This window comes from Schistocerca nitens, chromosome 1, assembly GCF_023898315.1.
Source record: "Schistocerca nitens isolate TAMUIC-IGC-003100 chromosome 1, iqSchNite1.1, whole genome shotgun sequence".
Taxonomy (NCBI): Eukaryota; Metazoa; Arthropoda; class Insecta; order Orthoptera; family Acrididae; genus Schistocerca; species Schistocerca nitens.
In genome coordinates, this window is record NC_064614.1 from 565,286,574 (window position 1) to 565,358,662 (window position 72,089).

Consider the following 72,089-nt stretch of genomic DNA (forward strand, 5'->3'; position numbering starts at 1 on the left):
ATCTTTTTGTTGTGCCTATCACGACTCAGCATCTCCGCTATATGGTGAGTAGCAACTTACCTTCTCTAATATTAGCCGGCCGCGGTGGTCCTGCGGTTCTAGGCGCTGCAGTCCGGAACCGCGGGACTGTTACGGTCGCAGGTTTGAATCCTGCCTCGGGCATGGATGTGTGTGATGTCCTTAGGTTAGTTAGGTTTAAGTAGTTCTAAGTTCTAGGGGACTGATGACCTAAGATGTTAAGTCCCATAGTGCTCAGAGCCATTTGAACCATTTCTCTAATATTGTTTCATTGTAGATTAATCATTATTGTAGTGATAGATTCTCGTGATTTTAAAGTGAAATGAGATTCGCTCTTAAATTGTTTATTACTATTATTATTATTAATTACTACAGCTTACACAGCATGGAAATCTATAGTTCCGTGTGAGAAGCTACGAAAGTGAAACACTAAAACACAGAGGCGTTGACCTGTTCATGAACTGTGCGTCAAAGGGAATTAAATACAAAATGAAGAGAAGATGACTGCAGGAGAAGAGCTGTTTTGGGAGGAGGGGGCTAGGACTTAAACGAATTACTTTGCAGAGTAGTTGGGTGGTATGAGGATGGAAGGGAGGGCAGTGCGAAAAATATGACCCAAGGGCGAAGTACATTTGTCGTCACTGGGTCGAATCCTTGAGGACAGTTTCAATGTATCTTAGGGAGTGATACAGGAAAACTCAACAGGGGGTCCTTTGCACGTCAGTTAAGTGTTTATCTTTGTCGTCTGAGAAACTGGTAAGAGCTTGTTCGATGTATTGTTGTGGTTGCGTCATTACAGGTAATTATAGAAACTGTATGAAGATAGAGTGAGAATCGCGGTGCTGGAACATTGTCTGCTCGAGTCCTGCAGTACCAATGTGGCTGCCAAGCTTAATATTCCTACACGACTCGCGGGCCACCATCAGCACTGCTTCATGCTCTCATTCCCGAAGACACTCTATAAATTAACAGTTTCCATCATGAAACGTCGTGCCTGTAATTTTAATGTGAACTATATGAATAAAACCGCGCCAGTCACATTTCTGTTGAAACTTCCTGGCAGATTAAAACTGTGTGCCGGACCGAGACTCGAACTCGGGACCTTTGCCTTTCGCGGGCAAGTGCTCTACCAGCTGAGGTACCCAAGCACGAGTCACGCCCCGTCCTCACAGCTTTACTTCTCCCAGTACCTCGTGCTTGGGTAGCTCAGCTGGCAGAGCACTTTCCCGCGAAAGGCAAAGGTCCCGAGTTCGAGTCTCGGTCCGGCACACAGTTTTAATCTGCCAGGAAGTTTCATATCAGCGCACACTCCGCTGCAGGGTGAAAATCTCATTCTGGCACATTTCTGTTATTATTTTTGTTTAGCGTTCTATAAATGGTTTAAACAAGTCTGACTTGTTTCCAGGTGGGTAAACTTAATCAATAATTGTATTTCCGTCTTTTGTATGTCATATGTCACTTTCAGTGTCTTTTTTCCTGACATTAAAAATCAGAAAAATATAGTTGTATTCTTCGGCAGCAAGTAGTAGGAATATGAACGTTGGTGTGTAAACTTCGACTCATAACAGTAAGAAAATGAAACTGAGATGCCATACGCTTAAGCACAAAAGCTGTCACCTGTGGATGGGAGAGCAGAACGTCCCAAGCTTGAATGTTGCACGGAAAGACAGAAATCTTAAGAGAGGGTCCAACAGACTTGAGCTTCTTTACAAGGGCGTTCTGAAAAGTTATGCCTCCGATTATTTTATGTGAAAATTCTTAAAGCTTTTTAAATACGAAAAATTTGAATAACATTCCACATCTCTGTTCTTCATGCCTACATATTAATTTCTCACCATAATCACCCCAGCGACGAACATGTTTCTCCCAACGAGAGATCATTTTGCCAGCCGCTGTGGCCGAGCGCTTCTAGGCGCTTCAGTCCGCAACCGCGTTGGTGCTACGGTCGCAGGTTCGAATCCTGCCTCGGGCATGGATGTGGGTGACGTCCTTAGGTTAGTTGGGTTTAAGAAGTTCTAAGTCTAGGGGACTGATGACCTCAGATGTTAAGTCCCATCGTGCTTAGAGCCATTTGAACCATTTGAGAGACCATTTTGTTGATACCGTCGCTGTAGAATGTTTCACTTTGTTGACAGAGCCACATCCTCACCTCTTCTTGCAGCGCTTCATCACTATCAAATTGAAGCCTTCGAAAGTGTTCTTTAAGTTCTGGAAACAGATGCAAGCCGGATGGGGCCAAGACGGTACTGTACGGAGGATGATCGGCGACGATGAACCCAAGGAGTCGGGTAGTTGTAGATGTCGCAGCGCCCCCCCGTGGTCTGTCATTCCCATGCTCAAGGAGAGGGTGCCCCATGTGTGAACGCATTCTTCTAATTCGAAACTCGATTACAGCACACTGTCTCTCACGTACCGACATAGTTACGTTACACGCTACCATGTTACACGCTACAATTCGGAGCTCTATATCTGCAGAAGGCTGTAAATATGTATGCATAAAGAATAAAGATGTAAAACGTTTATTACGTTTGTTTCGTAGAAAGAACCTTATTAATTATCACATAAAAATTCGGAGACATTACTTTCCAACACGTCATCGTAGCAGCATGACATACGAAACGACCTGTGATAAGCCAATTCGAGAATAATCGCATCGTTAGTTAACGATGACGCAAAAGTTTTAATTGTCATGAAGAGGAAAGTTCGTAAATTAAAAAGATTCTGCGTGGAACACAATGACTAAGTTAACATAGCCTTGTGGTTCTCAGTATAACGAAACTTTGTGAGGGGAAAAAACAGCATACTTTCAATGAAGATTTAGTAAGCACTCTCATCTACTTGTTTAGAAAATAATCACTCTTACAGCACACAGTAACATACAGTAGATCATTATCATCAGCTATTTGACAAGCTCTGTTGGACAAAAAGCCTCCTCCAGATATTTCCGTGCGTTGTGACCTTCAGCAATAAAAATTCCTGTACCTCCTGCATATTTCCTGATTTTATTTACCTACCTTCAGTTACTTTGTCTTCCCACCATTTTCTTGTTTCTTCGAATCCAGAAAATAATTTCCTTTGGTCACCTACCATCCAACTTCCTGGCTATTGTTCAGTCCACCTCCATTACTTTCTTCATTACTATCATAGTTAAAGTGTGTCCCATAAACAATTCATTTGCGTTCCTCTCTGCCCAGTAATTTGCAACATGTATCTCTCCGTTGGTCAGTGAACCACATTCAAATTTTACATGCTCTTCGTGAGTAGAAACTTCACGAGTAAGGTCTGGTCATGCCACCTATTTGTAGCCTTTCAGTTTCACACAAAATGAAAGCTTCACTTCACTTTGAAAACTTATGTAGTTTACCAAGAATACTACAGGCCATTTTATTCTTTCTTTTTTTTTGCTGTTCATCCAATGATGGTAGTTATCGCAGGTCATTGCTAATAAATTCTATTAGTAATTCGTTTCCTGATTGGAAAAACTGGGTTTCAAGACCAGTTTCTGTGAATGAAGGAATTATTTTTATGCAGTGAAATTAAAGTGGAAGGTGGAAGTCTGTTTCCTTGGACACCCCCCCCCTCCCCCCCGGAAAAGCAACACACGATAAGTAAATTTTCATGAAACAGAACGAATTAATTTAGTGAAAATAGCGATAATTATCTAAAGACCTCTTAAGAATATCGTTTCCATTCGCCACAACTCACTGGTAGATGTTCGACTGTGATAGCAATGGAAACAAAAGTGAACATGGAACATGACTTACGACGTGCATTCGAGGACATTAAACCAAAAAAAAAAAGAGATTTTTAGAAATAACCAGGGCCTAAAACCTCATTGATTCATTTTTTCTTCGTATAGCGAAAAACGAGTGAGTTTTAGTTGTTTCAACGTTAACTACTGTAAACGATTTATTACTTTAAATATAGTAATGTTAACTTTTTGCAAACTAATGTTTAGCTCTCTCAAACTTTGTTCAAGGTATCGGATGTCATCGGATCTCCTTCAGGGTTAATGTTATCAAAAACTCTGGGAACCACAGCCTTAGCCGAAAGTGAAACGATACCGTTCATAGCCATCATTCTGCAACTGTACGCTGATTATTAATTTGAAAGGTTCCTCATTGCACACTGCTCACAAGTATTGAATGTGTACAATGAAGTTGCGTCAGCGCACCTTAGAATGGAATTCCAACATAAGGGAACAGATGGTAAACTGAGGCGGTAGGGAGTCACAGTACAGCACTCTGGGAACAATTGTTGCACAGCCAACAGAACTGAGCTTCCTTGCTCCTGGACTCAAATACGGGGTGGGCTACACTACATTTTGCATAATATGGGAAGACTTTAGCAGAAGGACTCCTTTGTGAACTACGTTTTAGAATCAGTCACTAGCTCAGTGGAGCGCACTGCCGGTAACAGTTTCTTGGGGACTGTGTGAAGCATCACCTTCACGGCAAATTTGGGGACAAGATTGCTCCATTGCTATTTATTTGAATTTTCTTCATCTCTCACTGTAAGTGGAGGCATATAAACCCAGCCATGGTGCTTAACATCTTCTTTAATGTCAGTTTATACATTATTTCAAAAATGGTTCAAATGGCTCTGAGCACTATGGGACTCAACTGCTGAGGTCATAAGTCCCCTAGAACTTAGAACTACTTAAACCTAACTAACCTAAGGACAACACACATCCATGCCCGAGGCAGGATTCGAACCTGCGATCGTAGCGGTCGCGCGGTTCCAGACTGTAGCGCCAGAACCGCTCGGCCACCAGCGGCCGGCTATACATTATTTCCGTACTATAAATTTGCGTGTACTCCATTTGTAAGAGGCAGCTTTCCATAGTGCGCTAATGACAGGAAATTTTGACCTTGCCTCTTGTATCTTACATTATCATCAATTTGGTGCACAATAGATTGGATCTAGAATACAGAAGAGATGGCATATTCATTCTAATCTCTCTCATATTCATACTTATAAGAGTCACTAGATGTTAATTGTGAACTACCTCTTAGCTTTGGAGATTCCAGCTTCATGTATTTTACTCGATCCTTTGGGGGCGTCCGAGGAATAAAGTTACAACACTAACGGGATACGACACAAGGTTAAAAAGTCTAATCTTATCCGACTATGCATAACAGATTAGACTACCTACTGCTGAGATGTGGAGAAAATAGCCTAGTTATCTTCTGAGTTAGAAAGTGGAATAAATCAGTGTGGCAGGTAATTTAATGGGCGTGACAGGTAATGTTAATATCGTCAGATCCCTTAATTGCCGTATAAGTAGTAGTCCCGCTGAAGATAGAATGGAAATCACGAGAAGCTCCGTCGTGTTATCTAAATGTTATGTGCTTCCGCACAGTGTTCTTCTAGCACAAATTTACCGAGATTTCAAGGTTCTACAGAGAGAGTTCATCTGAAAATGTCACCACGGGTATCAGTTATTACAGTTAACAACAAGTGAATGACAAGGACGGCCATTCGTTAAAGCAATCTGTAGAAATGAATAGACTGGCTACAGTGCAGCAAGTTACAGACAACTTTCTTGCTGCGAAAAACTCCAACAACATATGGGAAACCTCACGATTTAGGGCCATCTTCTATAATGAAGTAAATGAGTTTCCGCCCCATTTAAGTAAATTGCTAATCGAAGGCTAGAGGACAGAGAGGTGCACTTATCCGGCCGGATGAGTGGTGTTAAATGTTGGGACTGTGCGAGTGCATCAGAACTACGGGTACGGCTCAGGTCGATGGTGATATTCTCTTTAAAGTCTCATTAAATGGAGTGATAGGCGAGCTAAATCGATTGATGCCCCGGAAATTAACGGGCACATGATAGCTCAAGGAGTCAGCAAAAGCTGCAGGTATCACGCCGCTAGTGAGTCTATGCTGACGTGTATGCTCTCGTGTACAGGGCTTATGTTTAGCCACAGCGATTGGTGGTGCTCAGACCGTCATTGTGTGCCACCTTCCTGAGCCGCGTGATTTAGGGGACACTCATATAGCAAGTTTGACCTCATACAAAAAATATATCTGGAGAAGAGCGCGGATGAGTAACCAGATGCCGAGGGTTGAACTCAAAATCCGGACGAAAGAAACACCTAGTTGGCCAGCAGCATGGCTCCACGATAGAAGCCCAAGACGAGGCACAATGTATGTGCAATTGCACGAAAGAAGAAGGAGGTTATTACTTAATGTCCTAATGTAGGCAGGATTACAGTCAAGAAGAATGGGATTAGGACTTGACGTGCTGTCCTAGACGAGATTATTAGTAGTGGAGAACAGACTGGAATTGGGGAAGGATAGGGAACTGACTGTACCTTCTCGGCATTTAGGAAATCCGTAAGGCAAGTTCTGAATAGATTTTAAAGGCTATCCTCCAGAATAGACATTGAGGCAACTGTATACACAAGGTGTAAACGGCCAGTGCATTGGTGGAGCTGTCACTTCAGGTGGCTCATGTGAAAAGGTTTCCGACGTCATTATGGCCGCAAAATGGGAATTAACAGACTTTGAACGGAATTGGAGCTAGACGCATGGAGCATTCCACTTCGGAAGTCATTTGCCAATAATACCAAATGTCAGGCTTTACCTTCACCACGGACAACACAGTGACCAAAGGTCTTCACATACAGATTGCTTGAAATAACCGCAGAAATGAATATGGGATGTACGACGAACGTATTCTTTAGCACTAACTAAACTCCGTCCGAACAGGGCTTGAAGGCTCAAACGTACTCACCGACCGCCGTGTCATCCTCAGCCCACAGGCATCACTGGGTGCGGATATGAAGGGGCTCTGCCGGTCGTTGTCAGCTTTCTTTAACGAAGCCGCTACTTCCCAATCAAGTGCCGGCCGTTGTGGCCTTGCGGTTCTAGGGGCTTCAGTCCGGAACCGCGCTGCTGTTACGGCCGCAGGTTCAAATCCTACCTCTGTCACGGATGTGTGTGATGTCCTTAGGTTAGTTAGGTTTAAGTAGTTCTAATTCAAGGGGACTGATGACCTCATATGTTAAGTCCCATAGTGCTCAGAGCCATTTGAGCCATTTGAACCCAATCAAGTAGCTCCTCAATTGGCGTCACAAGGGCTGAGTGCACCCCGCTTGACAACAGCGCTCGCCAGACCAGATGGTCACCCATCCAGATGCTAGCGAAGCCCGACAGCGCTTAACTTCGGTGATCTGACAGGAACCGGTGTTATCACTGCGGCAAGGCCTTTGGTTATCCGTTACGACAGCGCAGCGAAATTTTGAGTTAATGGGTTATGACAGCAGACGACTGAGGCGAGTGCCTGTGCTAACAACACGACATCGTCTGCAGTGCCTCACCTGGACTCGTGACGACATCGGTATTACGTGACTTCTGTCACCTCCGTGTTTGTCCAGTGTCTTAGCACGGCGCCACCTACGTTGGTGGCTAAGGTTGCAGCGGACCTGGGGATCGTCAGTAAAATTTCTAAGCAACAAATGGGGAATGTTGGGACAAGTGATAAGTTTGCGAAGCGGGAATGGGAACGAGATGACGACGTGGACTCTGAGTGGAGAGCGACACGAGTGATCTGGAACAGCCGGCCAAGCAGACTGGAAAGAGTTTAGCTGTAGGTTTCAGAGGACCCTGGTAGGAACGTTGAAAAGGATTTGATTGCAGAATTTTCTAATGGGAATAAGTATCAGAAATAGAGAATCTGTTATATTTGGTATCAATCTGGAAATTTGCGAGCAGCAAAGGAAATGTGGTTTCAGTACAGTGGTAGCGAAAATAAATATGGCGTTAGCTGTGAGAAACAGCGATCCGAAACAGGAATGGGGGTGGGGTGTGAGTGGCGTTGTAATCAATGGAACTTAGAAAGGAGAGATTTCCGTGCGTTTTTTTGCAGTTATTTTATCCTTTTGTGTCGGTATGTCTAGTTTAATGATAAGTTGATAGCTAAGTTATTTCCTGTGCTTCTCGTAGCAGTCTTGGAATGGATCCTTAGCAACCTTCTAGTGAAGAAAACCAGAGGGCCACTCACATTAATCAGCGTGATATAGTACCATATGTCATTAATTAATTGAGTGGTAAGACTATTGTGTATATCATTCATTTTTACTTAGTGTTGCAACCTGAAATGTAGTTCACTGGGACTAGCAACCATCACTGAAGCGTTGTCGCCCGATCTGATCTTCTTTGCACTGTTGCTGATCAGTCGGTTGCAGTCAGAGTCTGTATCGATACAGTGCCCAATCGAAATCTAGAACACATCATGAAAATATCGTAATCCCTCTGCTAACATCATAATTTTTATTACTGTGTGCATTAAGCACTGTGAATAATCGTGTGAAAGGTCACTGACGGGACAAATCACAACACCGAAAACAAAAATTAATCTAGACTAATGAAATTTCGGGAATACATTTGTCTCGGTAAAATATTTAAGTGGTTAACATTGCATGACCAGTGGTTAACGTAAGCATGAGATAAGCCATTGCAAATGTGAATTGGCGGTACAGTAATAACCAGTATAGCCACAGGTATGTTAAATGCAAGCACATATAGGTGCATGCATTGTTTTCTATAGGTGTCAGATGTCAGTTTGTGGGATGGAGTTCCATACCTGATGCATTTAGTCTGTCAGTACAGGGGCGGTTAAAGCTGTTTGTGGATGATGCTGGAACTGTCGTCCGGTGATGTCCCCCATGTACTCTTTTGGAGACAGATCTATTGATCGAGGAGGGCAATGCATCATGTAGACACTCTGTAGAGCATGTTGGATTACAACGCCGGTAAGTGAGCAAGCGTGAGAGGTGGCATGAGCCCCCTCTCATATTTCTATCTTACGATTCTCCTCTCTAGTTGCATTCGGTGGAGGGTTGCTTTTCCTTAACACGCGTACTTCCCACGCAGCGTCTCTCGTCACCCGGGTGGGCCGGTGACAGGCGGGCTCTGTGGAACAGGAGAGAGTTAAGCCGACGTGTGTGAGGCAGTCGAGTGAATGCTTTTCAGACGCCGACATTGTCAAGAGACACGCCCGCTGGGGTGTGAAGTAGCGGCTGGGCTAGAGGTTCCGTTACTTCAGAGAAACTTTGCGAAAACACTTTCTGGCGGGCTACCAGCGAGGCGTGGGAATGACTTGTGTACCCACGCAGTTGTGGCGGGAAAATTCCCGCACTTTCTGCAAAATCAGCACAGAAATTGGCGCCAAGAATCTCCATTGGTGGAATGGTAGTGCTCCGGCAATGGAGTGGAATTTCCGCCGGTTTTCGAGTTGCTGATTGGAACGTAACCACGGCCACTGTCGTGGGGGCGGGAATGTTCGGTGTTCGGCCTGTACGGGTGCTCTGGGTAGTCGGCAGTCGCCTTTCGGTCGAGGACGTCGGAGCAACCAGCCCTCGCCTGCGGTACGCCAGATCGTGTTCTGGGAGATAAGAAGACTGTTGGTAATGTACGTCCGCAGCACCGGCAGATAGGGATTTTCCTAGGTGATAATCAGAGCTCAGCAGAGCGCGCCTGTTCATCCTTTTCTAACTTTGTTCAGTTTCGAGTAGCAGCAATTACTATTGGGTTAGCTGTGTGTCTCTCTTGAGATTTGAGTGGAAAGGAATTGGCTCCACATACCACTTCGTCTTAAACCTCACGATCTAAGTTAGGGACAACTTCACCTTTACTGTGTTTGTATGAATCTCCAATTTTAGCCAATTTGATGTTTTATATTTCCTGTGTCTCTTTTACTATTCTGCGTTTAATCTTAATAAATCATATTGTTATTTTGGACAGAACTTTCTTTCTGTTAATCAATAGAGCAACCCTATCATTCCTCACTATGCTAATGAAACCTTTGTTTATTTAACTTATTTATCAAATTAAATTATTGCAGGTGCCAAACTCTCTTCTACTCCACTAGCAGGGCTGATTAGAGTCAGTTCGCGTATTTGTTTTATCCTTGTGCAACAGCAAAAGTCGGAGTTAGAATAGGGGGGGCTTAGAGCATGATTTACACATGTGGATTCTAGTAGAATTTAGTGATAAATACACGACTAGCCCCGGCACCTCGCATAATATGGCGACCCTTGGCCTCGGATCTTTCCTGTGAATCTCTGATAAACAAACAGGATTCTTAGTAGGAACATTCAATTTTTTTTCTCTCTATTTTTTTTAATGATTAATACCCAAGTTTTTTTTGGTAGTTCCGCATTTAGTTTTAAGTAGCGGCGCATGACTACAGTTTTTGTTTTCAGTGTATATATTTTTTGTTCATTGTTTTTTTTTGTGTTTCGCTGATGTGGTGTCTGTACCGCATCGCACTTTGTCGGATTTGTGTGCGGTTTCTGTACCACATCAAATTGTGTTTGTGATTACAGCGTTGGAACAGCGTTGTTGAAATTTTATGTTTATGGGTAAAAAAAATATATGGAGTAGATTAATTTTATTGTGCATTTTAGATGAATTTGTTTTTATGAATGATAACGAGAAGTAAGGCACGACTATTATCGGGCGAAGCTAAAACAAAAGAGGGTAGCATAATGGATAAGGGGCAGTTTACTGACGGGAATAGGTTCGGAGATGAGATGGGCACATTTTTAGCAGGACAGGACGCCAGGGGCATTGATGAGGAAGGTGATTTGGACGCGATCTCAGAGCAGCGTTGCGGCCGTGATTATGATAGTGAAGTAGAGGATGAAACAGAGACAGGCACACAGGTCGAGACGGTAGCAGAAGTTTATAGTCAAACGAACGAGTGCAGACAGAGGCCAGCTCGGTCACGTCAGAGCTCTAGCGCCCAGGTGTCCAGAGTTACATCGCCCATGTTTGAAGAGGATCAAGAAGATGACGTAAACCCAATACTGAGCTTCCTACGATCAATGAAAGAAGAAGCTGACGAACAGCGTAAGAAGGAGAAGGAAGAAGAGGAGAAACAACGTAAGAAGGAGAAGGAAGAAGAGGAGAAACAACGTAAGAAGGAGAAGGAAGAAGCTGACGAACAGCGTAAGAAGGACACGGAGGCAATAATCTCGCATATAGGGGCAATTCGTGGGGAATTATTAACAATAAAGAAAGAATGTGGAGAAGCAAAAGAAATGTCAATGGTAGCACAAAAAGTAGCAGGCCTAGCCAAAACTGCAGCAACAGGGGCAATGAAAATCGCAAGAGTAACTCTTAAAATCGCAGGGCGCTTGCGACGTGCGACACAAGTCCACTCGAAATCCCTAGCGGCCTTAAAGACTCAAGGTAATATTGCGGTTACGAACATCACGAAACGAATGAAAGAAGTAGAGAGTCGGATAGCAAAACTAGAGCGAAATGGGCACACGAGCACTGCGCGTTCGGATACCAATGATGGAGCACACAGGATTGTGTCTCCGAGGAAAAGCCCGCCGTGCTCTAGCCCAGTGGCAGCGTGCGGAACAAACAATCCACACGCAGAAACAGCGAGTAATAGCTCCAATAATTGCAGCCCACTTAGAAGAGTGAATGCTGAATGCCACTTCCACTGTGATACAGACGTAGCACATCACAGTTATCAGCAAGATAGATCAGGACACTCCGCAGACGTGCAAGTATCGGAAACGTCTGACAACACCAGTGCGAGGATCGGACAGAATTTTGATCACAATCACTTCCTGTCGATACTCAAATTCCAGAAGTTCAAAGATAATGGAGGGTCGATGCATCCGAAGAGCTGGGTGATGCAATTTACTAATTCATTACCGTCGTCATGGCCAACCCAGGCCAAATTAGAATTCATGTGTGGACACATCGAAGGCCAAGCCGCGGAAAAGATGCGGGGCGTGGCAGCGACGTGTCGGACTTATCAGGAATTTGTTGGTGCATTCCTGCGGACCTACTGGTCAAAGGAAACGCAAGACAGGATTAAAGAGGAAATAATATTTTGTCCTGAACTGGAAGTGTCCGGGCATAAGAGCGCAACCAAATTTTTTGATGACTTACTCAAGAAGAATCAGTTTTTAGATAGTCCATACAGCAACGGAGAAATTATTAAATTTTGCTTTTCGAAATTGCCAGTTAGGTATCAACAGACACTTGTCGGGAAGTGTGGATCTGACATAGATGCATTCAAGAGTCTACTGCGCGAACTCGAAGTAGTCTTCGATAAACAAGACGCAAAGGACAGGAAGAAGGGGCAAAATAACAAATACCACGGGCCAGCAAGGGAAGACGACAACAGATCGCATAGTCGCACTGGTCAGTTAGGAAACCAGGGTTACCGAGATCAAGGTTACGCTATTCAAGGTTATGGAAACCAGAGACACGGAAACCAGAACGTCAGGGAACAGGGTCAATCCAGACAAGCAATCTGGGACAGGAGGAATGACGAACGGCAAAGCGACCGTAATTGGAGGGAGCGAAATCAAGGACAACAGGAGAACCAGGAGATTGAAATTAGACCTCCAAATCCTAATGCACGTCAGAGGAGGGGGAGTCTAAGAAGGGATTGACGCTAGTCCATAGGACTCCACCACTTCTCTCACATAAAGGAGTTCGTAGAATAGTAGTAGTGTAAGAAATGTACATAGTAGAATAGGCAAAGATATGAACCTTTTTTCGGGGAACAATAATCGTTACATTAATAGATTAAGATTGCTAAAGTATTAACACGCTGCGTTGTCTTGCATAAGAATTTACTGCTGCTATCCTCTTTTTGTTTATGTTTGCGATCTCCAATGTCGATGGAGTAGGAGACACTACCTTTTCATGAGCAATGTTTTTGTCCTTTCCTATCTGGTGTCCATGTTAAGGGATAAGGATGAGTGACGAGACGTCGCACAAACGGGCGCATACAAGAACGTGCTCTTAGAAGCGTTCTGAGAGGTCGTGATACGCTCCATAGCGGCCACAACCAGTTCGTGAGACGTTCATACCAATGCTTGCAGGCACGCGTCAGTGCACTGCACGATTGTGGTATATTGCGCGATTTCGAGGGTGAATATGGGCAGTATAGTTTTTGCAGAGCTGCGCCGGTATCGTTGTCTTGCAAGTCGGGGTGAACCTGTGAGCATTTGACTCTAATGGTGCCCTAGACGAGAGAAATGAGGGCATAAAAGCCTACCATGCTAATGTGCTGGTTGGGGATTTAGCGTGCTGCTCGTTTTTGTCACAGATGAATCACCAAGGAATTGTACTTGGATATTCGTGACATACTGTGTAGCTGGCGTGTGTTGGGTGTCTGAATCCTCAACAGGAACCAGTCCTGGCTTGGTCATATTACATTGCTTCTGGAAAGGTGTACTTCGATCGCGAAAACCGCTTCACATAGAGAAGGAAGTTGCAACTATAAATTTATTGTCGTGTATAGCCATGGCTAACCCAGTCTCTGGAGTTTCAGTGAGGCGTAATGAAAACTCGGAGGTCATGTCGTACGGCGCGCACATCACTGTCGTCAATAGCGGCGAGCAGCAAGACATCTCAGCGTAACAGGAACTATGTAAGGGTATTGTATAAGGTAAATAAAAAAATAAATAAATAAATAAATAAATAAATAAAATAAATAAATAAATAAATAAAAGGGAAAGTACGATACTAGGATAAGTTAAACTGTAGGATTTAACAATAACTAGATTAATATTGTGGGGGTTTTCTACCACAAGTGTGGCGCGCGCCTGTTGAGTTGCTATTTTTCAGGTCACCAAACCACAGACCCGAGATGGAGGGACGACGGGCGAGCGAAAGTAGCGTAGTTGCATGTTCTTTATAGCACAGTAAAACTTAGACCTGCATAACAACATAATTTAATTAAAAGACGTAGAATGTAGATCGTTGGGATATGGTAGTTAATTCTTGAAGCATGTCTACTGTCGATCTATATAATTAATAGTAATATTAGTGCGGGCCCGCACATTTAGTTGTTCATCCATTACAAAGCATCAGTTATCACACACCATGTACTTACTGAGATCGGTCTCTACACGTATATCAAAATAAATTATTTCCATGTCTAGATTAGATGTTATAATGATTGCCATAGATTAATAACTATAAAAGTAAAATAAGAGTGTCTGAAATGACAGACCATCAATGTTTCATTAGGTAAATTTATTATAACATAGAAGGTCATGGGAAAAAGTTAGGCATAAGACTTTTGTAAGAATTGTACAGATGACGAGGAACGTGGCAATGCAGAGGCCAGCCAGCGCAAAAACAAGAGGTCTTCGGCTACCTGCTAGAGGGCGAGCGTCCCGTCCTACACGCTGACAGTCACCCGGCTGCCTACCTGAGGGATTACACGGGACCCTTGCCCCGCCACAAGCGAAAGTGGGGCTGGCCGTTGACCCTGACACGCGACAGCCTGCTAGCTCTCCGGACGCGGCAGCCGCTTGGAGGGATTCCCTGCGGCAGACCACGTTGTCGTGAGTACACGAAGAAGATCACATATCGTGTCAGAACCTGCGCCTCATGTGCCTCAGGACAGAAAGGGACGCTCTATACTCACCTGTTTGGGTTTTTACAACTCACTAGCATTGGCCGATCTGCATACACAAAGCAGTATCGTGCCACACTAACAAATGTATGGTCTCATGTCTTACTTCTCCTCTCTATTAGAGAGCAGTTTTTAACAATAGTCGCTCCTAGTTCGATCCTGTATGGATGACCTCACACACTTGTGGAGTCACTCCACGTGCCATCATCCCTCGTCGAACTGCAATATTGGGAAACGTAAAGTTCTGTCCAGCGAGAGAAGAGACCTAGACTAGTGATGTATCCCAACAAGGAGATCTCAGAGACAATTAATCGACGTGAGGAGAACCTATCACTGTGTCTTCCTACCGTACTGCCGTGATCATATGCGTGGGTCTGACTACAATCTCAACAGCGTACTGCAGACACTCCAGAACTCCCTATTGCTGTTGCCACAACGTAGCAACTACAACCGACGTTTAGCCTTATGTGATGTCAGTACAGTGGAATCAGTGAAGTGCCATGGATATTTCTAACAATGTGATTTAGTGCCTCATTCTCAGCACAGTCGTGAACTTTGTGCAATGTGCACGCACAATTTGATGCCCCATGAACCTTGTTTTTTTTGTTTTTCTTAAATTTCTTTCTCTTATGTTGTTTCTGTAATGTATGTTATACCTTGTATGCGTTTGTGTTTTACACTGTAATTCTTATTACAGATTACTGTATTGTTCTCCACATCATGTTTTTTTTGTATTTTGTGTTTATTGTTGTGTGTATGCTAACAGTGTGCCTGAAGTCCCCATAAACTGAAGCAGATACCACCACTGTCATTGTGAATGGACCATCAGTTCAGGGAACATTTTGTAAAGGTTATTCTTGCTGCAGGGAGACAGAATGAATCGGAGGTTGTAACTAGATTCTGAAAACTCACAAAGAGATTGTTAACTTAAATATTATCATGTGTGAGTGAGGTCAGGTTAGTTTAATGATTAAAATTGTTGTAACATCTTGGGCATTTAATTGCGGAGCACTCCAACTCTGATTGTAAAGAATAAACTGCTCCATATTTGGCTCAGATGCCCGGGCCATGTTTAGAGCGTGAATGTCTGCGTGAATCGGTGTTCGGAAGGGGCTCCCTGGGTATGGATGTGTGATGTGAGTGTTAGTGTTCCATATTAAGAAGGTGAAGTTGGCTACATCATAAATAATCCTCCCTCTATGAGTTGCATTTTTCAGTTGCAATGATCTTTTTTATAGAGTGCGGTATGTGGAGTCACTTTGTAAGATTGTTCTTGGGCGATTGACTCACTACCTTGCTCCTAAGTGAGCCAACCGCTCACCAATTACAATCTAAAATGGCGTAGGGGCAATGAGAGGTGGCATGAGCCCCCTCTCATATTTCTATCTTACGATTCTCCTCTCTAGTTGCATGCGGTGGAGGGTTGCTTTTCCTTAACACGCGTACTTCCCACGCAGCGTCTCTCGTCACCCGGGTGGGCCGGTGACAGGCGGGCTCTGTGGAACAGGAGAGAGTTAAGCCGACGTGTGTGAGGCAGTCGAGTGAATGCTTTTCAGACGCCGACATTGTCAAGAGACACGCCCGCTGGGGTGTGAAGTAGCGGCTGGGCTAGAGGTTCCGTTACTTCAGAGAAACTTTGCGAAAACACTTTCTGGCGGGCTACCAGCGAGGCGTGGGAATGACTTGTGTACCCACGCAGTTGTGGCGGGAAAATTCCCGCACTTTCTGCAAAATCAGCACAGAAATTGGCGCCAAGAATCTCCATTGGTGGAATGGTAGTGCTCCGGCAATGGAGTGGAATTTCCGCCGGTTTTCGAGTTGCTGATTGGAACGTAACCACGGCCACTGTCGTGGGGGCGGGAATGTTCGGTGTTCGGCCTGTACGGGTGCTCTGGGTAGTCGGCAGTCGCCTTTCGGTCGAGGACGTCGGAGCAACCAGCCCTCGCCTGCGGTACGCCAGATCGTGTTCTGGGAGATAAGAAGACTGTTGGTAATGTACGTCCGCAGCACCGGCAGATAGGGATTTTCCTAGGTGATAATCAGAGCTCAGCAGAGCGCGCCTGTTCATCCTTTTCTAACTTTGTTCAGTTTCGAGTAGCAGCAATTACTATTGGGTTAGCTGTGTGTCTCTCTTGAGATTTGAGTGGAAAGGAATTGGCTCCACATACCACTTCGTCTTAAACCTCACGATCTAAGTTAGGGACAACTTCACCTTTACTGTGTTTGTATGAATCTCCAATTTTAGCCAATTTGATGTTTTATATTTCCTGTGTCTCTTTTACTATTCTGCGTTTAATCTTAATAAATCATATTGTTATTTTGGACAGAACTTTCTTTCTGTTAATCAATAGAGCAACCCTATCATTCCTCACTATGCTAATGAAACCTTTGTTTATTTAACTTATTTATCAAATTAAATTATTGCAGGTGCCAAACTCTCTTCTACTCCACTAGCAGGGCTGATTAGAGTCAGTTCGCGTATTTGTTTTATCCTTGTGCAACAGCAAAAGTCGGAGTTAGAATAGGGGGGGCTTAGAGCATGATTTACACATGTGGATTCTAGTAGAATTTAGTGATAAATACACGACTAGCCCCGGCACCTCGCAAGCGTTATCCTGTTGGAAAACACGCCTTGGAAAGCTGTTGATAAATGGCAACTCAGCAGGTCGTATCGCCAGATTAATGTAGAAATTTTCAGTCTGGGTGCATGGGATAATGAAGTATACGCCTACACAAGAGTGTATGTAATATCATAGCACTCTGCAGCTGATCATTCCATTATTACGTATATCACCATTGGCAAATATAGTTAATGTAAGACAGACAGACTGAACTAGCATAGGTGTATACTAGGAGTCGAGTCACAACTCACATATCGATATGATGCCGCATTGCCAAAGACTTTCACAACATCGATGGCTTTGAAACCATTGTGGTAGTACCACCTTAGCCCATAGAGGGCACAATGAGTATACATCGCCTGTACAGTTATTTTAAAGCTTTTAATTGATATTTTATACAATATTTAAGTAGTTCCATGGTTGTAAAAATATATTTTATACATAACTATTTTTATGTAAGTATTGTACTTTTTTTAACGTTTTGACGATTATATGAACCCGTTTTACACTGATTGGTTGATGTGAGGTAGAGGGAGAAGAGGTAGGCGGAGCATCTTCGTATTTAGGCGTATGCCCGTCACTTGCTGGCACCAGTTGATATCAGAGCAGCTGAGAAGAGTGCTCCACCTACCATCTTCGGAGGATGCCATGGGTACAACAAGTCTTATTGTATTTTATCCTTATAAGCATTTTGTCACATTTTATTGTTAATCGAGTAAGGTTTCTATTACTTTCTAAATTAAATTACAAGTCTGATGATGGTCGTGTGATATGACCGAAACCGGTCACCTATGTTCTTGTAGCATACATGGTGCGTTCAAGACTGAATTTTAAAAAGAAAATTTTTTTACAATTTCAGGTGTACAAACACGGCTACCAACTTTCGTTTATGTCGCATAACTCTTTCTCGTTTTTTTTTTTTTTTTTTTCGTCAGTGTAGTTTATATACCGATGTTGGATTTGGTAATAAACGAAAAGTGCTGTCGCCTGAAGTGATCATGTCAATACATCATCAATCGTTATGAGCACGTAAGTAACAATATTATTGTGACATTTCAGTAATATTGCCTGACCGAATTGTGCCTCTGGCATAGAAACTAGTTAACTGACAGTAGACCTGCATTATTAATTATAATCTATAATTCAGTACTGCGTCACAAAATTATTCAGAGCTTACATGTTCGAAAATAAATAACCATTGACAACACTGGTCAAACACGTATAATTAACTGTTAAATCGAACTATAATGATTTTTAGATGCGCTGCACAGTTGGTTAATTTCAATGGAATATTGTCAGAAAACGAAGAGTTGTAGTAAATTTAAACTAAGAAAGTCACATAATTAAATTACACAGACGTAAATGTTTACAGTTTCCGTACACACTGGCATTCTTACGCCACAGTACAATAGGGCGCCGCTAGAGGTGCCAAAACAAAATGACTCAGGCCCTTGGTAAATCGGAGTATCATTCGGTAATTCGTTTTCTGAATTTGAAAGGGGACAAAGCTGCAGCAGTTCCTTCTGCATCCGTGGAAGTTCACAGCAACACCACACCATTATATGGCACAGTTGTTAGGAAGCGCAGACCCTTCCAGGATGGTCAAACTACTCTGAATGACGATGAATGAAGTGGCAGACCATCTCGCTGTGTAGGCCCTGGTACTCGAAGACTGACTTACGACAATTGTGGTAACAGTGGAAAACGTGAAATTCAGTGACAATCACTTTTCAACATTTTGCACGCCATTTTGAACATAATAAAGTTCGCCGCCTGGAGCGTTCTCACTAATATCAATACCTGTAGTTCACACACTTCCGTTATGCTCACGTAAGGTTCACTGCCTAGACACTATGTTGTAAAATAGTAGCTGATCTGATACAATGACTGACGTCAAGACTGGTGTGCAGAGCTTTCACAGGATGCGGCGCTGCCAAGTAACGTAGTTCGATGGAACTTGGGCCATACATACTGCTAAAGTATTGTAAAGTAAAGTAGAGAAGGTAACTGAAACAAATACGCAGTGAGACAAACGAAATGATCCTTTTATTCAAAGACAATAATTACAGTGCAGTCACCGTGATTTATGTTGATCCCCTGGGCATTACAAAAGGCTGGGTCACCACGGACGGCAGTGCGTACTGGTCTCCGTTGCTGGCCACAAAGTTTGTAAGGAGTTCTCGTGGTAGGGCGTTGCTCTTCTTCAGCAGTGCAGCTGTCAGCTGCTGGATTCGCCAAATGTCTTCTAGTTCCAACCGCTCGCCTAAATGAGCTGTTCGGTACGGCCGCGCACTCTCATCCATAAAAGTGAACACCGAATGTACCCCTGAAAAGACGAACATGGGGAAGAAATGTGTGTCAGACTAACAATGCTCCGCCTACCCATATATGCTGACAAGGGAACCTCCCCATCGCACCCCCCTCAGATTTAGTTATAAGTTGGCGCAGTGGATAGGCCTTGAAAAACTGAACACAGATAAATCGAGAAAACAGGAAGAAGTTGTGTGGAACTATGAAAAAAATTAGTAAAATATACAAACTGAGTAGTCCATGCGAAGATAGGCAACATCAAGGACAATGGGAGACAAGCAGCGTCGTGGTCCAGTGGTTAGCGAGAGCAGCTACGGAACGAGAGGTCCTAGGTTTAAGTCTTCCCTCGAGTGAAAAGTTTAATTTTTTATTTTCAGTTTATGTGACAAACTCTTATGTTTTCATCACTTTTTTGGGAGTGATTATCACATCCACAAGAAAACCTAAATCAGGCAAGGTACAAGAATCTTTTTACCCATTCGCTAAGTGTACAAGTTAGGTGGGCCGACAACTTATTCCTGTCATGTGACGCACATGCCGTTACCAGTGTCGTATAGAATATATCAGACGTGTTTTCCTGTGGAGGAATCGGTTGACCTATGACCTTGCGATCAAATGTTTTCGGTTCCCATTGGAGAGGCACGTCCTTTCGTCTACTAATCGCACGGTTTTGCGGTGCGGTCGCAAAACACAGACACTAAACTTATTACAGTGAACAGAGACGTCAATGAAAGAACAGACAGATCATAACTTTGCGAAAATAAAGAAAGTAAAATTTTCAGTCGAGGGAAGACTTGAACCAAGGACTTCTCTCTCCGCAGCTACTCACGCTAACCACGTGACCACGGGACACCTGAGCTTACATGATCCTTGATGTTGCATATGTTACACGTGGACTACTCGGTTTGTATATTTTATTAATTTTTTTCATAGTTTCACACAACTTCTTCCTGTTTTCTCGATTAATCTGTGTTCAGTTTATCAAGACCTGTCCACTGTGCAAACTTATAATTAAATCTGAGGGGGGTGCGATGGGGAGGTTCCCTTGTGAGAAGTGGGTACACGGAATGCATCCAGGAACGTTGTACCTCATTATCGTTTTAATATTAAATGAAAAGTGCTAGTTTGCATTTGTTCTATAGAATATAGAATTACTTTTATTGTGTTAACCGATTTTCGGCTTACAAGGCCCTCTTCAGACATTTACTGTTTATTGTCGGCAAAGAAGTTACAACGTTTGTAAACGACATTCGAAAAGACGTTACACATCTGGACTGAAGCAGAAACGTACGGTAAATAACATCTTTAACAATGTCGTGCTAATGCTATCTAAAAAGTAAAAAAGATGAACAATAAATAAATATAAATGGAATAAACAGAAAAAACTTTAACACAAAACTGGAGTACCAAGCCTGCATTACGGTTCATGTTAAGAAACAAAACCAATAAATGAAACAAAATTAGTAGCTGACAAGGCTACTTCAGGAGGTATGAAACATAGAAAGTGATACACAAATCAATTACAAGAAAGAACTACCGACGTAACTGCAGAATATACGAGGAACTTTCGCAACATCAACAAGATAAACAGAAATGAATAAATGCAGGAAAATGAAGGAGAGTGAGGGAACATACAGCAAATGCCATCTTTGAGAGTGTGGTGATACTGCATTTTAAAAATTAAAAAGTTGAACAATATGCAAATATAAACTGAGAAAACAGAAAAACGTTAATATTCCTCCTATGTACGATGTTTCACAGATATCGCATTTTAACTTATAAACACCTGAACGTGCAAACTGACGGGACTGTTCCGCGTTATGTCAAATTTGTGATCAGAATGTATCCTGTGTTCTGAAGCCTATTTTTAGGTTGCTTTTCTGGAGTGCAAGTCTGATATTATCTGAATTTTTCCCCAGTATGGTGACAGTAAATTGTGTGTGTTCGATACAATTTGTCTTCATTAAGGTAATGCTGTCTTTTATTTTATTTTCATTTGCGTGTAGTATTCGGGTATAAATTTTGTTGATTATGGTGAGGTTGTAACCATTATTTTTTGCTACTCTTCTTAGTGTCTTTAATTCAGATGCAATTTTTTCTCCAGTCAGTGGATACCTTATTAGTCTCTCTATACAGATTAGAAAATATGTTTCTTTGCGTACTTTTAAATGACAGAATGGATTAGTATTATACAGTCTGTGATTGTTCGTTTTCGGTAGATGTTCGATTTGTGCATTGCTTCATTTATTGTGATTTTGAGCTCAAGAAAACGTGTAGGCTATTCTGTTGGAAGTGGAAGAAGTCTATTCCCTTTTCTGTTCCTGTAAATAAAATTAACCTATCACCTACGTATCTGTAGTAGTGCTGAATTTTATTAGTCCATTCTCGGTGTTTTTTTTTAACATTTCTCAGTATGGTGAAGAAGGATATAAAAGAGTGTACCAGCAAGGCAATTTCCCATTGCTAACACGTGTTCTTGTGTATATAGTCCATTCTTGAACTTAAAATAGTTATGGAACAATGTCAATTTCAATAAAGTAATAAATTCTTCTATTCGAATTGCGTACACTTTACCACGTTTGTATAAATTATGTTCGATAATTTCAGTATTTGCACATGTTGGTTATATCTACGGAAATAAATTTTGCATTCTATGCGATGTGAACATCTTGAATTTGTTGCATCAGGTCGCTTGAGTTCTTTACTGTGAATGGATTATCATATACATAGTTCTGATTCAATTTTTTTTCGGTTATGCTGGGCTACTGATACAATTAACTGTTGGTCTGACAGGGGTTGTTTGGTTTATGAATTTTTGGTTGGTATTGTAATTTGTGTGCAGGTGGGTTCATAATGGTGCAGCACACTTATCCTATTTTATCAACTGAAAGATCAGTTTTATTCAGGTTTTTTTAAATTAGGGCTTGGAATCGATTGGTTGGCTAATTTTTATGTAAGTAATATTGTTTTTATTGAAAACAATATCTTTTTGGCGAAAATTCTTAAGTGTTTTTATGTAATCTTTTTCGGATATCACCACTACTGTACCTGCATTGTCTGCTTTGAGTACTATGGCACTGCTTGTTTCTACTTTTTTCACAAACTGTAAAAATATTTTCGTTTTTTTCCATGGCATTTATTTTTTTTTACTGATATAATTGTGTTTTCAAATTATTATGGATATCTCTCCAGTAATGTAGTTTTGATCTGTAACAGAAAGATTACCCATATCAATGGCTATCTTCACATGTAGAATAATGTTTGCTATATTAGCATGAGCTGGTTTATTTGGTAAATTATATGCTAGGTTTTTCTGTAATAAATCTATTTCATTAATATGAAATTATTACTGACATATTTTTTAATCTACCGAAAAATTTAAATTTGGTATCACATTCTACTTCTGTTCTATTGTACTTACAATTTTGTATTAAGTTTTTTCTTACGCCTAAGTTTAATTTTTTGATGTTCATTTTTGTCGTATTTATTTATTGAATTCATTAATATGTCAAACATAAAAGTTTGTAGTAGTCTTCCTATTTCTAGATGTGGTAAATATAGTTTCTTTGGTTCAAATGGCTCTGAGCACTATGGGACTCAACTGCTGAGGTCATAAGTCCCCTAGAACTTAGAACTACTTAAACCTAACTAACCTAAGGACAACACACACATCCATGCCCAAGGCAGGATTCGAACCTGCGACCGTAGCGGTCGCGCGGTTCCAGACTGTAGCGCCAGAACCGCTCGGCCACCAGCGGCCGGCGATATAGTTTCTTTAATAAGTCATCATTTCGGTAATTGTCTTGGATCTCTTCTTTTACTCACATCACTTCAGTTTTTTTGTTTCACACACCTGGCTACCTTTGTCTTTTGTTCTGTCGGCGTATGCTTGTTGTGCATCTCGTGACTTATGCAGTGTGCTTTTCTTCCCCAGTCTCAAGTCGAGCCAAGAATCGCTTATTTGCCTTCTGCTGTTGCAGTAGCCGGAAAGATCGGCAGACTCTACGGAGTTATATTTCACTCCTGTCAACAGAAACAAAAAGTCTTCTTTGTAATGTTAAAGACGATCTAGCTCTCCGAATGTCAGGTGTAATGTATTCCATGCGAATGAGCCATATCTCATATGGCCCACACTATTAGAACAGGTACAAGGGACACCAGCGACAAACCTGTCTATAACAACCAACCAAATCAGCTGTTGCCGAGCATCGACTCGAATATAATAGTGAGATGAAGTAAGACAAGGCAAATATCGTGGTGCAAACGTCAAGTTTCAAGGACAGAGTATTCAAAAAGTCCTTTGGAATAGAGACATTGCGATACCTGATTAACGGTGAGGGAGGTTACAATTTAAACAAGACTTGGGATCTGGCACTCGGTTTGTTGGGATCTACCAGATCATTAAATGCATAAGAGGTGGAAAACACTGAAGGAATATGCGTTTCACAGAATAACAGTATGAACTCTGAAAAACTAATGAGCTGCAAATGGTTGTAAGTAGCAGCGTAACACCAAGAATTTTTCACAATCAAGCAGCGAGTATGTGCAGCAACACAGCTCGTAGCACCTGAAGAAGACGATTGTGTAGGTCATGGAAATGCTGAACATAAAATGGGAAAAACAACTCCGTTGTAGGCCGAAAACCCCATCATTAATCCATCGCGCTGAGAAAACTAGTCAGATTTGTATGTGTACCTTTGTGTCACGCTGTTTGTCTTGTTTTACTAATACGTAAACATTATGAGAAGATTACTTGTAATTTTCGTTGAATACTGATACGAATGTTTTAGGCATGAACATTTTATTTCAATTTTTGACAGTTGTTAGATGACTAGTGCTTTGTAATCCCTAAGTCAGCTTATTCAAAAGTTCTATTGTAGTGACCAGCTGTTGTTCATCTCAACGATGTGTGGTGCAGTTGGCTTATAGAGGGTAGGAAACCAGCAGTTTACCACCCTGGGCATGGTAATGGTGGGGCGGTGACTGGATGCCTGGTTGTCATCATGAAAACAGCATTGTTAAAACATTTATTTATTGCTCAGGGGAGTGGCCGAGCGGTTCCAGGCGCTTCAGTCTGGAACCACGCGACCGCTACGGTCGCAGGTTCGAATCGTGCCTCGGGCATGGATGTGTGTGATGTCCTTAGGTTAGTTAGGTTTAAGTAGTTCTAAGTTCTAGGGGACTGATGACCTCAGAAGTTAAGTCCCATAGTGCTCAGAGCCATTTGAACCATTTTTTATTGCTCAGTAAACTACAACAGTCGTGACAATGACTAGCAAAGCAATGTCCACAAGGCATAAGCTGCATGTAGTTGGAGAGAATGTGGTGCAGTCACCGAGTGGCTTGTCGTCACTGGCCACCCGCGATGTCACTCGACCGACGTCAGCGACTCGCGAAAGACACTGACTCCAGCAGCGGATGGCGCCCACACACTCTGGACGCAGGCCCGTGGCTCCAGCCAGGACATTCAGCACCACACCGTGGACTCATAGTCAGGCGGCTCTCACCAGCAGTGCCTGCGCATAGAAGCAGAGATAGAAATCAACGGGTTTGTCCACATGGGCGCTGGTGGCTGAGTGGCTGCACGATCTCAGGCTCTAAATGTAATCTGGCCCAGTGCAGGAAGCCAGCAGTGACTGAAGATGACCCACAAGCAGCCCACTGGTTAGACGGTGTTAAGCCAGCAGGATTAGATTCAGTGTGAATAGCGGGGCGCAGCTAGCAGCAGCAGAATCCAGTGGTGGCAACTTGCAGACCCAATTGACTCGAAGCCCAGCGTGGACCTCCCATCGAAGCTGGCGGCTGACCTGCTTACTTCTGCCTAGAAATGGACTTGGCCCGTTCTTGTTTTGCCAAGGTACTGATTTCCATCATGTAAGCCTCAACACAGTCATGGCTCAGACATGAAGCGATCAGGTCAACCATTTCAGAGCAGCTCTGCCTTTCTGCTACTCCGCCGATATCATGACTGGTCCCTCTACTCGGCCACGTTATGTTGGCCATGTTGACAGTACTTGTTGTATCAGCAGGTCGCTCTTGACGTGAGGGCCTGGTCGGTCCCACACTGCACCGCTTCCTTGAAGCTCATGCAATAACAGTGCAGAGTCTTTATTTTATTCAGCAATGCCAAGTACGTTAGTTGTGCTGCAACACTATTGGAGTAAACATTCTCGGCTGCATGATAATAATATCCAGCACATACTTTTGAATAGAGTTCAGTCCATGTCACTTATCATGTTTATCATGAGCACTTTCATGCGAAGGTAGCTTACTTTACTGTCACCTAATATCTTCATGAAACGGTTTTAGAGTGTGCGTTATTACGATGACTGTACATCTACACATCTACCTACATCTACATGGTTACTCTGCAATTCACACTTAAACGCCTGGCAAAGGGTTCATCGAACCATTTTTCACACTACTTCTCTACCATTCCACTCTCGAATGAGGCGTGGGAAAAAGGAACATCTAAATCTTTCCGTTCGAGCTCTGAATTCTCTTATTTTATTATGATGACCATTTCTCCCTACGTAGGTAGGTGTCAACAAAATATTTTCGCTTTCGGAAGAGGAAGTTGGTGATTGTAATTTCGTAAATTGATATCGCCGCAAAGAAAACCGCCTTTTTTCAGTGGCTGCCACCCCAGCTCGCGTATCATATCATTGTCACTCTCACTCCTATTGCGCGATAACACGAAACGAGCTGCCCTTCTTTGCACTTTTTCGATGTCCTCCGTCAATCCTTCCTGGTAAGGATCCCATACCGCGCAGCAGTATTCCAGCAGAGGACGGACAAGTGTGATGTAGGCTGTCTCTTTAGTGGGTTTGTCGCATCTTCTAAGTGTTCTGCCAACAAGTAATTGTAATTGTAAGTGTAATTATAAATACTGGGTGGTTATAATTAAGGTGGACTATTCACTCAGTTCCACTGTGGGCTGTAATCATTGTACGGCACCAAAACTTGGTAGATATGCTAACGTGCTAATGGCGAAACGATTTAAGATGGAAAGAGATTAGTTCCAATTATGGCCTCTAGGTGCAAATCTGGCACTGTACACTGTTTGTATGACGGTATGACATCCACACTGTCGTTTGACAAACCATACCAAGCGTGAAAAGTATGGCTATTGAGGAGAGAGACCGTGCACTGTCAGAGAAACTGTTTTCTGTGAACGGAAGCAATTATAGACGTGCACTAACAGAGTATCGCCAAATGAAAGCTCCGAGGAGCGTCACGATGTCATTAAATGGTTTAAAGAAGATGATAAGTAAAACTGAAAGTACGTGCGACCTTAACGTGTCTCCTGGAAGAGGGAAGCGACCTATTCCGGTGGAAGTTATTGACGAGGTTGCTGTTCCTATAACTGGCCATGCAGGACGTGGCCCGAGCAATGCTACTGCTCGTGCAGCCTCACGAGAATTGCCCATCCCTCCGTCAACAGTGCAGAAAGTTTCGCAGTCTGTATTACTCTGGTACCCTTACAAGATACAGGCGATGCAGCAACTGAAACCCCGCGATCCGCAGCAACTTTCTGAACTGGCTCTTCGGTTTCTGGCATGGATCGAAGTTGATGACATGTGGCTGAGCAATACTACGAGGTGCATTCAAGTTCTAAGGCCTCCGATTTTTTTTCTCCAGACTGGAAAGAGATAGAAACATGCACATTGTTTTAAAATGAGGCTGCGTTCATTGTCAATACATCCCAGAGATGGCAGAACCGTACGGCAGATGGAATTTTACCACCAGCGGCGAGAATGAGAACTGTTTTAAATACTTAAAATGGCGACGTTTTCCTTACTTGAACAGCGTGCAATCATTCGTTTTCTGAATTTGCGTGGTGTGAAACCAATTGAAATTCATCGACAGTTGAAGGAGACATGTGGTGATGGAGTTATGGATGTGTCGAAAGTGCGTTGGTGGGTGCGACAGTTTAATGAAGGCAGAACATCGTGTGACAACAAACCGAAACAACCTCGGGCTCGCACAAGACGGTCTGACGACATGATCGAGAAAGTGGAGAGAATTGTTTTGGGGGATCGCCGAATGACTGTTGAACAGATCGCCTCCAGAGTTGGCATTTCTGTGGGTTCTGTGCACACAATCCTGCATGACGACCTGAAAATGCGAAAAGTGTCATCCAGGTGGGTGCCACGAATGCTGACGGACGACCACACGGCTGCCCGTGTGGCATGTTGCCAAGCAATGTTGACGCGCAACGACAGCATGAATGGGACTTTCTTTTCGTCGGTTCTGACAATGGATGAGATGTGGATGCCAGTTTTCAATCCAGAAACAAAGCGCCAGTCAGCTCAATGGAAACACACAGATTCACTGCCACCAAAAAAATTTCGGGTAACCGCCAGTGCTGAAAAAATGATGGTGTCCATGTTCTGGGACAGCGAGAGCGTAATCCTTACCCATTGCGTTCCAAAGGGCACTACGGTAACAGGTGCATCCTACAAAAATGTTTTGAAGAACAAATTCTTTCCTGCACTGCAACAAAAACGTCCGGGAAGGGCTGCGCGTGTGCTGTTTCACCAAGACAACGCACCCGCACATCGAGCTAACGTTACGCAACAGTTTCTTCGTGATAACAACTTTGAAGTGATTCCTCGTGCTCCCTACTCACCTGACCTGGCTCCTAGTGACTTTTGGCTTTTTCCAACAATGAAAGACACTCTCCGTGGCCGCACATTCACCAGCCGTGCTGCTATTGCCTCAGCGATTTTCCAGTGGTCAAAACATACTCCTAAAGAAGCCTTCGCCGCTGCCATGGAATCACGGCGTCAGCGTTGTGAAAAATGTGTGCGTCTGCAGGGCGATTACGCCGAGAAGTAACGCCAGTTTCATCGATTTCGGGTGAGTAGTTAATTAGAAAAAAAATCGGAGACCTTAGAACTTGAATGCACCTCGTATATGGAACGACGGGGCACATATTAGCTACAGGGTGGAGTGAATACACAGAACTGCCGAATTTAGGGTTGTATTAAACCACGTGCTGTGGACGAAGAGCCATTGCACTCGTGGTATGTGACTGTTTGGCTGGGTTCACTTACACTTTTATTCTCGTTCCGTTTTTCTTTGAAGAGAATACGCCGAGAGGCATACCGTAACGTCTGCATGTTCTCAAGAACTCTTTGTGCACCTTGTGCTTCCTGCTTTCGAAGTGCGCAGCTCTGTGGAAACCACTGTTTTAACGCAAGATGTCGATCGCCCAGTGAAAGATCTACTTAATGCAACCTTCCACGGACTTGTTATCTCCACAGGTGTTACAGATGCGTGGCCTGCAAGATCCCCTGATCTGCATCTGTGTGACTTTTGGCTCTGGGACATCTAAAGGAACGCGTTTACCGGGGATATGTTGGGTCTGTACCTGATCTGAACGCCAGCATATGGGAACACGTTGCTCAGACTCCTCTGTAACTGCTGCGACCAACTGTTGACCATGTCGCAATGTGGATGCAGGATATCGTTGACGTCTCCGGTGCTTATATTGGGCAAATTGTGTAAGCGGCAGTTAATAACGAAATCAACATTATGCCTTTCTCACCTGTTTGATCTATTCTGTCCAGATCCCCTTCCTCACCCATTACACTTGGAAACATCTGCATACGTGTTTCTTGCATTCGCAGTGCCAGATTTGCGCTTGGTGGCCAAAACCGAAACTAATTGTTTTACAGCCTAAATAGATGTCAAATTACGCATTAGAGAATTGGAAATTTGTGGTACGGTCTTATGGGACCAAACTGCTGAGGTCATCGGTACCTAGGCTTACACAATACTTAACCTAACTTAAACTAACTTACGCTAAAGACGACACACACACACCCATACCCGAGGGAGGATTTGAACCTCCTACGGGGGAAGCCGGGCTGTCCATCTTAAGACGTCTCAGACAGTACGCATTAGAATATCTGCAAAGTTTCGCTGCCGTATGATAATTACAGCCCACGCTCTACCTCGGGGCGTAACGGCAATTCAATTATAAACACCCGGTATTTGTCGGTAAAGCAGAATTAACATTGTGCGTACTTATAAGAATTAAAAAATAAATCCCCTATTCGCAGCCGGCCGCGGTGGCCGTGCGGTTCTAGGCGCTCCAGTCCGGAACCGCGCTGCTGCTACGGTCGCAGGTTCGAATCCTGCCTCGGGCATGGGTGTGTGTGATGTCCTTAGGTTAGTTAGGTTTAAGTAGTTCTAAGTTCTACGGGACTGATGACCACAGCAGTTGAGTCCCATAGTGCTCAGAGCCATTTGAACCATTTGAACCCTATTCGCAATAATGAAAAGAAAAAGGCTGATGCGTGTGGTTCATTTCTTCATAGATCATTCGACAGATGTCTTGCAATCCATGCAAAAGAAGCGCTTGCAGTAGGCCTATTTCATTTTAGGGGACTACATTATCCAGTTATCAAGTGATTAAAGCTTCTATGCCATTAAGCGCCGTCAAAAGTAAAACCCCAACAGCAAATATGTTTTGTCAAACTCGTCCTAGGACGTCTCAACACAGGAAGCACAGTAGTTTCGTCGTAAGAAGGCCAGAGAAACCAAATAACGAAAACTGCGATCTCAGAGTGCAACAAAGGCTCTAACATGGCTGAGCGTCAAGTAGAACTGAGCTTGGACGGCAGATACGGATACGTCGTTCCATGCAGCTTAAAATCAATGTGAGTGATGCTGTCTCACTCCTTGGGCAACCAGTGACCAGATGTTTACAGTGAGTGAGGTATTTGGAGAACATGGTGGCTATGGCAACAGTCGAACACCCTCTTCATTGAGGTAGGTGAAGACTGCACGGAAAAAATGTTGTCTTGTATTATCTTGTTGAAAGATGACATACGACATACAGCACAACCAACGGACTAAACCCATCTGAAATGTAACAGCTGGTCTCCAAATTATCGGCAATGCGAAGCAGACGTGAACAAGCTGTGCACGTAATGGCACCTTATACCATCCACTAGTATGACGAAGATGAATGCTATCTGAGAATGTTGGTTCACCTCCGAGCCCCCACAAAATGCTTCGTCGATGATGACGTGGTATGCAGAGCTGTGACTCGTCTAGAAAGACGACGTGCTGTCGCTTCTGTGTCCAGTGGTAAGACTACTTTACACGAAGACACTGTGTTACACACTACTACGCTACCAGCCAGTGCGTGTGCGCAGCGCACTTTTGCACGACTTGTTGGTGAAAATAAACACTTTCGGCTTGTTCCAGTTACACTAGTCTTCAGGTTAGGTGTGTCGGTAGAGTGTAAACAAATTGGCATACGAAGTGGGGAACGGAGGAACTTGTTCGCTTATTGCATATCTACGAGGTGCGACAATAAAGTAATGAGACTGATTTTCTTTGTAAGATGTGGCAACCCTGCAGGCTTGTGTAGTCATAATATCTTTGACTTTGGTCTATAAGCTGCTTCTAGTCCAAACAGCATATCGATGGAACTGCTCAGTCGTGAGTTGTGCTGTAATATGTTAACATGTGTTTGTGTCTCTCGTCACGGAAATGGAACCGCATAATATTGCACAACGGTGTGCCTTTTTTTGCGTTAAATTGGGTGAAAACGCGACAACAACTTATGGTAAGCGTCAGAGGACTTTTGGAGAGAAAGTTATGTCAAGAGCTCAAGTTTTTCGTAGCGTAAAATGTTTAGTGAAGGCAGGACGAATGTTGAAGATGAAGACTGCAGTGGACGACCATCAGCCTTATAGACAGATGTCAACTTGGCAAGGGTGCGTGAACTCGTACGATCTGATCGAAGATTATCCGTGAAAACGATTGTAGAAGAACTGAACATCAATCAAGAAGCAGTTCGTCTAATAATAACTGAAGATCTTGGTATGATAAAGATTTGTGTAAAAATGGTCCCCAAAACTCTCGCACCTCAACAGCGAGAAACACGGAAAAATGTGGCAGCCGATCTGTTAGAGCAAACGGAAATCAATCCAGAATTGTTGAGCCGTGTTATCACTGGTGATGAAAGTTGGTTTTTTGAGTACGATCCAGAGGCAAAAAGCCAAAGTTCGCAATAGTGCTCAAAGGAATTACCTAGACCAAAAAAAGCTCTCATATCAAAGTCAAAAGTGAAATGCGTGCTTGTGTGCTTCTTTGATTCCAAAGGAATTGTTCATAAAGAGTGCGTGCCTCCTGGACAAACAGTTAATCAATATTACTACAAAGAAATTTTAGAAAGACTTCGTAAAAGAGTTCTTCATGTCCGTGTCGACATTGCTCATAATTGGATTCTGCATCACAATAATGCGCCATCCCATACTCCTCTGTCAGTACAGCAATTTTTAACCTCGAAACAAATTTCAGTACTACTACAGCCACCTTATTCACCAGATATCGCTCCGTGCGACTTTTTTCTATTTCCAAGAGTCATAAAAGCGGTCAAGGGACACCATTTTCAAACAACACAAGATGTCCAAAAAGCTGTGACGAGGGTCGTGGGGGATATTACAGAAGATGAGTTCCAGAAATGTTACCATCAATGGCAGAAGCGCTGAAAAAGTGTGTGCAATCAGAATGGAACTACCTTGAAGGAGACAACACTTAACTTGGCTAAAACGATAAGCAATATTTTTTTCACATCAGTCTCATTACTTTATTGTCGCACCTCGTATGCCAGCAGCAAGCGTTTGTGGGATTTAAATGATGTCGACTACAAAACCTAGCGGCGCCGCGTTATTGCACATGAGACCGTCATATGCCATTTGAACACGGATGGGTTGAAACAGTCTGAGCTGCTAATTACGCGTACATGTATAAATGAATTACGAAAACTACAGGATTGCAAAGCATCTGGCTGTGGAACCGTTCATTTCTACAGACCTAAAATACCGTGGTTTCAGTTGGCCGATTCTTTTTGAAGGAAAATTGTTAACAGGAGGAAAATCTATACAAATGAAAAGCTGAATTCTTTTTCAATGTTCATTTATTTAAGGGTCGGAGTAGTCCTTCCCACTCCAAAACTAATATGAATGAACTTTGAAATGTTGCCACGGTACAGATTCAATTCTAGAAAGTAATCTGGAAACCATTCTCTCCTTAATCCGGCACGCTTTGAATAATTATTGCAGCTTTGCATTTATGCTTCTTGTCCCTTACTGGCAAACCCCATTATCAAGGTTCTCATGGTCTATTAGCTGTGGTTGTACACAGGTTACATGCGTCGTCGCACTCTCCGAGTGGACACTTATCGTGATGCAAACCAGCCCATTTCCTGATGCGAGGGACGTGACGTGGCTGTACGATCATAGACGCCCAACGAGCAATATGTCTTTCCTCTCCGTCACTAGTCGCGTGGAACTGTCGAGATCCTGCATGACGTCAGTACGGCCCGATTTCATATTCGCATAACAGTCGCGGGATGCAGACCTACACGAGCATGAATATCGCGGAATGATAAACCGCTGTCTGCATAGACCATGATACTGCCGCTGTCGAACTGCGACAATTGTCAGCAACGCGTCTTCTTGTTACACAAGGTTCCCGGGTTCGATTCCCGGCGGGGTCAGGGATTTTCTCTGCCTCGTGATGGCTGGGTGTTGTGTGCTGTCCTTAGGTTAGTTAGGTTTAAGTAGTTCTAAGTTCTAGGGGACTGATGACCATAGATGTTAAGTCCCATAGTGCTCAGAGCCGTTTGAACCATTTGTTACACAAGGCATAACACGATCTTCTCATAAACAGACAACATTCACATGCTATTGTAATGTTGTTGCTTAATTTGTTCTGAAAGCGGTGCTGATATTCAACCCATAAAAGTGGGTTAAAAGCTGTGAGCTATCTGAGGAAGTTAACCTTGCATTACTGCGCAACTGTTTCACCAGCTATCCAGTTTAGCTTACCAAATTCCCAACCAGACTAACATTAATTATAATCTTTTAGTACTCATCTTACGACAACAGGTGATTATATATACAGTATATATATATATATATATATATATATATATATATATATATATATATATATATATATATCTGTGTGTGTGTGTGTGTGTGTGTGTGTGTGTGTGTGATACTAAATTCATACTATCTCTCTGTGAAATCTTCCCGAAAAGAATAGCTGAGGGCTACTTTGATGCTTACACCACATGCTTCACGTGGTCAACTTGGTTTACACAAAGAGTGTAACTCGACAATAATTTTGATAATTAAAATAAATTACATCGAAACGCAATTTACAAAAGAAAAACCTCAAACTGGTTACTATCGTCTTACTATTAACCTGATGGGTCAAACAATTGTATAAGCACGTGGTACTGGCCTCACAAAGTACACTCCACGTAGGTTGAACATAAAGAAAAGTTGCTATATTGAAATATATTGTCAAGACGAGACGTTATAATCTCACGCACATTCGCATTTAAGATTGATGATCTTAGTTAGAGTTACTGATCAACACGTGGTTCCACTTTACTCACAAAGTAGTGACAAAGCAACTACCGGAAGATGTTCTGAACTTCACACTCGAATTACACTGCGTTGCAATCTAAGATAACATTAGATATTTTAGAGTTAAACCTGAAATAAAGGTGATTAAATTTTCAGTTAGGCTGAACTTAAGAAATCCATTGTCCTACGGACTTAGCAGACACGCGCTTAGCCGGAGATCTTACCACTTCAGGCGGCCGCCGCGGACAGACTGACCTGGGCCCCTACCGAGCGTGCTTAACAGATACAAACGGAAGTGACCAGAGAGGCAGCTTCCTATACCAACATGACAAGGGATGGACAGGACCATACTAAGAATAGAAACCTCTCTGCTTTTAGAAAGCTTAGCTACCTGTTCCGACGTTGGTCCTACTGTTCTCTAGCAGACAGGCTTGTCTGCTACCATCAAGCATGCAACTAGAAATACATTTGCTCATTCATCCTCTCACACAGGAGGAAAGGGGGATGACAGTATCTTATCATATACAGTATAAAAGAAAGCGGATGTAGGTTCCGTATGAGACTGTGTGACATGAATTACATATAAACTGTGTTTTAAAGTGTAGCAGTGTGACAGATCGTTCTTGTTTATGTGTAAAAGTAACACGTTTCACTGCTCAGTCTCCTCCCAGATAGTCAGAAGCACCACAGTAAATTTAGAAGAGGAATTTATGCCGTAAATGACAACATATTTAAGAAATTAACATGAAAGGATTCCAAAAGAGACCTTTCACTATTTCTGTATGAGGAGCACGCTGCATAATCTTTCCTTATATTCAGAATGTACTCAATAAATAATGCAACGCATTTCTTTTCTCGGATAAATTTCGATTGAAAAATACTGACTTTCTTGCGGGTCATCGTGTAATATTCCCGCTTCAGTCTTTAGTTTCATGAAGTTCCGATAGGTAAATGGAAATGAGCGTTTGGCGTCATTGGCCGGGATGCCCCTTGCGGGGCAGGTCCGGCCGCCTTGGTGCAGATCTTACTACATTCGACGCCACATTGGGAGACCTGCGCGCACGATGGGGATAATATGATGATGAAGACAATACAAAACCTTTTTTTTGTACACATATAAATTTATTTAAATTATTTACAACGATACATTTTTTTAAAAAAAGCATTTATTTCTATTAACCTATTAAATTCCTGGGGTTGGATAACATTACTGTCGTTTTGTACGTTTTCGTTTGTATATTCTTTTCTTTTTCGTTTTTCTCTTATTTTTGTTCCTTGAACCCTTTTACATGCCGATTTGTCGTCTTTTTTTGAGTAAAGCTTTGCAAGGCAGGCATAATAATTTATATGTAGCTTCGACACACTGATTTTGAGATCAAATTTGTGTATGTCATGCACTTGTGATGCCACAGGCACATTGCGCATGCTGGTTTGATCTCTTCCTCTAGTTTGCACTGTTAGGTGGAACAGTATGAGGGAAAACATCAGCATGACAGATGGAGCAGAAGTGGAAGAAAACATTTTTACATATGCTACAGATTATACACAAATTGAAGAAGAAAGAAAAATTACGTCATATAATATAAGAGAAGCAGAGAGGAAAGTGTGAGTTACAATATAAGGAACATACACAACTGGCCATTAAAATTGCTACACCAAGAAGAAATGCAGATGATAAACGGGTATTCATTGGACAAATATATTATACTAGAACTGACATGTGATTACATATTCACGCAGTTTGGGTGCGTAGATCCTGAGAAATCACTACCCAGAACAACCGCCTATGGCCGTAAGAACGGCCTTGATGCGCCTGGGCATTGAGTCAAACAGAGCTTGGATGGCGTTTACAGGTACAGCTGCCCATGCAGCTTCAACACGATTCCACAGTTCATCAAGAGTAGTGACTGGTGTATTGTGACGAGCCAGTTGCTCGGCCACCATTGACCAGACGTTTTCAGTTGGTCAGAGATCTGGAGAATGTCCTGGCCAGGGTAGCAGTCGAACATTTTCTGTAACCAGATAGGCCCGTACAAGACCTGGAACATGCGGTCGTGCATTATCCTACTGAAATGTAGGGTTTCACAGGCATCGAATGAAGGGTAGAGCGACGGGCCGTAATACATCTGAAATGTAACGTCCACTGTTCAAAGTACCGTCAATGCGAGCAAGAGGTGACCGAGACGTGTAACCAATGGCACCCCATACCATCACGCCGGGTGATACGCCAATATGGCGATGACGAATACACGCTTCCAATGTGCGTTCACCGCGATGTCGCCAAACACGGATGCGACCATCATGATGCTGTAAACAGAACCTGGATTCATCCGAAAAAATGACGTTTTGCATTCGTGCACGCAGGTTCGTCGTTGAGTACACCATTGCAGGCGCTCCTGTCTGTGACGCAGCGTCAAGGGTAACCGCAGCCATGGTCTCCGAGCTGATAGTCCATACTGCTGCAAACGTCGTCGAACTGTTCGTGCAAATTGTTGTTGTCTTGCAAACGTCCCCATCTGTTGACTCAGGGATCGAGACGTGGCTGCACGATCCGTTACAGCTATGCGGATCAGATGCCTGTCATATCGACTGCTAGTGATACGAGGCCGTTGGGATCCAGCACGGCGTTCCGTATTACCCTCCTGAACCCACCGATTCCATATTCTGCTAACAGTCATTGGATCTCGACCAACGCGAGCAGCAATGTCGCGATACGATAAACCGCAATCGCGATATGCTAAAACCCGACCTTTATCAAAGTCGGAAACGTGATGGTACGCATTTCTCCTCCTTACACGAGGCATAACAACACCGTTTGACCAGGCAACGCCGGTCAACTGCTGTTTGTGTATGAGGAATCGGTTGGAAACTTTCCTCATGTCAGCACGTTTAAGTGTCGCCACCGGGACCAGCCTTGTATGAATGTTCTGAAAAGCTAATCATTTGCATATCATAGCATCTTCTTCTTGTCGGTTAAATTTTCTCGTCTGTAGCACGTCATCTTCGTGGTGTAGCAATTTTAATGACCAGTAGTGAAGTAAAGGACACCCTCAGTCCATGAGCGGAGAACATCCCCGACCCAGCCGGGAATCGATCCCGGGCCCCTTAGGACGGCAGTCGGTCAAGCTGATCATTATTTATTTATTTATTTATTTTGCGTTTTGTCCGTTATGGTTCGTTGTATTTCGTCGTAGCGGACGTCACATGACATCCGTCGAAGCTCGTTGTTGATCTTTTCACTCAGTTTTTTTATTAGAGAGGGCAGCCAGCTCTCTAACCGAACACGCTGTCGGCTTCCATTCAGCTATCGGGGCGGACGTTCCAATAGGTGACTGTGGCGCTATACGTAACCTTCAAAATGGCATCTGTAACAGAGGTGCCTTCCAAGCAGACAGCTGTCATTGTGTTCCCTTTGGTGGAAAACCAGAGCATCGCAGATATTCACAGGCTCTTGCACAATGTTTACAGAGACCTGGCAGTGAACAAAACCACGATAGGTCGTCATCATAGCAACACTATCGCGCAAAAACTGCCTTACCCCCGCGTGCCGGCCTTCTCTAAAGGTGATGGACCGATCGCAAACACCTTGCTCCACAACTGGATGTCTCTGCTTGTAGTGCTGGCACACCCGTCCACCTGTTGGGATCCCAAAGATGTGTGCCAGCTGGGTTTCTCGCCCCCTAAGAAACGATCATAAACAGCAACAACCTGTAAGTGGGCTGTTTCTGTGTAGGCGGCGCTGTGTAGCTGTTTGCAATGGATCTGTGACTGCGCTTTCTTTGTAAGAGACTCTGTGGCTGGTTGGACTCGTTGTTGGAAGTTAATCGCCAGTAGTGTTGGGCAGTTGGAAGTTAGTCGCCAGCAGTGATGGAAGTACTGTTGGGCAGTTGAAGGTGAAAAGCCAGCAGTGATGGCTGTTAAATGTGAGAATTTAGCGTTCATGGGAGGTAGAGGTCTGAAGTGTTGACACTCGCTGTATTGCAGTAGTTCACGTAATGAAGATTTTTGTGAGGTAAGTGCTTAATGAAATGTGTAGGTTATTGTTAAGATTTCTTTTTATCAGGGACATTCTTTTCAATTAATTATTTGAAGTCAGGCTGTAATTTTTTTGAGCAGTCACATTGCGTTGCGCTAGAATATTGTGGGTCAGTGTTGACATGATAAGAAAAAGTAAAGAAAAAGTAGGCTCAGTACGTTGAGATTTACTAAGCTGTTTCAGAATCAAATAACGTAGAAGTTTCATCTTCTCAGTCATTCACCAATTTAAATACAGACACACACATTTAAATAAAGAAGCTTGAAGCCGACCATCTGTGCGGAATTCCTTGCGCGTTACGAGACGAGGCGACAATCGTTGTCGAACATTGTCACAACCGATGAAACATGGATTCATCACTTCGAACCGCAGAACAAAACGGCAATCCATGGAGTTCCGCCACACCACTTCTACTCCGAAGAAAAAGTTTAAAGTAGCGCCCTTGCGAGGTGCCGGGGCTAGCAGTGTATTTAACACTAAATTCTTCTAGAATCTACATATGTAAATGATGCTCTAAGCCTCCACTATTCTAACTCCGACTTTTGCTGTTGCACATGGATTAAAAAGATACGCGAACTGACTGTAATCAACCCTGCAAGTGGAGTAGAAAAGAGTTTGGCACCTGCAATAATTTAATTTGATAAATAAGTTAAATAAAGGAAGGTTTCATTAACGTAGTGAGAAATGATAGGGTTGCTCTACCGATTAACAGAATGAAAGCTCTGTCCAAAATAACAATATGATTTATTAAGACTAAACACAAAATAATAAACAAAAACACATGAAACATTTACAATACATCAAATTGGCTCAAATTGGATACTCAAACAAACGCTGTGAAGGTGAAGTTGTCCCAAAACTAGATTGTGACGTTTATGACGAAGTGGTATGTGGAGCCAATTCCTTGCCACTCAAATCTTAAGAGAGACACACAGCTAACCCAACATTAATTGCTGCTACATTAGTGAGAACTCAGACAATGAACACCCAAGATAGAACAAAGTTAGAAAAGACGAACAGGCGCGCTCTGCTGAGCTCTGATTATCGCCTAGCAAAAATGCCTGCTTTGCCGGTGCTGCGGACGTACATTACCAAGCTGTCTTCTTAGCTGCAAGGACACGATCTGGCGTACTGGTTGCGATGGCTGGTTGCTTCGACGTCCCGTCCTGGTGGTGATAATGTCGCGAGTGTAGCCCGAAACAAATTATCCTGGTCTGGTTGTTCCAGACTAAAGACTTCCTATCAATACAAACGCGCCTCTGAGGGAGACAAAGAAGGCTCCCCACACAATGACTGACGGTACAGTGACTGATTTTCACAAGCGAAGTCACCCAGTAACTCTGATACAGTCAACTTTAGCCAAAACTTCCCAAGACAGACAACATAGGCCGCTTGTACGCAGAATGCTCAATTGCCAACTGTACTCGGAAAGTTACGTTGAAGTCGAAACTTCAGCAACTTCGTTAAACAGTTACAATCAAATAAAAGTATATTAGACAGCCAACGGAAGGCAGGCTGTCCAGAGCAGCGAGAGCTCAGTCTTGTAACCTACTCCGACTGAAAGGCGACAGACGACTACCCACAAGAGCACCCGTACAAACCGAACACAGAACATTCCCGCCCCCACGACAGTGGCCGTGGTTAACCATTCCAATCAGCAACTCGAAAACCGGCGGAAAATTCCACTCTATTGCCGGAGCACTGCCATTCCACCAATGGAGATTCTTGGCGCCAATTTCTGCGCAGATTTTGCTACGTCACGTAGCTATGCCCTGAGCAAGCGAATCACAGTTACGATTTTGCAGAAAGCGCGGGAATTTGCCCCCCACAACTGCCTGAGTACACAAGTCATTCCCACGCCTCGCTGGTAGCCCGCCAGAAAGTGTTTTCGCTAAGTTTCTGCGAAGTAACGGAACCTCTAGCCCAGACGCTACTTCAGGCCCCTCCGAGCATGTCTGCCGCTATTCTACAATGTCGGCGTCTGGAAAGCATTCACTCGACTCCCTCACACCTGTCGGCTTACGCTTTCAAGATCAGAAGAGCCCGCCTGTCACCGGACCACCCGGGTGACGAGAGACGCTGTGTGGGAAGCCCGCGTGTGAAGGAATAGCAACTTTTCACTGCATGCAATTAGAGAGGAAAATCGTAAAACAGAAATATGAGAGGGGGCTCATGCCACCTCTCACCCTCAGCCAGTAAAATCATGGCGACTGTTGGTGGGTTATTCCGTTTGACGTCCTATCATGGTGCTACGAACAACTCTGAAGTGTATTGTGCTGCTCTGAGGAAACTGAGGAAACAACTTCAGAGTGTTCGTCGTTACAAAAGTGCAAACGAACTTCTCCTTCTCCATGGCAACGCAAGGCCTACACAAGTCTGCGCACCCGAGAGTAACTCACTAAATTTCACTGGACTGTTCTTCCTCACCCACCATACAGCCCGGATCTCTCACCTTCCGACTACCATCTGTGTGACCCAATGAAGGCTGCACTCCGCAGGAAGCAGTACGTGGATGATGGGGAGGTTATTCATCCAGCAAGACGTTGGCTCCGACGTTGATGAGTACAGTGATACCACGCGGGTATACATGCCCTCCCAGAAAGGTGGCCTAAGGCTGTCGCACTGAACAGACATTATGTTGAAAAACAGGGTTTTGTAGCCAAAAGAGTGGGGGATAGTGTGGTGTATTGGAATGCTGAATAACACCAACCTGTTTCAGAAAATAATGTTGCATTTACATACTGAGGGCTCCTCGTAATTGATTATGGAATGAGATTATTAATCCACATGACAATTAGTCATTTAATGTTGTTTCTGGATGTATAGTACCGAGACAGTTTAGTTAATAGTGACCTAAGCACAACACAGTATCAAACGATGGATCATTACAGGATAGTTAATGTTACTTGAACAATTCTAGCGCTTGTGGACCTTGGCAATGGCGGGAGAGACAAAGGAAACGTAAAGACATTCGACTTCAATAGCTGAGTCTCTAATCTCGTATAGCCAGATAATACCAGAAACAAATCTACAGATCTCCATATTATGACTACCTGAAGGTTAATCGTGCATTAAAAGGAAGCGTTTGTAAGAGCAGTTCGTGTGGACTAAACATCCAGATTCGCGAAACTAATCTGCAATCCATTTATTAAGTAAAAAATAATTTACTGGTATTACCCAAATTCACCAAATGACGAGTTTGCCTATTAGAGTGAGCAAAGCCTAATTAAGCCCATCAGGCTACCGGCAGAACAAAGCTTACCACCAAGTGGCCAGGTCACCTCTGACGTCAGAGTGACCGCCCATCTGGACCCGTGATATTCTATATCCAGTTCTAAATCCAGCTATGGTCAGGTCATAAGAAGTCGCCTCACACCAAAGTCTTTTGCCTGCGCTTTTCGCGCCCAAGTTCGAACTCTTTTTCTCTTCCGAAGCTAAAATCCAAATGCGTTTTTCCGTGTACTATAGACTTCTAGTTTGGCTCTGCCTAAGAAATGCATATGTTCATTCGCTGGTCAAGGGCTTAGAAAGAATTATCGCTGCACCAATTGAATAACTGAGAATTTGCCGTTTATCTTCCCTCCACGTTAATATTCAGCGTCCGTCCGATAGGGTCGAGACAAGGAGAAATTTTGACCTTCCGTCCTAGAAAACTCAGATGGAAAATTACCAGGTAAGACCTGAAGAGAGAAAGACCATAAGGAATGAGAGAGCTTGTTTATGACACCCAAAGTCGGGCGCCAAGTTGGCGTAGGAACTCAATCTTGTCTTACAAAATTCCTGGTGTCGGAACTACACAGAGAGTCTCTCCTTCCATTATCTGAGTCAAGACCCACGTGCATCCAAATGTACAACCCGTGGCTGTTGTTACCGATGGCGTCCAATGGACCAACCCAGAGAGCACTGTTTACAGAGCGTTCGGAGGGGTCGGAGACGTGATCCCTTGGCTGACGCGTCATCACTACTTCGCAAGACCTCTTCCAGCCGCAACCAGACTCAGAGCTGAGGCTAAGGGCCAACATTCATGGAGTTTACAAACTGAAAATAGAATAAAAAAATTAACAAGGACTGCTGATACTCTGTGTAGATAGGAACCCAATCTGTATTTACGAAAGCCATTCAAGAAGTAATGCAACACATTTTTCTGAAAGCAGGTTGGTTTTATTCAGGATTGCAGTAGACCACAGTATTCCCCACTCTTGTGGCTACAAAACCCCATTTTTCAACATAACCTCCGTTCAGTGCAACAGTCTAAGCTAACTTACTGGAAGAGCCTGTATGCTTGAGTGGTACCACTTTATTGGTTGACGTCAGAGGCAATGTCTTTCTGAATTGCTGACTCAATAACCTCCCCATCATCCACGTACTGGATACTGCAGCCAGACAGGTGCAAGTCGGAAAGTGCGAGAACCCGAGTGCACGGTGGACGAGGAAAAACAGATCAATAAAATTTTATGAACTAAATGGTTCAAATGGCTCTGAGCACTATGGGACTCAACTTCTCAGGTCATTAGTCCCCTAGAACTTAGAACTAGTTAAACCTAACTAACCTAAGGACATCACAGACATCCATGCCCGAGGCAGGATTCGAACCTGCGACCGTAGCAGCCTCACGGTTCCGGACTGCGCGCCTAGAACCGCGAGACCACCGCGGCCGGCTTTTATGAACTTCTCTGGGGTGTGGAGACTTGTGTGAGTCGTTGCCTTGTCATGAGGAAGGAGAAGTTCGTTTGCATTTTTGTGGCGACGAACATGCTGAAGTCGTTCCTCGAATTTCGTGGGTGTAGCACAATACACTTCAGAGCTGATCGGTGCACGATGAGGGAGGACAGCGAACAGAGTAATCTCTTCAGATTCACAGAAGGCCGTCGCAGTAACTTTACAGCTGAGGAGGCGGCTTCGAACTTTTCTTCCGGAGGAGCTGTAGTGTTGTGCCATTCGATTGATTGCTGTTTCGTTTCCGGTTCGGAAGGAACAGTATTGGAAAATAAGAGCTACAGCCAGTGTCTCCACAAGCGAGTCGAGCATGCATAGCTGACTTGGTAAGAACATTTCCCAAGGAAGGCAAAATTCTGCATCCGAGTCCCAGCCCAGCATGCAGTTATAATTTGCCAGCTATTTTCGAATCAGCGCACACACTGCTGCAGGGTGAAAACTGATTCTGAAAGCAGACCTGTAAGCTGTGGCTAAGGCACCGCTCCTCAGTATCCTTCCTTCTAGGACACTTAGCATTCATAGCGACTAGCATAACTCAATAAATCGGCGGTAGGGGAACGCCACCGTGACTATGTACAGCCTGTCTTGTTCCACGAGAGTCGTGGACGCGCCAACGCAAAATTCGAGAAGCGATATACATTATTAAGCAGTCTGGCAACATCAGCAGAGAGATCGGCTGAAAATTTCAGGCGTCTTGGCTGCCGACTATCCCAGTCCAACGGACTGCGAGCAGTCGCGGGGCAGAAGCCTCACCGGGCACGGACGAGACAGCCTAAGCAAAGAGCTGTAGGTGAACTCTTAGTGTATTTCCGCGCACATCAGGGAGAAAACGTGCCGACGGGAAGCCAAGCGCTTCTTTGCAGACTGCCACCAATCACTGACAAGCCAGCTAGCCCAGCTCCTTTCCTATCTGCTCCCTTTCGTCATGACTATCCTATTACATTCTAAAGCCAATGCAGTTTCACAAATATGGCGTACTGACACCGATCGTCTGCAATAAATAGAGACACCTTTACTCCACCAAACACCATTGTTACCCTGAGGAACGCCGTTGTAATGCGGTCGAAATGTTGGTTTTACAGTTTATAATTAAAGTATTTTATACGAAAACGCGGTACTAAACCGAGAACAATTTTAATCATCATCACACCGACCGCAGAAGCTACGTGGTTAACTCCTGACTACTGACGAAAGTAAAGTTGTGAGGGTTTGTCTGAGCCCTGACTTAATAGATTAGTTGGTAAGAACATTACGAATGAAAAGCAAGAAACTGCGTCCGAGTACGGTCGGGCACAGAGTCTTAACCTGTCGGGAAGTTTCATGCGATTCACTATCTGGGATAAGTAACTACACTACTCGCCATTAAAACTGCTACACCAAGAAGAAATGCAGATGATAAACGAGTATTCATTGGACAAATATATTATACTAGAACTGACATGTGATTACATTTTCACGCAATTTGGGTTCATAGATTCTGAGACATCACTACCCAGAACAACCACCTCTGGCTGTAATAACAGTCTTGATACGCCTGGGCATTGAGTCAAGCAGAGCTTGGATGGCGTGTACAGGTACAGCTGCCCATGCAGCTTCAACATGGTACCACAGTTCATCAAGAGTAGTGACTGGCGTATTGTGACGAGCCAGTTGCTCGGCCACCATTGACCAGACGTTTTCAATTGGTCAGAGGTCTGGAGAATGTGCTGGCCAGGGCAGCAGTCGAACATTTTCTGTATCCCGAAAGGCCCGTACAGGACCTGGAACATGCGGTCGTGCATTATCCTGCTGAAACGTAGGGTTTCCCAGGCATCGAATGAAGGGTAGAGCCACGGGTCGTAACACATCTGAAATGTAACGTCCACTGTTCAAAGTGCCGTCAATGCGAACATGAGGTGACCAAGACGTGTAACCAATGGCGCCCCATATCATCACGCCGGGTGATACGCCAGTATGGCGATGACGAATACATGCTTCCAATGTGCGTTCACCGCGATGTCGCCAAACACGGATGTGACCATCATGATGCTGTAAACAGAACCTGGATTCATCCGAAAAAATGACGGTTTGCCATTCGTGCATCCAGGTTCGTCGTTGAGTACACCATCGCAGGCACTCTTGTCTGTGATGCAGCGTCAAGGGTAACTGCAGCCACGGTCTCCGAGCTGATAGTCCATACTGCTGCAAACGTCGTCGAACTGTTCGTGTAGATGGTTGTTGTCTTGCAAACGTCCCCATCTGTTGACTCAGGGATCGAGACGTGGCTGCACGATCCGTTACAGCCATGCGGATCAGATGCGTGTCATCTCGACTGCTAGTGATACGAGGCCGTTGGGATCTAGCTCGGCGTTCCGCATTGCCCTCCAGAACCCAGCGATTCCATATTCTGCTAACAGTCATTGGATCTCGACCAACGCGAGCAGCATTGTCTCGATACGATGAACCGCAATCGCGATAGGCTGCAATCCGACCTTTTTTCAATGTCGGAAACGTGATGGTACGCATTTCTCCTCCTTACACGAGGCATAACAACACCGTTTCACCAGGTAACGCCGGTCAAGTGCTGTTTGTGTGTGAGAAATTGGTTGGAAACTTTCCCCATGTCAGCACGTTGTAGGTGTCGCCACCGGCGCCAACCTTGTATGAATGCTCTGAAAAGCAAATCATTTGCATATCACAGCATCTTCTTCCTGTCGGTTAAATTTCGCGTCTGTAGCACGTCATCTTCGTGGTGTAGCAATTTTAATGGCCAGTAGTGTAGCTCGACAACACGGTCTAACCAGCCTGCAAAGACGTAAGTGAAACACTGAGATGCTTCGGTCACTCGGTCCATCCTCCGTACGTTGCAGAGGCGACTGTGAGCTGGTAACGCGGATTAGCGTGCCGGCCCCGCTTTGAAGTTGGAGCACGCCAGCTATGGCGGGAATGTAGATGTGCGCGCCGGGTACCGGCCTTGGTAGCAGCTGTTTGCGTCTCTAATCTACAGTCGCAGTCTACGAGAAGGCCGGGGGCCCTTGTCCTCAATAACTGCTGTAATCTTACTCGTGCATGTCAACACCACCATCAGCTTGCTGCCAGCACACCACTGCATAGAACTCTCGAACCTGCGTTTGTCACTATTGGAATGAAAGCTATTCCTTACACCTGTTTTTAACAGTCCCGGGATCTCGACCATTCCTCATGCGGAGAGGACGGGTGGAGTTTAAGGTTTCGTCGACAATGGAGTGATTACCTCAGTGACTTGGTTCGATAAGAATGGGGCAGAATTTCGGCTGTGATCCTATTGAAAGAACCATTCGCAATTCGCCAGATGTGGTTTATAAGAATGAAGGAAAACTCAACCAAGGATAATGAGAATAAATTTTTAGTGCCGAATGCGAGCACTGTGGCCTTACCACAGCGTCTTATAATTCTGTTTAACGACCTTAGACTATGAAGAAATAGAACCAGAAGGTTGCTTAATCAAGTATGTTATCATCAACAAAGTAAAAACTGAAACTTCCTGGCAGATTAAAATTGTGTGCCGAACCCAGACTCGAACTCGGGCCTTTGCCTTTCGCGGGCAAGTGCTCTACCATCTGAGCTACCCAAGCACGACTCACACGCAGTCCTCACAGCTTTACTTCCGCCAGTACCTCGTCTTCTACCGTCCAAACTTTACAGAAGCTCTCCTGCGAACTTGAAACAAAGGATATTTCGGAGACATGGCTTAGCCACAGCCTGGGACATGTTTCCAGATTGAGATTTTCACTCTACAGCGGAGTGTGCGCTGATATGCTGTGAGGATGGGGCGTGAGTCGTCCTTGGATAGCTCATATGGTAGAGTACTTGCCAGCGAAAGGCAAAGGCCGGAGTTCGAGTCTCGGTCCGACACACAGTTTTAATCTGCCAGGAAGTTTCATATTAGCGCACACTCCGCTGCAGAGTGAAAATCTCATTCTGAAAAGTAAAAACTGCTTATCTGATTTTTCGGTCAAAAATCTGATATAGAGAAGGTCTGATGCTCATATAAGAACTGAGAAGCAACATTTTTGGAACTAAATCAGATTACTACGAGGGTCATTCCAAAGGTCATGGCAAATATAGTATATCATGCGAACCTGTGCTATCACTGCAGTCGTAGTAATACATTTGAAATCTCGCGGCAAACATTATCGAAATCAACCGACAGATTGAGAGCTCATGCAAGGATAGTTCGGTACCAGCGCCTGAAACTTTTAGTGAGATGTTAGCCATACTACAAGATGGATCTTCCCCCAACTACCGGACTCACCAGAACTCCGTCCATGCGAATTCGATCTCATTCCACAACTGACGAAACCATTGAGTGGAACGCGCTTTGCAAACAGGGCGAATGTCCTCATGGTATTTCGGCGACAGATGGAACACATTCATGGCAATGCCAATGGCAATCAACGCCTTTCCCATTGCTGCAACGTTGCATGTGTGCACTGCCGACTATATTGAAGCACAGTAGTTGAATCTGATTCATTGTTGTTCCATACGTAGTGGTGCACAATAAAATGTGTTCCAATGCGTGTGTTTGGTTTCAAAATTTAACGTGACCTTCTGTGCTGGAACCCTATTTTATGCTGTCATTCAGGTACGCAGTACTATACCGGTTCAGTGCACATCAAGGAATTCTCATACTATCGCATTGTCACAAGATATATCATAGTTGCCATGATATATTGAATGTCCCTCATATAACTTTCATCAGGAATCCCTTAACAACACACGACCTTACACAACGTCCGAGGGAAATTTTACACCATTCCTCATACAATTATCAGTCATTTTGTCTCCGTCTCCAGTTAAAACTGTGCCCGTTCTTCAGTGTTGCCCCATTGAAAACATCTGGTCAACAGTTGCCGAAATAGTAGAATGGCAACATTCACCAGCCACAGGTAACACTGGCACAGAGTTGAAGCACCATGGAATGGCGTACACGCGATCAGTCATCGAAGCTCAGTTCGACTCGATGACTAGCCGCCGGCCTCTGTAGCCGAGCGGTTCTAGGTGCTTCAATCAGGAACCGCGCGGCTGCTACGGTCGCAGGTTCGAATCCTGCCTCTGGCATGGATGTGTTTGATGTCCTTAGGTTAGTTAGGTTTAAGTAGTTCTAAGTCTAGGGGATTGATGACCTCAGATGTTATGTCCCATGGTGCTTAGAGCCATTTGATGACTAGCCAGGTTAGTACTATTGTTGCTGGCAGAGGTTGCAGCTCTGTGTATTATACCACCTACAAATTAAATCACGTATTCTTCTTCCTACATTGTATAAGCACAATAAGTGAAATTCAGTTGACGTCCTTCCACATCTACATCTACATGATTATTCTGCAATCCACAACTAAGTGCCTGGCAGAGGGTTCATCAAACCATCAAGGTATTTCTCTACCGTTCTACTCTCGAACGGCACGCGAAAAATGAATACTTACATAATTCCGTGCTTGCTCTGATTTCTCTGATTTTATTATCGCGACCATCTCTTCCTATGTAGGTGGGCGCCAACCAAATATTTTCACATTCGGAGGAGAAAGTTGGTGAGTCAAATATTGTCAGACGATCCTGTCGCAAGGCAAAGGCCTTTGTTTTTATGATTGCTACACCAGTTTGGATATCATATACGTGACACTCTCTACCCTACTTCGCGGTAATACAAAAAGAGCTGCCCTTCTTTGAACTTTTTAACTGTCCTCCTTCACTCCTATCTGTCGTTCGTCCCATACCGCGCAGCAATACCACAGAAGAGGAAAGACAAGCATAGTATAGGCAGTCTTTTTCGTCGAGCTGTTGCATTTTATAAGTGTTCTGCCAATAAATTGCAGTCTTTAGTTCGCTTATCCCACAACATTATCTGTGTGGTCGTTCCAATTTGAATTATTCATAATTATAACCTTTAAGTACTTAGTTGAATTCACAGCCTTCAGATTTCTGTGATTTATCGAAATTTATCGGATTCCTTTACTCACATCGATGACCTCACATTTTTCATTATTTAGAATCAATTGCCACTTTTCCCACCATACAGATATCTTGTCTAAATCATTTTGCAGTCGGTTTTAATCATCTGATGACTTTACCCTGAGATGTCAGATGTCGTGGGATACCCCCGAACACGGTGCCGGACCTCCTTTTTCCCGGCCTAGTGCAGCAACTCGGCGTAGCATGGACTCAGCACGTCGCTGGTTGTCTCCTGCAAAAATATTGAGTCATGCTGAACCTTCAGCCGTCCATAATTGTGAAAGTTCTGCCGGTGCAGGATTTTGTGCATGACCTGACCTCATTATTATGTCCCATAAATGTTCGATCGGATTCATGTCGGCCGATTTGGGTAGGCAAATCATTCCTTCATATTGTCCAGAAAGTTCTTCAAACCAGTCAGCTGTGGCCTAGTAACATGTTTGGCAACATAAAGTCCATGAATGACTGCAAATATAGCCGAACATAGCCGTTTCCAGTCAATGATCGGTTCGGTTGGACCAGAGGACCGAGTCCATGAAAAGTGAACACAACCAACACCATTACAGAGCCACCACAAGCCTGCACAGTGCCTTCTTGTCAACTTGGGTCTATTGCCCCGAGGGGTCTGGGACGTACTCGAACCCTACCACCCCGGCCGGAGTGGCCGAGCGGTTCTAGGCGCTTCAGTCTGGAACCGCGCAACCGCTACGGTCGCAGGTTCGAATCCTGCCTCGGGCATGGATGTGTGTGATGTCCTTAGGTTAGTTAGGTTTAAGTAGTTCTAAGTTCTAGGAGACTGATGACCTCAGATGTTAAGTCCCATAGTGCTCACAGCCATTTGAACCATTTTTTTAACCGTACCATCACCTCTTGCCAACTGAAAATAGGACTCATCTCACCAGACCACAGTTTTCCAGTCTTCTAGGGTCCAACCGATATCGTCACGAGTCCAGGAGAGGCGCTGCAGGCGATGTCGTGCTGTACGGATACGTTCGTCGTACTTCCCACATCGATCTCTGCGGTAGTTTCACGCAGTGTTGCTTGTCTGTTAGCACAGACAACTCTAGGCACACGCCGCTGCTCTAGGTCGTTAAGCGCTGCGTGGTGAGAGGTGCGTGAAATCTGGTATTCTCGACGCACTCTTGACACTGTGGATCACGGAATATTGAATTCCCTAACGATTTCCGACATGCAATTTCCCATGCATCTAGCTCCAACTACCATTCTGCGTTCACAGTCTGTTAAATTCCGTCGTGCACACATAATCACGTCGGAAACTTTCTCACATGAATCACTTGACAAGGGAACCTCCCCATCGCACCCCCCTCAGATATAGTTATAAGTTGGCACAGTGGATAGGCCTTGAAAAACTGAACACAGATCAATCGAGAAAACAGGAAGAAGTTGTGTGGAACTATGAAAAAAATAAGCAAAATATACAAACTGAGTAGTCCATGCGCAGGATAGGCAACATCAAGGATAATCTAAGCTCAGGAGCGCTGTGGTCCCGTGGTTAGCGTGAGCAGCTGCGGAACGAGAGATCCTTGGTTCAAGTCTACCCTCGAGTGAAAAATTTAATTTTTTGTTTTCAGACAATTATCGAAGTTCAGGTACTCACACATAATCAACTTTGCTCCCCAAAATTCCAGGACATGTTCAGATTTGCTTGGACATATTCAGGATTTGACGGTCTACACAAGGAAAAATTTGACGTTAAAAACATATGATTTGACAGAGCACAGGGAAAACTGTGCGACTGTGAAACTGTTGCATTCATTTGTTGCAGTTTATGTGACAAACTCTTATGTTTTCATAACTTTTTTGGGAGTGATTATCACATCCACAAGAAAACCTAAATCGGGCAAGGTAGAAGAATCTTTTTACCCATTCGCCAAGTGTACAAGTTAGGTGGGTCGACAACATATTCCTGTCATGTGAAGCAGACGCCGTCACCAGTGTCGTATACAATATATCAGACATGTTTTCCTGTGGAGGAATCGGTTGACCTATGACCTTGCGATCAAATGTTTTCGGTTCTCATTGGAGAGGCACGTCCTTTCGTCTACTAATCGCACGGTTTTGCGGTGCGGTCGCAAAACACAGAAACCAAACTTATTACAGTGAACAGAGACGTCAATGAACGAACGGACAGATCATAAATTTGCGAAAATAAAGAAAGTAAAACTTTCACTCGAAGGAAGTCTTGAATCTAGGACCTCTCGTTCCGCATGTGCTCACGCTAACCACGGGACCACGGCGCTCCTGAGCCCTTAATAACCTTGATGTTGCCTGTCTTGCGCATGGACAACTCAGTTTGTATATTTTGCTTTTTTTTTCATAGTTTCACACAACTTCTTCCTGTTTTCTCGATTGATCTGTGTTCAGTTTTTCAAGGCCTATCCACTGTGCCAACTTATAACTAAATCTCAGGGGGGTGCGATGGGGAGGTTCCCTTATGAGTATAAATGACAGCTCCGCAAATGTACTGCCCTTTCATACAGTATCTTGTGTACGCGATACTTCCACCTTCTGTATACGTGCTTATTGCTATGCCATGACTTTTGGTACCTAAGGGTACAAGACGGTAAATGTCAGCATCATCTTCAAACAGTCTAAGAGGGCTGCTCTGATTTTCTTCTAAATCGTTTATATAGATCAGGAATAGCAGAGAGCCTGTAACACTTCCGTGGGGAAGGCCAGATTTTACGTGTATTTTACTCCATGACATTCTGTCAGTTACTCCGAACTGTGACCTTTCTGACAGGAGATCACGGAAACAATCGCACAACTGAGACGAACTCAGTACACATGCAATTTGATTAGAAGTCGCTTCTGAGGAACGGTGTCAAAAGCCGTCTGGAAATCTAAAAACGTGGAATCAGTTTGCCATTCCCTGTCGATAGCTCTCACTGCTTAGGGAGAGAAAAGACTAGTTCTGTTTCAGAACGATATTTTCTGAATCCGCGTTGACTTTTTGTTAATGAATCGTTTTCTTCTAGATAATTCATAAAGTTCGAACACAGTATACGTTCCAAAATCCTACTGCAGATCGACGTTGGTGATACAAGTCTGCAATTCAGCGGATTGCTTCTATTTAGTTTCTTGAGCGTTGTTGTGAGATGGGCAACTTTCTGTTCTTTTCCCGGCCGCAGCGATGCTGGAGATTTGATGTTTTACCGGCTTCCTGATGTTCACAGTACCCTCGTGAAATGCTCGTACGGCAAAATCCCCACATCATCGCTACCTCGGAGATGCTGGCCGACTACAACACCATGTTCAAACGCACTTAAATCTTGATAACCCGCCATTGTAGCAGCAGTAACCTATCTAACAGATGCGCCAGATACAGGCGTTACATTAGATTAGATTAGATTACAGCAGCGCAGTATTCTGCCTCTTTACATATGTCTGTACTTGAATACGCATGCCTATACCAGTTTCTTAAGCGCTTCAGTGTAAAAGGAACGATAGTGGTGTGCCCAGTGCTGTAAGCTGGGGTACGCCTCTAATACTATCAAGACTGCAGCCGACTGGTCTCCAATAGCCAAGTCACGTGATGAAGAATGTTGTCACGTATCCTCACTTCAAAATTAATCCAGAAAATGTATGCACACGTTGACGATTGGTGACGACGGATATGTCTTCCATAACCACGATTCGAACTGGCTAGATTGCGATGTGCCGCTATAGCAAAAGAACGTCCTAGCGACATCAGCAGCGTAGACTGACAATCTGCACGTGACTGTGTTGGAGTTGGATGCTGTTAACATCTGCCGCAGGGCGAGCTCTCAGCTGCAGCCGCCAGTTCCTCTTCTTTTAATCGGGCTTGCACCGCCCTGTCTTCCTGAGCAAATGGAGTGTTTGTTGCACGGATCGCGGTGCGTACAGGAATAACTTGTCCAGGACAACTTCCATTCTTATTCTTCTCCAGAGATAAAAACTTGGAGTGAGTTTAAACCATAAGCTTATCTTGGCTCCAGTCTAAGTTCCTGCTTCTTGTGGTTGCCCGTAGGAGTCCTCCTGGTGCAGCTAGACCAGTGGTGTCCACACCGCGGCCCGCGGGTCGCATTCGGCCTAAAGTAAGTATCAATGTGGCCCAAGAGGTCAGCATCTACCACGCGATCGTTAAAGAAAATCCTTAAAATTCCTTTTGCGTAAAGTTGTGATCAATCGAATATATTCAGTTCGAAACTCCCGCCCCACGATGCTATTCTCTCATTGGTTCGTCGTGTTTATTTATACAGGGTGATTCAAAAAGAATACCACAACTTTAAAAATGTGTATTTAATGAAAGAAACATAATATAACCTTCTGTTATACATCATTACAAAGAGTATTTAAAAAGGTTTTTTTCACTCAAAAACAAGTTCAGAGATGTTCAATATGGCCCCCTCCAGACACACGAGCAATATCAACCCGATACTCCAACTCGTTCCACACTCTCTGTAGCATATCAGGCGTAACAGTTTGGATAGCTGCTGTTATTTCTCGTTTCAAATCATCAATGGTGGCTGGGAGAGGTGGCCGAAACACCCATAAGAAAAAATCGCAGGGGGTAAGATCAGGGCTTCTTGGAGGCCAGTGATGAAGTGCTCTGTCACGGGCTGCCTGGCGGCCGATCCATCGCCTCGGGTAGTTGACGTTCAGGTTTCATAACTAACCTTTTTCGTAGGACTCTCCATACAGTTGATTGTGGAATTTGCAGCTCTCTGCTAGCTCTGCGAGTCGATTTTCCTGGGCTGCGAACAAATGCTTGCTGGATGCGTGCTACATTTTCATCACTCGTTCTCGGCCGTCCAGAACTTTTCCCTTTGCACAAACACCCATTCTCTGTAAACTGTTTACACCAACGTTTAATACACCACCTTTCAGGAGGTTTAACACCATACTTCGTTCGAAATGCACGCTGAACAACTGTCGTCGATTCACTTCTGCCGTACTCAATAACACAAAAAGCTTTCTGTTGAGCGGTCGCCATCTTAGCATCAACAGACGCTGACGCCTAGTCAACAGCGCCTCAAGCGAACAAATGTACAACTAAATGAAACTTTATAGCTCCCTTAATTCGCCGACAGATAGTGCTTAGCTCTGCCTTTTGTCGTTGCAGAGTTTTAAATTCCTAAAGTTGTGGTATTCTTTTTGAATCACCCTGTATTTTTTTCTCTCTCTGCGTTTATTGTTAACGTTAAGTATGTTATGTGCGACCCAAAAATACTCGTCTTCGATATTGTAGTGCCTGTCTTATTCCGATTACGATGCAAAGTTTCTTTGGACATGCATGCACGCACTTTCAAGTACGACGTCTAACTTGTACGGGAATATATCTAATGGATGTACGAGCACAGGTTGTAGTGCCTGAGTTATTCTGATTACCATGCAAAGTTCTTTTGGACATGCATGCATGCACTTTCAAGTACGGCGTCTAACTTGACGGGAATATACATAACGGATGTACGAGCACAGGTCGTAGACGCACGGTTGATGGGATATGGAAGTCTGGGTGTGGCCGGGAGTAGTGTTCGGATAGCAAAATGGCTGCCGGCACGGTAGCTCAGCGTGTTCGGTCAGAGTGCCGGTTGGCCTCTGTAATAAAAAACTGAGTGGAAGGATCAACCACCGAACTTGAACAGGATGTCTTGCGACGTCCGCAACGACCACAGGTAAGCTAAAATTTTGGAAACCCCTGAACTCGTTCAAGACCCAAAGTCCGTCCAGTTGAGATGGCGAGAAAACAGCAACAAAAGATGTTTTGCGTTCTCCGTTTCGGCGTGCGGAATTCACCTACGGCCGTGCGCCGTGATTTTCCACCGGCATCTCCTGCAGCTGAAAACATTCGACGATGTCACCAGCAGTCTCAAGACGCTGTGTGGCCTACGTAGCTGTGATTGTGGACAGGAACAAACCACAAGCCAAATGCTCCAGTGCCTTTTGTGCCCTACATCCTGCACGAAGATTGATCTCCTGCAAGCCACTCCAAGTGCCTTGGAGGTTGCAAAGTACTGGGTACATGTAATATAAATACAATTTGTGTATATATATGTACATATTTATTGATGTGTATGGCTGCAGTAGTTCTGTATGTTTCTGATTCGAGAATAAATAAGTGGTAATACAGTAACGAGCAACGTGGAGGTGCTCCTTCATAATTCTGGTGGGTGTAAGAAGTTATATCACCAAACTTTCATGGGCGCAAGTAGCAGAAACATTGGCACACAAACAGAGTGTTAAGAAAGGTTATGGATTACATTCCAAATATCTTAGACGCTTCTCTTTTAGGCAAATCTGTCCGTGGCATGGGTTCTCGATGGTCCAGAGGAGTAGGCTGTGTTGCAGCTCTCTACTTTCGTTTCACTCCGTTTGCTTTCATTCTATATTCACCGACAACAGCACAAACGCAACATAATACTCTTCACGCTTACCCACAAAATATTACCCATTAACTACTTCAGCATTAAGATAGGTGGGGATAATGATACCACAAGACTGTATCTTAAAAAATTTTGTCAGATGATTTGTCAAAAGTAGGTATTCTACGATCAATTTGTAACTTTGACTGTGAAAATTATCTTCATTTTGCTGTCCCACGTCTGGATTTTTCACAAAATAAGATCTCATATTTTAAAGATTTAAATAATCGTAACAAAATTATTAAAATGAAATATCAATCCATATGTATTTAATTATCGTTTTATCGTTTTAGGCATATACTAAAAATAACACAAATAGCTTTTAGAAACGTTATGAATACTCTTTACGTTTAACATTCCAACTCCGGTACTTGTGTTTCCTTCATTGAAGATGCATCTATACTGACTCTCTTCAACATCCAACAGTAGTTCACTATCATATTTTCATTACATTCTCCTTGGTACTTACTCTCCACCACCTGAAAGGCCTGATGGAAGCGCTCCTTGCTCTATACTATAATGACCCAGATTTTCTGGGACGTAATCAACATGTGGGTGTAGAAATTGGAACTTCACACTCGTGCTAAAACCCAGTTTCTCGAAATTTTCCAAAATGATTTTGGCAATGTTCTTGTAAACTCGGTGCTTTTTTATTCCTTTGCAAGTTTTCAGTAATTTACCTGATGGTAGTCCATGCGTTTTTATTCTTCTAACATTTATTGTATTCTCAAATTCGTGATCATTCCGCAATTTGTGAATTTGAAGACCAACAAGAATTTCAAGTTTCAGCTTTTCTTGAATGAGGAGCAGAAATTTCATAGAAAGGTACATAAAGCGGGATTCATCTTCCAGGAGAGCCTTTAAAAATTGCTTCATCAATCCCAGTTTGATTTGTGGTTGTGGAAGTAGTTTTCTTCTTTTTTTTTTGCGGTTCATGCAGGATTTTATATTGCCCAGCACCAAAGGTCTTTACCAAATATTTACAACCTATGACTTTACTTTGCCCATCTACCCAACTCGCATAAAAAGCAGGGCGTTTTCGTCCAATCTGTTTGCTTCCTTAATAAAATTCCCGCGATTAAAAAGAAAACAAACTTTATTCTATTACGAAAAAACTGTAGCTGATAGAAAGAAACTAAGAACATTTTTAACATCAGCATAAAAAGTTACTTGAGAACACATATTTATTTTCAAATGCAGACTAGGGAATCCTTATCGATCAAGACAGGTCAGCCCAGGAACTCGGTTGTGTGTTACTTTCCATTCCAGGCACTTGTATCCTGACATCAAGCGGCTAATGAAGAGTTATGGCAAACATTCAACCACATGTGTTTTGAAAACGTTAAGACGATGATTTACACAGTTTATAGAGAGTGCTTAACAGTACCTTTGACTTCGAAGCAAATAACGGAAAAAGTGTATGAATTCGTGTTTTAATGAAGTAAGTGTGGGATGGTCAAAGTAAAACTGACGTGGAAATTGCGCATCAAACGTCAGTCTCAATATTTTGCAACTGCTATGAAACGGTCTGATCAGGATTTTCTGGTGCATAATGATGCATGATCTGTTAGCCCAGGTGCCCGGTTTGGCTTAATCAGAAGTCATCTGAAACAATGAAAATCTGAGACTCCAAATGCCCTGATACTATTTCATTCAAAAACTACCGAAGAAACTGAATACCCACGGGTTGGTAAGGGAGCCCTAGCTCACGCGAAAGAAACAGTTTGTAAGGATACAATGCAGGTCCATTCTGACAAAGCGAAGACAAGACGATCTTTTTATTTCCAGTTGCTTAACTAATCGGCGTTGAGATTTTGTAAGATCTTTTTGCTCACTAGACTTTCTTATATCTGACAAAAATTCTATGGTGTTCGGATTTATTTCGGGTAATTTTCTAATTGTATATTTGCTGCATGCATGTCATTGTCGCTATATGCTGTAAACGATTTTTTGGGGAATGCAAAATGGTTCAAAAGGTCCCCTAGGACTTTGAACTACTTAAACCTAACTAACCTAAGGACATCACACAGATCCATGCCCGAGGCAGGATTCGAACCTGCGACCGTAGCAGTCGCGCGGTTCCATAATATAGCGCCTAGAACCGCTCGGCCACCCCGGCCGGCGTTGGGGAATGCAATTTTAGCCACCATGAATATTATCAAAGACATGTGGCATTCATAGTATGTAACGAAAACAAATGCTATAATAATAGATTGTGTTCATTGATATACCTCTTTCCAAAAGGTTTCTAGTTGTGTAAGTGTCGTTTATCTCTGGTACTAACAGCAAACTACAAGTTCGTTTCCTGTAATACTTTCCTCGGCAGTTGTGACGTTCCCTTCTTATTTTCGCGAGCAGCTTTCCACGAATGTGTCTCTAAAGTCTATCTAAAACTCCTCATTATATTAACGAGTCTCTAAATGCCAATTAATTTCATATCTCCTGCTCATCGTTGCTTGTTGGGTAGTAAATTGGCGTCCGCAGATATTTATACAGGGGGAGGGGGCAAGACTCCAAAATTGCCATTTTTTTATGAATAAATTGCTCGCTTCGAGACGTGTCATGCCACAAGACTATAATTTAATAGATAATGCTTAAATAAGCTAAACAAGAGGTTTAGTGGAAACATGGGAAATGACTTCTAGATGTATGTGAGGATTCTGTTATGAATATAAACTCTTTATTCCAGATACAGGTCAGGGGGTACGTGCTACTTCTTGCCTCCCAATCCCCACTGCGGACGCCTACAGACCCTACGCAATGTCTAAGCCTTTCCTCTTCTTCTTCCTTTCCTCTTTGCTTATAATCACACAATGGTGTTCCAGCTGCCTGATTTCCCTTTCGGTCTCTACCCCTGTTTCATGTACCTCTACATCTACATCTACGTCCATACTCCGCAAGCCACCTGACGGTGTGTGGCGGAGGGTACCTTGAATACCTCTATCGGTTACCCCTTCTATTCCAGTCTCGTATTGTTCGTGGAAAGAAGGATTGTCGGTATGCCTCTGTGTGGGCTCTAATCTCTCTGATTTTATCCTCATGGTCTCTTCGCGAGATATACGTAGGAGGGAGTAATATACTGCTTGACTCCTCGGTGAAGGTATGTTCTCGAAACTTCAACAAAAGCCCGTACCGAGCTACTGAGCGTCTGTCCTGCAGAGTCTTCCACTGGAGATTATCCATCATCTCCGTAACGCTTTCGCGATTACTAAATGATCCTGTAACGAGGCGCGCTGCTCTTCGTTGGATCTTCTCTATCTCTTCTGTCAACCCTACGTGGTACGGATCCCACACTGCTGAGCAGTATTCAAGCAGTGGGCGAACAAGTGTACTGTACCCTACTTCCTTTGTTCTCGGATTGCATTTCCTTAGGATTCTTCCAATGAATCTCAGTCTGGCATCTGCTTTACCGACGATCAACTTTATATGATCATTCCATTTTAAATCACTCCTAATGCGCACTCCCGGATAATTTATGGAATTAACTGCTTCCAGTTGCTGACCTGCTGTATTGTAGCTAAATGATAAGGGATCTATCTTTCTATGTATTCGCAGCACATTACACTTGTCTACATTGAGATTCAATTGCCATTCCCTGCACCATGCGTCAATTCGCTGCAGATCCTCCTGCATTTCAGTACAATTTTCCATTGTTACAACCTCTCTATATATCACAGCATCATCTGCAAAAAGCCTCAGTGAACTTCCGATGTCATCCAGAAGGTCATTTATGTATACTGTGAATAGCAACGGTCCTACGACACTCCCCTGCGGCACACCTGAAATCACTCTTACTTCGGAAGACTTCTCTCCATCGAGAATGACACGCTGCGTTCTGTTATCTAGGAACTCTTCAATCCAATCACACAATTGGTCTGATAGTCCATATGCTCTTACTTTGTTTATTAAACGACTATGGGGAACTGTATCGGACGCCTTGCGGAAGTCAAGAAACATGGCATCTACCTGGGAACCTGTGCCTATGGCCCTCTGAGTCTCGTGAACGAATAGCGCGAGCTGGGTTTCACACGATCGTCTTTTTCGGAACCCATGCTGATTCCAACAGAGTAGATTTCTAGTCTCCAAAAAAGTCCTTATACTCGAACATAATACGTGTTCCAAAATTCTACAACTGATAGGCGTTAGAGATATAGGTCTATGTACACTTAACAGCAAAAAAAGTGGGTCACCGCCGAATACAACCAACATAACGTAGCTGTGTTGCAGAACACCAGAACCCCATGGGGTACAATCGTTTGACTACACACAATGGGTACCGCAAGAGACTACTAAGAGACCAAAGGTCTTTATGGAAGTCAGTCTAAGCGTCAACTAATATCGTCATACAACACATATTAGAAAACACATTCTTAGCGATGAGACATCCCATAACACTCATAAACTAACCTTAATTGCAACAAGTGACATTCCAAAAGTTCTGAGAAAACGGATTATTTTACATATATCGTACAGTAATCCTTAGTCAAAATTAAATACTTGAGACAATATATGTAGTTACAAAGCTGTAAGGCAATTGGAAAAAAGTTTTTCGCTCTCTAAAAGGTTTTCCATCCACGTGCTGAAGGTCGCTCAACGGCGAGTGGTTCTGGACACTGGACGAATCAGTAGAAAAACGCGATTAACGACAACAAGCACTCTAAGGAAATCTCAACACTAACAGCGAATCACCAGTAACATCATTGTTCTCGTAACACATCAACAGCTACGTGTACACAAATTTGAACTTTAAATTACATGACCAACGTCGTCGTTCTGGACCTGGATTCAAACCCAGCACCTATAGACATTGCTAACTAAGCTAAGCTTTGTTTGTGCCTTATTGAGACCAGATCACTAGGTATAAAGAGACGTGAAGTATAGACGTTTGCACCAGTATCAGTTATCAATTCAGATCCTGAAAATAAATGACAAAAATGTTTGTACTGAACTGGGAATCCTGTCATAACAGTTACCGTCCAGGGAACGACCCCCAACGACGTTTACTATGGTGTCATTCACAAGGAACAAGGTATGCTCATGTTTAAAATTGAAACGCAATCATATAAAGCTTGTGACAGGCATGCGAACCCAGCACCTAATCGGATTGTTAACGAAGTACAGTCATGCTCAAAAGTATCCGAACAACCTGGATTGCATTTCGCCTGATTCCCATGCCACCCACATAACGCAGCTGTCTAGCAGGTCCTCTAATCGCTCCTTGATACGGTCGTTTGACTATTGAAAATGATTCCAACAAGTCACCACTAGAAAACACTGCTCTTTATCGCAATAACTCAGGATGTAAAGTAATACCACGATACTAAAAATATCGCTGAATGTGACGTTTTTATCCCTTCTGTGTAAGAGCTGCAAGCAGTCAGATCAAACATCGATAAGCAAATCCTAAAAAAATACTTTCAGCTCACAGTGCAATGGTGAAAAACTTAAATTGCTGCACAACAGGTAACGACTCTTTCCGCTGCTGACAAGAAAATTTTGGGTATCTAGGAATACGTAACTTTATTTATGAAATGCCACATTTGCATACTTGATGAGTATGACACAGCATACCATTTAAACACAGACCCAATAGAAATCTAAGTGAATAGTATTTTACTAATTCGTGCAGATAGAGGCACGCTTGTGTACAGATACTCAGTTTTGTAAAAACAGACTTACTTTCGTCGTAAGGTTATCGTGGGTAGTTTTATTTCATTTCTTACAATACAGTGCACAGTTTTCGTAAGGTTTCTTTTAGTGTTGTTAAAACAATACTAAACGTGAGAGAGAAATTAATCATCAACGATATATGCGAATTCTCTGATGTTATCTATAACAGTCTGACAATGCACATGCAGTTTATCGATTACATGCATGTGGAAAACTTGTTCTGAGTTAAAGCTGTCAAACAAGGTTTGAAGAAGAATAAAATGCCACTACCAGACGACAGCTAATGTAGAAAATACTTTTCTGACTATTTTGGCACGATGCGCTCTCCCCATACATAATACAAAAGCTTCGAGCGCACCTGCTGCCTGGCCGTCTATTAAACCTGAAAAGAACAAAATGACGCAGAAGTCAGCCTTTTTTCCACATGCGACTATTTTGGGTTGAGAAGTGAAGAGAATTATGTTCAAAGTTCCATTAAATTGTATACTTTAGCAGACAGCAGAATTGCGTTTAAAAAAATGTAGTAGCGAATGTAATAGAACACGCGACGTCTTAACAACAGTGCGCGACGCTTACCGTTACGCTACTAGCTGTGACATAGGTACAGCACCTGTGGAAGTGAACAACAGTTCCTCCAGAACTTCGGCATTCCACAGTGCTGTGAGATAATGCATATGACCAGATCTAGACTTCTGAGAGACAGACAGTTACAGCATTTCTTTTGCACTGCACAATGGTTTCAACAAACAGGTAGCGCAATAGAGTAGCTGAAATGGAAAGGAACACTTCCTATTTAAATTTCTGCATTCTACACTGTTGGCAGTTCTGTGTAGGTGGCAGTTACGTTATTTTATTTCGGTGATTACAAAATAGAGTCGAATGTATGTACTGGGTAGCCAAGGCAGCTAGTTCACGACGATTCGGTCAGCTAAGTAAATGAATGTACTGAACATCCTGCAAACCACTACAGGGAGCCTGTGTGTCAGAATTCTCATGATGTATGCCGCAACGGTGTTATGATAGAGAAATGAGTCGTAGAGAAGAGGGTTTGGTGGTCTGTTGGACAGATCATAGTTTCATATGATGATAGTCTCTGTTCGATTCCAACTTCTGCTGATGTTTTTTGGTAGGGAGAGGCAGATTCTATTCTCTTCTGGCTACGCCAAATGAAGAAGGTATAATGGCATTGTGGTCTGAAAATCACATTAAACATGATATTCCTTCTCTACCAAGTAGACGTTAGGTGGAACCACAATAAAGTAAAGTGTGGCGACATGTAGAAACTCTGTCACCAGTAACCTTTCTTATACTGGTTATTTATTTCCAGTGACGAAACAAACCCGGTGTATGGTCACAGGACACTTATTCCATCTTTTATTTGAGCTTCTGTATGTCGATAAAATTGGTTCTGAACTGGGAATGCAACTCAGACAGCCCTTAACGCGGAACTTGAACCCTTCGTGACAATACAGCTCGACTACAACTTGTTTGTTCAAAACTGCAGATTCCTTAACGTCTCCACATATTTCGCATGAATGGGTTGGAATCCTGGCCCAGCAGTAAACTTTTCACTATGTATTCTCAAGTTCTAGCATGAGAATACCTATCTGCTGGTGGATAATAATTTTTATTTTTAATGCATTTTCATTCGTTGTCAACACTAACGATATCTGACGTTTTTGACTCCCAGTGAGACACAGAACTATTTGCGAGATCACTGTAAGTTCAAGGATGTTATCCCGAGCTGCAGGTGGAGAAAAATTCGTTAGCTGGCGTTTCTTGGTGTGTAGTCAACAACGATATGTGTGGGGTTCCATTCCTAGTCAGCACTGAACTCTTTGTCATATTATTTATAGTTCAAACATGCTCACATGTCGCTGATGGTGTAACAAACCCACACTTAACGTTCCTTTTCTCTAGAATATAAAAGCGATATGTGCCGGGTTGGAGTCCTGAGAAGGAAAAAATTAATGTTTCGTCTCATATCAGTTAATACATCTAGCTACTGCCGAGAAAATCCGATATGTCAAAGTTGATTGTGCTTCGATAACAATCTGATAAGGTTCTGGGTTCGAATCCCTGTCCAACACAAAGCTTTACCTCATTGCATTTCAAGTAAGTTACTTGTGAAGAAGCAGTATTTAAAATCTCTCGTAGTTCGTTAACAGGGAGAATAGATGCTGGGTAGGAATTCGCGACCGTTAAAAATGTTTACGCTATGTAATTTAAAGTTGATATTTGTTAACTGATACTATCTAAAATCGACGTATATCACTCTCTTTCTGCCTAGTCAGGAATGACTGTTAATTTTCGTCGGTCACGAAATCTTAGTTTGCATCACCTGGGTTTGAATCCATATGCAGAACGAGTCGGTTCGTCGTGTCATTTGAAGTTCATACATATTCTCAACTAGCTGCTCGTGAATAACGTAAATTTTTAATGACTTTTGTGTTAAACAACAAGTATGGTATGTTACTTTGAAGAGGAAATCATGAATACGACGAACTTACTACGTGCGTTACCTATCTGACGTAATAATGAGACTGCTAACATTTCAGGTATGTCAGTTATTGCAATAAATGCGAGCTTACAAGCCTTAAGGACTGTGTTATCCGTGATGAGGTGCTCCCTGATATTTTTAGTATCGTGGTATTACTTTACATCCTGAGTTATTGCGATACAGTGCAGTGTTTTCTAGTGGTGACTTGTTGGAACCATTCTCAATAGTCAAACGACTGTACCAAGGAGCGATTAGAGGACCTGCAAGACCGCTGTGTTACGTAGGTCGCATGGGAATCAGGTGAAATGCAATTCAGATCATTTGGATACTTTTGAGCACGACTGTACATAAAATCAGAAGTTAAATATCAAATGTTTTCACCAATAGCGAAATGCTAGAACCTAATTGACGACAGAATTCCAGAATGAGATTTTCACTCTGGAACGGAGTGTGCGCTGATATGAAACTTCTTGGCAGATTAAAACTGTGTGCCCGACCGAGACTCGAACTCGGGACCTTTGCCTTTCGCGGGCAAGTGCTCTACCATCTGAGCTACCGAAGCACGACTCACGCCCGGTACTCACAGCTTTACTTCTGCCAGTATCTCGTCTCCTACCTTCCAAACTTTACAGAAGCTCTCCTGCGAACCTGGAGAACTAGCACTCCTGAAAGAAAGGATACAGCGGAGACATGGCTTACCCACAGCCTGGGGGATGTTTCCAGAATGAGATTTTCACTCTGCAGCGGAGTGTGCTGATTTGAAACTTCCTGGCAGATTAAAACTGTGTGCCCGACCGAGACTCGAACTCGGGACCTTTGCTTTTCGCGGGCAAGTGCTCTACCATCTGAGCTACCGAAGCACGACTCACGCCCGGTACTCACAGCTTTACTTCTGCCAGTATCTCGTCTCCTACCTTCCAAACTTTACAGAAGCTCTCCTGCGAACATGGAGAACTAGCACTCCTGAAAGAAAGGATACAGTGGAGACATGGCTTAGCCACAGCCTGGGGTATGTTTCCAGAATGAGATTTTCACTCTGCAGCGGAGTGTGCTGATTTGAAACTTCCTGGCAGATTAAAACTGTGTGCCCGACCGAGACTCGAACTCGGGACCTTTGCCTTTCGCGGGCAAGTGCTCTACCATCTGAGCTACCGAAGCACGACTCACGCCCGGTACTCACAGCTTTACTTCTGCCAGTATCTCGTCTCCTACCTTCCAAACTTTACAGAAGCTCTCCTGCGAACCTGGAGAACTAGCACTCCTGAAAGAAAGGATACAGCGGAGACATGGCTTAGCCACAGCCTGGGGGATGTTTCCAGAATGAGATTTTCACTCTGCAGCGGAGTGTGCTGATTTGAAACTTCCTGGCAGATTAAAACTGTGTGCCCGACCGAGACTCGAACTCGGGACCTTTGCCTTTCGCGGGCAAGTGGTCTACCATCTGAGCTACCGAAGCACGACTCACGCCCGGTACTCACAGCTTTACTTCTGCCAGTATCTCGTCTCCTACCTTCCAAACTTTACAGAAGCTCTCCTGCGAACCTGGAGAACTAGCACTCCTGAAAGAAAGGATACAGCGGAGACATGGCTTACCCACAGCCTGGGGGATGTTTCCAGAATGAGATTTTCACTCTGCAGCGGAGTGTGCTGATTTGAAACTTCCTGGCAGATTAAAACTGTGTGCCCGACCGAGACTCGAACTCGGGACCTTTGCTTTTCGCGGGCAAGTGCTCTACCATCTGAGCTACCGAAGCACGACTCACGCCCGGTACTCACAGCTTTACTACTGCCAGTATCTCGTCTCCTACCTTCCAAACTTTACAGAAGCTCTCCTGCGAACCTGGAGAACTAGCACTCCTGAAAGAAAGGATACAGCGGAGACATGGCTTAGCCACAGCCTGGGGGATGTTTCCAGAATGAGATTTTCACTCTGCAGCGGAGTGTGCTGATTTGAAACTTCCTGGCAGATTAAAACTGTGTGCCCGACCGAGACTCGAACTCGCGACCTTTGCTTTTCGCGGGCAAGTGGTCTACCATCTGAGCTACCGAAGCACGACTCACGCCCGGTACTCACAGCTTTACTTCTGCCAGTATCTCGTCTCCTACCTTCCAAACTTTACAGAAGCTCTCCTGCGAACCTGGAGAACTAGCACTCCTGAAAGAAAGGATACAGCGGAGACATGGCTTAGCCACAGCCTGGGGTATGTTTCCAGAATGAGATTTTCACTCTGCAGCGGAGTGTGCGCTGATATGAAACTTCCTGGCAGATTAAAACTGTGTGCCCGACCGAGACTCGAACTCGGGACCTTTGCCTTTCGCGGGCAAGTGCTCTTCCATCTGAGCTACCGAAGCACGACTCACGCCCTGTACTCACAGCTTTACTTCTGCCAGTATCTCGTCTCCTACCTTCCAAACTTTACAGAAGCTCTCCTGCGAACCTGGAGAACTAGCACTCCTGAAAGAAAGGATACAGCGGAGACATGGCTTAGCCACAGCCTGGGGGATGTTTCCAGAATGAGATTTTCACTCTGCAGCGGAGTGTGCTGATTTGAAACTTCCTGGCAGATTAAAACTGTGTGCCCGACCGAGACTCGAACTCGGGACCTTTGCCTTTCGCGGGCAAGTGGTCTACCATCTGAGCTACCGAAGCACGACTCACGCCCGGTACTCACAGCTTTACTTCTGCCAGTATCTCGTCTCCTACCTTCCAAACTTTACAGAAGCTCTCCTGCGAACCTGGAGAACTAGCACTCCTGAAAGAAAGGATACAGCGGAGACATGGCTTACCCACAGCCTGGGGTATGTTTCCAGAATGAGATTTTCACTCTGCAGCGGAGTGTGCTGATTTGAAACTTCCTGGCAGATTAAAACTGTGTGCCCGACCGAGACTCGAACTCGGGACCTTTGCTTTTCGCGGGCAAGTGCTCTACCATCTGAGCTACCGAAGCACGACTCACGCCCGGTACTCACAGCTTTACTACTGCCAGTATCTCGTCTCCTACCTTCCAAACTTTACAGAAGCTCTCCTGCGAACCTGGAGAACTAGCACTCCTGAAAGAAAGGATACAGCGGAGACATGGCTTAGCCACAGCCTGGGGGATGTTTCCAGAATGAGATTTTCACTCTGCAGCGGAGTGTGCTGATTTGAAACTTCCTGGCAGATTAAAACTGTGTGCCCGACCGAGACTCGAACTCGCGACCTTTGCTTTTCGCGGGCAAGTGGTCTACCATCTGAGCTACCGAAGCACGACTCACGCCCGGTACTCACAGCTTTACTTCTGCCAGTATCTCGTCTCCTACCTTCCAAACTTTACAGAAGCTCTCCTGCGAACCTGGAGAACTAGCACTCCTGAAAGAAAGGATACAGCGGAGACATGGCTTAGCCACAGCCTGGGGTATGTTTCCAGAATGAGATTTTCACTCTGCAGCGGAGTGTGCGCTGATATGAAACTTCCTGGCAGATTAAAACTGTGTGCCCGACCGAGACTCGAACTCGGGACCTTTGCCTTTCGCGGGCAAGTGCTCTTCCATCTGAGCTACCAAAGCACGACTCATGCCCTGTACTCACAGCTTTACTTCTGCCAGTATCTCGTCTCCTACCTTCCAAACTTTACAGAAGCTCTCCTGCGAACCTGGAGAACTAGCACTCCTGAAAGAAAGGATACAGCGGAGACATGGCTTAGCCACAGCCTGGGGGATGTTTCCAGAATGAGATTTTCACTCTGCAGCGGAGTGTGCTGATTTGAAACTTCCTGGCAGATTAAAACTGTGTGCCCGACCGAGACTCGAACTCGGGACCTTTGCCTTTCGCGGGCAAGTGCTCTACCATCTGAGCTACCGAAGCACGACTCACGCCCGGTACTCACAGCTTTACTTCTGCCAGTATCTCGTCTCCTACCTTCCAAACTTTACAGAAGCTCTCCTGCGAACCTGGAGAACTAGCACTCCTGAAAGAAAGGATACAGCGGAGACATGGCTTACCCACAGCCTGGGGGATGTTTCCAGAATGAGATTTTCACTCTGCAGCGGAGTGTGCTGATTTGAAACTTCCTGGCAGATTAAAACTGTGTGCCCGACCGAGACTCGAACTCGGGACCTTTGCTTTTCGCGGGCAAGTGCTCTACCATCTGAGCTACCGAAGCACGACTCACGTCCGGTACTCACAGCTTTACTTCTGCCAGTATCTCGTCTCCTACCTTCCAAACTTTACAGAAGCTCTCCTGCGAACCTGGAGAACTAGCACTCCTGAAAGAAAGGATACAGCGGAGACATGGCTTAGCCACAGCCTGGGGGATGTTTCCAGAATGAGATTTTCACTCTGCAGCGGAGTGTGCTGATTTGAAACTTCCTGGCAGATTAAAACTGTGTGCCCGACCGAGACTCGAACTCGCGACCTTTGCTTTTCGCGGGCAAGTGGTCTACCATCTGAGCTACCGAAGCACGACTCACGCCCGGTACTCACAGCTTTACTTCTGCCAGTATCTCGTCTCCTACCTTCCAAACTTTACAGAAGCTCTCCTGCGAACCTGGAGAACTAGCACTCCTGAAAGAAAGGATACAGCGGAGACATGGCTTAGCCACAGCCTGGGGTATGTTTCCAGAATGAGATTTTCACTCTGCAGCGGAGTGTGCGCTGATATGAAACTTCCTGGCAGATTAAAACTGTGTGCCCGACCGAGACTCGAACTCGGGACCTTTGCCTTTCGCGGGCAAGTGCTCTTCCATCTGAGCTACCGAAGCACGACTCACGCCCTGTACTCACAGCTTTACTTCTGCCAGTATCTCGTCTCCTACCTTCCAAACTTTACAGAAGGTTCGCAGGAGAGCTTCTGTAAAGTTTGGAAGGTAGGAGACGAGATACTGGCAGAAGTAAAGCTGTGAGTACCGGGCGTGAGTCGTGCTTCGGTAGCTCAGATGGTAGAGCACTTGCCCGCGAAAGGCAAAGGTCCCGAGTTCAAGTCTCGGTCGGGCACACAGTTTTAATCTGCCAGGAAGTTTCATATCGACGATAGAATTGTTTTTGCCTGACTGGGATTTGAACCCAGCATCTAGCACCGTCGTTTTCTAGCCAGGAACAGACGATAAATAGCTATTGTTGGTTCACCAGTAGCGAGATGGGCGCATGTTTAGCTAGACATCATGGGATGAAAAGTTCTGTGCTGAATGGAATTCAAACCCCGCACACGTGGTCATGAAGAAACGTTAATGGTTCTGAGCACTATGGGACTTAACATCTCAGGTCATCAGACCCCTAGAACTTAGAACTACTTAAACCTAACTAACCTAAGGACATCACACACATCCATGCCCGAGGTAGGATTCGAACCTGCGACCGTAGCAGTCGCGCGGTTCCGGACTGAACGCCTAGAACTGAAGAAACTTTAACTATAAAATTCTTTTCCAATAATAGCTAGGAATGGCATGTTTGTACTTTCAATGATATGATGGAAAATACTCTGCTGGCTAGAAGTTGAATCCACAACATGTCGTCGTTGGTGATCACAACGAACACAACGTCAAACCCAAATCCGTTTTCACCAGTTGGATGGAGAGGAATGTTTGAACTTGAAAAGATGTAAGGAAACGTTTGATCTTGTAATGTTGTGATAAAATGCTCATCATGTGGCTGTGAGTTGAAACGGACACGTTACAGCTGACAACGCACGAAGAGACGTTGAAAATGCAACTATTTTTCACCAGTAGTTCGGAGTGCACATGCTAGGGCTTAAAATGAAGTAATGAATATTTTGTGCTGATCAGGATTCGAAACCAGATAGGTGCCTTTCGAGGACGCCTAGAAGAGTGTGCAATCTTCGGGAACACAGTGAAATCGAATTCTAATCCCAGTCCAGTACCACAATTTTCAACGTCTGAGTTTCAAATAAAGTAAGAGCCTTGTGAACTTACATGGCCATTGGTTCATTAAATGAAATACGTTTTCTAGTTTACGACGGCTTGCTGGTGACAAAGTCTCTGCCTTACGGGGTTTCTCCATCTGTCACAGCTCAAACGAATGAATGCCCAGTCGGCAGCGAAGGGATGTTATCTTTACTGCGGATATTGAACCACGGAGCTTACTGGCGTTCTGCATTTGGCGTTACTAGGGGTGAAGGAGAGCTACTTGTGTGTGTTAAAAATCTACGCCTGACGTGAGATGTGAAGCTACACGTTTTACACATCAATACAAGATTAATCCACCAGACCACAGAAGTCCCTGCCAAGCACATAATTATGAATTGCAGAGTATTCATTTAGATGTAGATGCAGATGTCAAGGAACGCGTAACAGGAAGGAGGGCGGGATCTTGGAATTAATAGAAGTGCAGAAGTGCAAAATATAAGCGTGAAATGCTTGCAAAGTATTGCTTACTTAGATGTGTGCCACAGTTCGTTTTATATTAGGACCAAGAGATAAGGAAGGACTGTTCTCAGAACGAAGAATGGGTTATAGGGAAGGGGAGATCAAAGAATACGGTTTCATAGGTGGTGAGAGGAATGATAGAGAGTAAAGACAGCAGCAATTAAAAGAGAAAATGTAGCGTCATTGGAAACCGTTAGATTTGTTTACAAAGTTTTGGGGGAGTGTAATAGAAGGGCACTTGCGGCGATAGTGTCAGATAGAGAGAGAGAGAGAGAGAGAGAGAGAGAGAGAGTGAGAATAGAAGAGATATTAACAACGATTAAACATAAATGCTCAAATGTGTGTGAAATCTTACGGGACTTAACTGCTAAGGTCATCAGTCCCTAATCTTACACACTACTTAACCTAAATTATCCTAAGGAGAAACATACACACTCATGCCCGAGGGAGGTCTCGAACCTCTGCCGGGACCAGCCTCACAGCCTATGACTGCAGCGCCTCAGACCGACGGCTAATCCCGCGCGGCTAGTAAACATAATATGAAATCATTGGCGTATTTTGTGGAGGACGGAGGGTGTATTCATGGTTGGTTGGTTGTTTTGGGGAAGGAGACCAGACAGCGTGGTCATCGGTCTCATCGGATTAGGGAAGGATGGGGAAGGAAGTCGGCCGTGCCCTTTCAGAGGAACCATCCCAGCATTTGCCTGGAGTGATTTAGGGAAATCACGGAAAACCTAAATCAGGATGGCCGGACGCGGGATTGAACCGTCGTCCTCCCGAACGCGAGTCCAGTGTCTAACCACTGCGCCACCTCGCTCGTGTATTCATGGATGGAGGGGAAGTGAGAGACGTATTTGAAATAACAAAAACCACTGTGACAGAGTCCATCTACGCTGATTAGTTTGTAAGTATGTAGACAGGGTATAAATGAAATCAAAATAGAATACTTAACAAACTGTATATTCAAAAGAAATCCCCTTGAATTAAAAGGGCAACTCAAAGGAAAGTTAACCCATATTGTATCTTTTCTGTTGCCACGCGATCTTCCACTAGCTCCCAATAAGGAAAAATGACGAAAAAGAAGACATAACAAAACATTTTAAGAACTCTAATATTTTATCCAGAATCCTTCATTATTTTGCACTTCTATCACGCGTCTTGGCATAGAATGTATATAAGCCGTCGGACGTAACAGCCTGAAGAAGCAACTTCTTCCCAGGCTTCCAGGACGCAGTCCCAAAGAGCGTCCGCAGTAGTTGGTTGGTTTCGTGGCCACTTCTCTGTTAATGTTCTGGCGACCTCAGCCCACAATTTTTCGATGGAGTTCATATCAGCCGCCCGTGGCGGTCAGTCCATGACGTTGACGCCAATCGTGGAGAGCCGCTGCTGAACAAATGCAGACTTGTGAATGGGAGAATGGTCCTCTTCCAATGTGACGTCCCCTTCTGCGTACAGCATTCGCACTGACGGAAGCATCACATTTTCCAATATGTGGGCATACTGCACGCTGTCCAGAGTTCCTTCTATCCTGTGAAGAATTCCTGCCCCTCTCGGAGAATTCCAACCCCAGCAGGTAACAGATATCCGGCCACTTCTTCTCGTCGATGGCGAGTCCCTTGCGGCCTGTAAACGATTCGTGGACCGTCGTTATTGGTGGAAAACACCTTCTCATCAGTGAAAATGACGTTGTCCCACGGCGCCCTCAGATGGAGCTCCGCAAATGCTAGCCGGTATAAAACGTTGTTTTCGCTGAGCCCTTGTTTCACGGCGGATCGTCGTGCATGCAGTCCAGCGTCCCTCAGCCTTCGGCGAATCGTGTCACTGGAGCCGGGGAAGTTGGTCTCCCGCCGCAACTGCTACGCGTTCAGAAAGGGATTTTCTCTGCTCCTAGACACTAGGTCCCTGTCTTCCTGCTGTGAGATCATTCTCTTCCTGCCTGAGTCAGGAGCCCTGTTGGTGGTGCCTCTTTCAAGGCAGATCCTCCACCATCTCGTTGCAGTGGTATGTGGTACGCCATACCGTCTGCCAGCTTCTCTGATGGAACATCCTCCTTCCTCAATGAGAGCGACGACTCTACCTCGGCCGGCCGGAGTGGGCGATCGGTTGGTTGGTTGGTTGTTTTGGGGAAGGAGACCAGACAGCGAGGTCATCGGTCTCATCGGATTAGGGAAGGAGGCGGAAGGAAGTGGGCCGTGCCCTTTGAAAGGAACCATCCCTGGCCGAGCGGTTCTAGGCACTTCAGTTTGGAAACGCGCGACCGCTACGGTCGCAGGTTCGAATCCTGCCTCGGGCATGGATGTGTGTGATGTCCTTAGGTTAGTTGCGTTTAAGTAGTTCTAAGTTCTAGGGGACTGATGACCTCAGATGTTAAGTCCCATAGTGCTCAGAGCCATTTGAACCATTTTTTGACTACCTCGAATAGACCTCTCCCAGTGAGCCATTACGACAGACAGCCTGATGTGTATTTCTGCTTGCCGCTCTTACACTGATTCCAGGAGAGGAGGTAAACATATTTACGTCAAACGGAGCGGCAGAGGCATGCGGCGCACCCGTGCTGTCTCGTCCCGGGCTGTTCGCCCACCAACGCCACCGCCAGCTCGCTCACTTGCGTCTCGCCTCGGCCAGCCTGGCTGGCCCGTAGCTCGCGAGCCGCGGCTAGTACAGAC